The 72,089-nt window shown below is 32.3% G+C and overlaps 2 protein-coding genes across 2 annotated transcripts; one reads left to right on the forward strand and one right to left on the reverse strand.

Annotated features, from left to right (window-relative positions):
• The first annotated feature begins 40,759 nt into the window (after nucleotides 1-40,759).
• Nucleotides 40,760-44,583, forward strand: LOC120089860 (WRKY transcription factor 68). Its single transcript, XM_039047278.2, has 4 exons — nucleotides 40,760-41,450; nucleotides 41,991-42,134; nucleotides 43,222-43,460; nucleotides 44,159-44,583. Exons 1-4 carry the CDS (start codon nucleotides 41,110-41,112, stop codon nucleotides 44,389-44,391), a joined length of 957 nt encoding a protein of 318 aa, XP_038903206.1. The 5' UTR covers nucleotides 40,760-41,109; the 3' UTR covers nucleotides 44,392-44,583.
• A 3,795-nt stretch (nucleotides 44,584-48,378) lies between these two features.
• LOC120091198 (flowering time control protein-related / FCA gamma-like protein) lies at nucleotides 48,379-57,959 on the reverse strand (the record flags this gene model as incomplete). Its single annotated transcript, XM_090307447.1, has 15 exons — nucleotides 48,379-48,611; nucleotides 48,822-49,180; nucleotides 49,604-49,795; nucleotides 49,919-50,080; nucleotides 50,277-50,613; nucleotides 50,690-50,743; nucleotides 51,780-51,844; nucleotides 51,943-52,022; nucleotides 52,475-52,541; nucleotides 53,446-53,510; nucleotides 53,782-53,833; nucleotides 54,014-54,096; nucleotides 55,498-55,576; nucleotides 56,859-56,929; nucleotides 57,452-57,959. Coding segments are annotated over 13 exons (1,647 nt in total), but the record flags the coding sequence as incomplete, so codon positions are not given.
• Between the last annotated feature and the right edge of the window lie 14,130 nt (nucleotides 57,960-72,089).

Raw genomic sequence — 72,089 nt, forward strand, 5'->3', positions numbered from 1 at the left:
AAGTAAATAAACTGCTTCTTTAAAGGCTGATATCGGGTCTTGAACATAGTGGCCACACCATCTTTTTGGAAGAGAGGACTCAGTCATAGTAGGACTATGACTTATTGTTCATTAGAAGAATCAATGGTACTTAAAGAGTTAGATGTAACTACAGGGGTAAACGGTAAATTCGCCCAGCTATACTTACGAGTGATTTGTGAATGGTTATTACACTGTTAATTGGTTAATACGGACACAGAAATATATCTGTAGTGAGAAAAGTGCGACTGTCGGTCTTTAGTGGAGTGCCCGACAGTTAACATATGGTGGATCCCCTGACTAAAGAGTCAGTTATTCACGTACCATTGGAGCTTCAAGCTACAGGTCCATATGGTCCCCTTGGTAACTCAATGGGCTCAAGTTGAGAATCATATTTTGGGGTTAGTTTGAAGTGTTCAAATTAACAAGAGAAAATTCAATTACATCTAACATAATTGGTGTGATGTATTAGATACATTACTTAGAGGAATTAATATAAACATGATTTACATTAAGTACCATAAAATAGGAAAAGAACTATGGTTTATATGTTTCATGAGATTAAATGTAATATGATAAGTTGGTTATCATATTTATTTATAATAAATTAATTATATGATAATTAATTCTTTTTCTCTAATAATCGATTGAGTGGGGGGTTATTGGAAGTTTTATGGTAACCGTGAGATAAAAGAAAAATTGTTTTCTAAAATGAGTAGTTGTTCTATTAGGAAATTACTTACAGAAAAAGCTAAGTAAAAGAGTTTTACTAAGCGATAGCGTTGACAGGGACTAAACGATCGTGTAGAGTTGACTATATGATAGTCATTCAGCTGATCGTTGCTACACGATCCAGTAGCAAAGTCTATGCGATAGGCTTCATTTACTAAACGATCGAGTACATTGTCTATGCGATAGACAGTGTCATATCTCTCACTTACTTGATCATCTACTTGATCGCATACCTCCTGATTCCTCAAGCCAAGATCATACAGAGCCCACAACTCTTGGATTCTCACATCGAGAATACCACGGTAACACTTGTGGTGGTGTTATTACTCAGTTCGTGAATCGAGTTGGACTCGAGTGGGTTCGAGGAGCAAGCAGACGATCGTTGTGTTCGTGTACGTGTTGTATGTTGTCATTGCTTTCAAGCGTTGTTGTTGGACGCAATGAAGGCTAATTGAGAGATTCTTGAAGAATGGTTCTTTAAAGGTACGCATACTCTATCCCTTGAATCTCTTATACCATGCTGTAATTTTTGTTTTTGCAAGAACTATTAGTTTCCATTTTAGACTGTAATTCTTTGTGTTCGATCTAAATGGAATTTGGAACGATCCTTTCTGTTGCTCATGGAAATCCTCGTTTTAGATTTCCTTCATGAGATAGATTCACAATAAACTTACGAACAAGTTTAGGGTAATAGGGTCCAAGGTTCAATACAGTCTTGACAAGATCAGATTTTACAATTAAACTCCATGATCTTCAAGCAGTATTGCACATTATTAGACAATTCCTTTTCAGCAAAGATTTTTCTTTTAACTACATACTTCTAGAAACTTACACTTTCTTCAGAGTGAAAGGACACCCCATCGAGAAGGATTGAAGGAATAAGGGGAAGAACATGCTTCGTTTCTCGAGCTTGAGAGAAGGCATGACTCATCGAAGCTTGAGTCATTTCGACTGTTGGGAATGGTGTCCTAAATCTCCTTGTAATCACATAGTTTGTAAACATTGTAAAAACAGATTGTTATTAATAAAACAAGTGTTATTTTATAAGCATATATTCAATCCAATAAACTAAGATCCGAGGTTATTTTATGTAAATTTAAACAAGTATGTAGAGACCTACAGGTGGATCTTGTTTAAATAATATCCTAAATGGTCTGTAGTAGATGGATAAGATTAGGTACCTTATCCTGGTGACACTACGGATACGACCCGCTTTCTAGGTTTTCCAAATATTGTAAACTGCTACAAATGATATGATCTTGATCATTCATGTGGAGACATGCAAGCGGGGGTATCCTATATAAAGAGTTTATATATGACTAGACCACGAAATGATTAGTATCTTTATATAACACCGTTGATAATAGAGACTTACATTCCACTAGGATGACCACAGATGACTTGACCTAAATCCTAAGTGAGTTGTGAACTCCTGCTCATTAAGATAGTCTTTTGATTTTTATGGGTGAGAATGGCCAGATTGCCAACTCAACAAGCCTACCATTTTGGGATTCGTCTAATTGAGGAGCTAGGAACTCAGTTTCACAAGACGGAATTCACTTCTTCCACGATGCAGGGGTAAGTAAATAAATTACTCCCTTAAAGGCTGATTCTGGGTCTTGAACATAGTGGCTACACCTTCTCTTGGCCAAAGAGAACTCAATCATAGTGGAACTATGACTTATTGTTCATTAGAGAAATCAATTGTACTTAAGAAGTTAGATGTAACTACAGGGGTAAAACGATAATTTGGCCCAGTTGTACTTACGAGCAATTTGTGAAGAGTCATGCACTGTTGATTGGTTATATCCAATGGACACAGAAATATATCTATAGTGCAACTGTCGGTCTTTAATGGAGTGCCCGACAGTTAATGGATGGTAGATAATGTAATTAAAGAGTTTAATTAATTATTCATGTACCGTTGGAGCTTCAAGCTACAGGTTCATAAGGTTCTCTTAGTAACTCAAAAGGATTATGTTGAGAATCAGTTTTTGGGTTAATTTAAATTGTTCAAATTAATAAGAGTGAATTTATTATATATGATATAATTAATATAATGTATTTGATACATTAATTGGAGAAATAAATATTTGAATGAGATTCAAATAGTTGTTAATTTAATATAAATATGATTTATATTAAATGTCATAAAATAGAAAAAAAAGAACTATAGTTTATATTGTATGTGATGCAATATTAAACTATAGATTATAAATATAATATGATAAGTTGGTTATCATATTTATTTTTATTATTTATTATTTTGAATAATAATTCATTTTTTCTCAAAAACTACCTTAGTGGGTGGTTAAGAAAATTTTATGGCAATTGGAATAAAATAAAAAAGTGTTTTCCATTTTTACTTCCAAGACTAAGATATACAAAAGAGCACAACAAGATCGCAAAGAGAGACTATACGATAGTCAACACGACAAATTCAGAGCATATACAATAGGCTCTCTTTGTCTATGCGATAGTCTACACGATTAGAATACTTTTGCTATGCGATAGCTAAACGATCGAGAAGCTTGCTATGCGATAGTGCTTCTTCTTTGATCGTCTTCCTCCTCCAAAGTCACAAATATCCTTTAACAAAAGTAGTTAGAGCCCACCACTCTTGGGTTCTCACCTTGAGCATATTGAGAAATCTGAATGGTAGTGTCCTTGTTGGTTCAAGGATCGAGTTGCTGTTTGTTGCTTATTCGAGAGGACTGTTTGTGACTTGTTCGAAGCACTTGTGAACAAGTTAGATCGAGGGATTACTTGAAGAACGGTTCTTCAAAGGTATAAGCTCTCAACCTTTGTTAGAAGCATGCTATAATTTAGTTTCTGATGAATAATTTGTCTTGTATGACTGTAAATGTATACGTTCAATCACAATAGAACTTAGACGATCCACTTCTGCTCAAGGAACTCCTAATGTTGAGTTTCCCTTCATCAATATCATCATGCTGCTTCTTAGGGTCCAGTTTCTAGAGGACACTGATAAGTTCTCAGACTCACCGTCATCCGTCTCCTCTTTAGATGTCTCAAAACTCGTAATTACACCTTCATTAAGTGAATTTATTTTGATATCAACATACTCAAAGGAACATCTTCATCAAGATTCGGGTCATTAGAGATATGTTGATCATCCACCACTTTCTCAACACTAACACCAAACCCAACTTTTTTAGATTCAACATCATTTAGCAAAACGACAATATTGTGTTTGTCAGTAACTTTAACTAATTCCTTGGTTCTTTTAGCACCAATAGTTGAACATTACCCTCTTCTCAAACTTTAGAACAATCATCCACAGTTTCTTTCTCAAGAATAGATGAATTCTTGAAAGGATCGCTTGGGACAACATTAGACACATTCGATTCAACAAGAGGGTTGGTATTCAAACCACGATCACTAACAATTCTTTCTACCAAAATAAATGGACTAACTACATTTTGGTCAAATGAAGAGTCAATGTTCGCTTTGTCCATATTTTGTAGTTTATTGAGGCTACAATCAACATGACCAAAAACATATGCAACTTCAGAATCCCTAAGATACTCAAGTTTTTCAGCTGAGATTTCTCCACTCTCATGCATATTTTTCACACCAGTATCACAGCTCACAACTCTATAATCTTGATCAAAATCAAAAGAACTACTTCAAGTAGGATCAAGAATCTACGAGGTCTGTCATGATCAAAGTCATTGCATTTAGTAAATCGTTTTTCCTCTTAGCAATAGAAGTAAAAGTGGCAGTCAATCTTTTTTTTTAAAACTATACGAGAGGTAGCAATCGAATCCTTCGACGGCGAATGAAAGCCTCGCATTCTAACACCATATGCACTTGTTCTGGTTGCCGGAGCGTCTTCTTCAACAATTTTCTTCCATTTGGCTTTTTCTTTGAATCTCACCATTTTAGGATCAGGATGATATTCTTTCTGTTAAGTATTTACCATCATGCAAAGACAATCTTCAAGGGAAAAACACAGGGAAGTGTCAGAAACGTGGGGAGTAAGTTAAATAACCATGTTGTGGGACTTGAGCGCCTCAATTAATAACTGCCACCTACTAATTTTCAAGTTTAAATTTGAAGTAATTTCACTAATACACACTTGATCGTGGGCCGCCAGTAGAAGATCATAAGTGGGCTTGCAATCACATAAAGACAAACCTGCCAAATTACATAAAAAATTAATTAATTGCTATAAATTGATTTTACAGAGGCCTAAACCTGCCCTTAGAGCTTCAAACTGAATTACATCCTGTGCTTTGGTAAAAATATCATCAAATTGATTCTCTGTAGGACTATGTTAAAGCACAATTTGTTTACTCCCAACTAGTTCCTGAACAGAATAATGTCGAGTGTCAATATGTTTGGTTCGGCTATGCTGAACAGGGTTCTTTGAAATATTGATGGCACTTATGTTGTCATAATATAGAGTTGTGCCTGTTTAAGACCATATAGAACCTTTTTTAGTTTGAACACATGATCAAGATGAGATGAATCAACAAATGCTTTAGACTACTCTACATATACTTCCTTATTTAAGAATCCATTTAGAAAGCCACTGGTATAATTTGAATTTTATTAGGTAGAATATTCCAAAAAGTAGTCTAGTGGCCTCTAAACGAGCCATCGGGACAAATGTTTCATCAAAATCAACTCCTTCAATCTGAGTGTACCCCTGAGCCATTCTCATCAGATTTTTTTTTCTTAAAGATCCATTTTGTACCAATAACGTTTACAGATTTTGGATGGGGAACAAGAGTTCAGACATCATTTCTCACAAATTGACTAAGCTTCTTCTGCATGGCATTCACCCAACAATCATCCATTAGGGCTTCCTTACGCTAAAGGCAGAAAGAAGTGAATTTCATCTTTTGAAGTTATGTTCCCAACTCTCTACTTGGACAAGTCCCCAAAATGGTAGGCTTATTGAGTCGTGCTGGAGGACCCTCATTTATCGTCCATAGATTTAACCATTACAAGTAAGTCTATTCTTCACGATTTGTTCATAATTATAGCTGGATCAAATTATCATTTTACCCTTATAATTACTTCTTACTTATTAAGTACCACTGACTCCTCTAATGAACAATTTGTTTATGGTCCTATCAAAAACCAAGTACTTCTCGGGAAAATGAGAGGGCAAGTATCCTTCGTTCAAGATCAAGAATTAGCACCTAAGAGAACTACTCATCTACTTACCCTAAATGCGGGATGGAGTGAATTTTATCTTGTGAAGTTATGTTCTCTACTTCCTACATGGACAAGTCCCCAAAATGGTAGGCTTATTGAGTCGATGACTCGGGCCACTCTCACACATACAAATTAAAGGATAACCTTCGTAGACAGGAGCCTATAACTCACTCCGGATTGAGATCGAGTTACATATGGCCATCCTATGAAATATTAATATCTTCAGTCAATGGTGTTACAAAAAGAGATTAAGTATCTTGTGGTCCGATATATACAATTTCATTTTATAGGATACCTCCATTCGCATGTCTCCATATGAACTAATTGGATCAAATCTTTTGTAACACTTACAAAGTGGGTCATATCCATAGTGTTACCAGGATAAGGCACCAAACCTTATCCATATATTATAGACCCTTTAGGTTATTACTTAAACATTATCTACCAGTATATCCACTACAAGAACGGGTCGAATCCCGCGGCAGAAGTGTCTTTCGTGTGAGATAACTTTGCATCCCACGATTCAATTTTTACAATTAAAAAAATCATTGTACTAGACAGAATAGATAAATACGTAAACTAGCATGCTCTTGGAGAAAGGATTAGAGAAATTCTTATTTTTGTAGATTCCCCAAGTGCCACGAACAATCCTTTCGAAGGTTCCAACGAACGGATCTCTAAACGGCCTTGATCACGAACAACTCCTTGAGTGATCTCGAACACTATCACGAAAGTTACCTCGTTATTCTCTAAGATTCCAATAGAGAGATAGGTGGTATCCAACTATTGGGAAAGGGGGAGAAGAATTAGGTTTTGGAGAGTATAGAGGATTTATGGCTTAGAGAAAATACTACACAATAACACTAACGAGTTTTGTATTGTTTGAGTTTCTCTGCAATAAGAATTGTGTATTCAGTGCATTCCCAAAGGGTCATGGGGAAGTCTTTATAAAGAAAAGGGTCAAGCATCTTTTCCAATATATTTTCCTTTTCTATAATTAATTAAATAACATTTATTTAATTAATTAGCTCATTCAATTAGATAATACTTATTTAATTAATTAGCTTAATTAAATAATATTTATTTGATTTGCACAATTAAATCACACTTATTTATTTTTTATTTGCACAATAATTAAATAACTACTTTATACATTAAACTGAGTTTAATGTATACATTTAATTATCATATACATCCCAAGTATATGTATAAAACCTCTCTATTAATTCATTCTTTGTCAATCTAATTCACTTGAATTAATTAATTTGAATCTTATTCAAATATTACTTTCTAATTTGATTATAGATCACATCCATAATTAATTATATATTAATCACATTAATATATAGTTTCCTCAAAACAATTTGAACAATTCAAATTATCCTTTTTAAGTATCTTCTAATGAACTAACGAGCGACCTGGTGAACCCGTAGATCAGAAGTTCCAACTATATGAGATTAATTGGTTAAACTCATTAACCAAGTTAATTAATATTCGTTAACTGTGGATACACTCCACTAAGACTCACAGTTACACTCTTCTCACTACAGATATATTTTTGTGTCCACGGATATAGACCAATTTTAGCAAATTAGTCCTTCACTAGTGTTTGTAACCCAACTGTATCAAATTATCGTTTTACCCTTGGGTTACCTCTAGCTTCTTAAGTACCAATGCTTCTCCAAAGAACAACTTGTTTATAGTCCAACCAATAAACAGAAACACCTCTCGGGCCAATGAGAGGGTAGGACTCTTTGTTCAAGTCCTGGAGACACCACTTAAGGGAACACTCATTTACTTACTCTTAAGGCGAGAAGGAGTGAATTTCATCTTCTATTATTATGTTCTCAGCTCCCCACTCAGTCTTGACCACCCTCATCCATGCAAAGCAAAGGACGATCCCTCATGAACAAGAGTTCATAATATTCTCAAGATTAAGACTAATAGGAGTTCATAATATACTCAAAATTAAGACTAAGTCGCTAAGTCATCCTATTGAAATAGGAACTAAACTAGTTAATGGAGTTACATCTAGTGATTACTATTTTGCGATCAAGTCTCATGCAAATTTAGGGTTATTAAGACAAAATAGACGACAATACAAACAATAACATTTATTGATTTACATCCATAACTCTTTATTGATGACGGTCAATTAATAACATTTACTACCTATGAGTTTTAAGGCATAAAACCCAACACTACATACTGTTTAAGTCTCATGAAATAACCTTAGATTTTTTCTGTAATAGATAACTCATCATTGCATATTTAAACTAAAATAAACAACTATTATATAAAAACTAATTAACTATAAGGCTAGGCATAAATCCCAACATGGAGAACCTATTTATGAGCCACACAAGTTTGTTTGCCTGCCTGACAATCACAACATATAAGACCATTGATAGCATGCAAGTGAGAAAGGCTAGTTATAGCATTTTTAGCAATAACTTTTTAATAGTTTTCATGCTAACATGTCCTGACCATTTATGCCACAGGCTCGTCTCATCTTGACAAGAGAGACTACACACCTGAAAAGAATTATTAGAAGACCATAAAAAATTATTATCTGAAGAATGAGTACCTATCATAATAAGTGGTTTATCATTGTCTATAACAATGCATCTATATTTAGTAAATTTGATATTTCGGCCTTGATCACAAAGTTGGTTGATGCTGATAAGATTTACATTAAGACCTTCAACGAACATAATATCACTGTGAAAAGGCAAATTGGGATAGTTGAGTTTTCCCTTTCCAATTATTTTTCCAGCAGCGCCATCCTTAAAAGTAATTTGACTCAAGCTTACTGAATTTAGATCTAAAATATAATTCTTCTCTCTTGTATATGTCTTGAACTTCCATTATTGAAGGACCAGTCTCCTTTAGTAGAAAACCTAAGGGATATCAAACAACATTACATAGATTTTGCATATTTTTAATTCTCCCTTCCTTTTCCAACTTGGGCTCCTCGTGAAAGCTATTTCTGACAAGGTGAGGAACCTTGGATGCATTAATGAATCTATAAAGTGTCCCATTTAACTAAAACCAGAAAGATCGTTTATAACCAATTTTTCCACAATGATGACATATCCACTTTTGTCTAAATGATCTGTCAAATCTCCAATTTGAATTACTAAAGGAAGCTCTTGATAAACCGTATAACCTAGGAGCAATATTCTGTTTTCCCTTGAATTGAGGTTGCTTCTCATTCATGATTCCCTTTTTGAGAATCTGAGACTAGTTTTGTCATAGATAGCCTTTCCTTTTGATAAAATTTTATCCACAATCTCATAGCTAGAATTCAGCATTCTTACAAACTTACACAAAGAATCTTTCTCTACTATGACCTAGTTTAATTCACACTTTAAGTCAGCAATTGCAGACATAATCTATGATTGTCTGGCATTAGAGACTAAATCTTTTCTTTTTGAATATCAAGCACTTTCAAATCATCATGCCATTTGTTAAACTGATCTTGATAGGATTGATCAGATGAAACAGGATGAACTTCACTGTTATCACTTCCCAAAAAACATCATACTCATGATTCTCGTATGAAGAGGTGTCAGATGAGATGTTACTGATAAGAGCCTTGACATCTTTCTCTAAATCACTATTTTTATCAGAATCATCATCAGATAGTGTTAGGACATAACTTTTGTTTTGTTTTTCAAGAAATTTGGGCACTCAGCTTGAAAATATCCATAGCCTTCACATTATCTACACTTATAATTTTTGCTTGTTTTGATAGCTGGTGCATCCAGCTTTGTTTGTTTCCTTCCTTACACCCTGAGTCTTAAGTTGTTTCAAGGGGAGGGATCCTCCTGACTCAAGATTCTAAGAGTTATAGTTTCCCGATCTCTTGTCAAATCATTTAAATACACGATTAAATTGTTTGAAAAGTAAAGAGTCAGCAACAGATACCTCAGATTCTATGCTCAGTTCATCACGCTCTACTTGACAATTCATTAACGTTCATGGTAGTGATTTCTTGTGCTTCCTCAGTAGTTGTAACTTTCATGTCAAATCTCTTAGATAAAGACCGAAGCACCTTTCTATCTAATTTTCTTCAGAATTCTTTTCTCCCAAAGCAAAAGACTCTTTAGAAATGTCCGGCAACCTAACATTAAAGTCATCAATTGATCTGTCATCATGTATTTTGACGTTCTCAAATTTTGAAGTCAGTAACTGTAGTCTAGACATTTTGACCTTTACAGTTCCCTCAAAAGAAATTTGTAAAACTTTCCAAGATTCCTTTGTAGAAATGCAAGTATTAATTAACTACTATATAATTCAATCAACTTAATTAAATATAGCATTCAGTACAAAAGAGTTCCCTATAGAAGTTTGATCTTCAAATTTAGACCACCGAATCTCAAGTTTCAAAGAACCTTTGCCATCAGCACCTATGATCGTTGGATGAGACCACCTAATTACAACAACTTTCTAAATGTTGTTGCCGATATATTTCAGGAAGGCAGTCATTCTAGCTTTTTAGTATGAGCAATTTGTTCCATCTAGAATGGGACAACGTATGGTAGAACCACCTTCTTTAATTCCATCCATAAAAAAAAAAACCCGAGATAAAGGTGATATCACACAAGACGTCCTAGCTAAAGGAACCAATGAAGGTCCTGAGCGGAAGTAGAAACCGGTCCCAAATCCCAATTTTTTACAGAACCATCAACTTTACAGAATAATATAGAAAAGAATTATGCATTATCAACAATTACAACATGCTAAATGAAATTGAGAAAACAAGATTAGGAGAGATACAAACCCTTGAAGAACAAACTTTTTCACGTAATTCCTTCTCCAAAATGTCACATACTCAAAACCCTAATTGGCCACTACCACAAAAGTTTTCTCTTGGCGGAAAAGAAAAAGGCCAAGCAAGGTAAATATGATTTGCTTATTTTGGAAACCTATTTAGTGGAGAATGATGATACAAACTGGATAATTGATTAGGATGCCACTAACCACGTTTGTTCTTCATTTTAGGGAATTAATTCCTAGTGGCAACTGGAAACCGAGGAGATAATGATGCGGGTTGGAACTGGGCACGTCGTCTCAACTATGGCAATAAGAGGTCTCCAACTAACTTTACAGAATAAATATATTTTACCATCCATTGGGTATAACCAGTCAATGGTGCGATGACCCTTCACAAATTGCTCATAAGTCTAATTAGGCCAAAATTATCGTTTTTCCCCTATAGTTACATCTAACTTCTTAAGTACCACTGATCCCTCTATTGAACAATAAGTCATAGTCTAACTATGACCAAACCCCTCTCGGGCCAGGAGAGGGTGTGGTGCCACATTGTTCAATCCTCAAAATTAGCCCTTAAGGGAGGAATTTATCTACTTACCCCGACATCAGGAAAAAAGTGAATTTTGTCTTGTGTAACTGTGTTCCCAACTCCCCAATCAAACGAATCCTCAAAATGGTAGGCTTGTCGGCGATCTGGCCACTTTCATCCATACAAATCAACGAACCGCCTTCATAGGCAGTGCTGGGGTTGATGCCCTAAATCTCGTAGGGTTTTATGGTTGGTAAATGGTTTGTACAAATTCATTGTTTATTTAATAAAATATATGATATTTTATTCCTTTTTCAGTTGCGTTAACCTCAAACCAATAAACGAACATCTAAGATTATCTTGTAGCTTAAAATGTATGTAGAGACATATGGGTGGATCATGTTTAAGTAATAAACTAAATGGTTTGTAGTAGATGGATAAGGTTGGGTACCTTATCCTAGTGACACTACGAGTATGGCCTGCTTTGTAGGTATTACAATTGTTGTAAAGTACTACAAATGATCTGATCCTGATCATTCATATATAGACATGTGAGTGGGGATATTCTATACAAAGAAGTTTGTATAAGATCGAACCACAAAATGTCTAGTCTCTTTATATAACGTCGTTCATAATAGAGACTTACATTTCACCAAGATGACCATAGGTAACATGACCTGAATCCTAAGTGAGTTATGAACTCCTGCCTATGACGGCGATCCTTTGATTTGTATAGGTGATAGTAGCCAAATCACAGACTCAATAAGCCTACCATTTTGGGGATTTTATCTGATTGGGGAGTTGGGAATGCAGCTACACAAGAAGAAATTCACTTCTTCCCCTAGGTTAGGGTAAGTAGATAAATTGCTCCCTTAAGGGATGATTCCAGGGCTTGAACAATGTGGCGCCACACCCTCTCCCGGCTCGAGAGAGGTTTAGTCATAGTTGGACTTTGATCTATTATTCATTAGGGGAGTCAGTGGTACTTAAGGAGTTAGATGTAACTACAAGGGCAAAATGGTAATTTTGGCCAGCTGTACTTACGAGCAATTTTTGACGGGTCATTGTACTGTTGATTGGTTATATCCAATGGACACAAAATTATATTTGTAGCGTGAAGAGTGTAGCTGTCGTTCTTTAGTGGAATGCTCGACAGTTAACGGATGGTGAATAATTTAATTAAAGAGTTTGATTCATTATTCACATACCGTTGGAGCTTCAAATTACGGTTCCATGAGGTCCCCTTGGTAGCTCAATAGAACTAAATGAGAGTCGGTTTTTAGATTAGTTTGAATTGTTCAAACTAATTGAGAAAATTAATTATATATGATGTAATTGTTATAATGTATTTGATATATTGTATTATTTATGAGAGGAAATAAATATTTGAATATGATTCAAATATTAATTATGTGAACTGAATTCATATAATTGAATTTAATGTAAATGTGATTTATATTAAATACTATTTATGAGAGGAAATAAATATTTGAATATGATTCAAATATTAACTATGTGTATTTGATTCATATAATTGAACTTAATGTAAATGTGATTTATATTAAATACCATTTGTGAGAGAAAAGAAACTATAGGTTATATTGTATATGATACAATATTGAAACTATATGTTATATGTTATATATGATATAACATATGATTATATATATAATAAATTAATTATTATATATATAATTATATTATATTAATTTAAATTATTTTTTTATTTATTAATTTGAATTAATTGGAGGGAATTAACTTCCCTCCCCACTTTTCTCTCCACCCACGTATAATGTGGGTGGTTGAAAATTGTTGATCTTCTTCTTCTTTATCAACTTGATAGAGCACAGAACTGTTTTTGTGACTTCTCAGAGAAAAAGAAAAATTTTCATTACTCTCATCTCTTCATCTCTCTCAATCACCTTCATTCCCTCACCAAAATCACATCCTAGGTTCTCAGTCTGAGAATACCAAAGACTCTTTCGTGGTAGTGCCTAATTCCAGTTTGAGGGTTTTCAATTAAAGATCAGTCTTCAAAGGTAAGGGTATTCTAAAACCCTAAGTTTTATGTTAATGAGCATGTTGTAATTTTGCAAATGCATAAACTGTATTTCTTTTCTGTAAAATTTAGTTATGTGTAAAAATGGGATTTGGGACGACCCCACTTCCACTCAAGGTTTCCCTTCAATGGGATCCTTCAGGCAGGAGTTCATAACTCACTTAGGATCCAGGTCATGTCACCTATGGTCATCCTGGTGAAATGTAAGTCTCAATTATGAACGGCGTTATATAATGAGACTAGTCATTTTGTGGTCCGGTCTTATACAAACTTTTTTGTATAGAATACCCCCACTCACATATCTCCACATGCATGATCAGGATCAGATCATTTGTAGCACTTTACATCAATTGTAACATCTATAAAATGGGTTGTACTCGTAGTGTCACCAGGATAAGGGTATCTGGCCTCATCCATCTACTACAGACCATTTAGGATATCATTTAAACATGATCCACCTGTATGTCTCTATATACATGTTTAAGCTACAGGTGATAACCTTGGATGTTAGTTTAGTGGTTTGTGGTTTAATGCTAATAAAAATCAAATAAAACATCGCATATTTTATTAAATAAATAAAATATTTGTACAATACAATTACAAACTACAAGACCCTACGAGATTTAGGGCATCAACCTCAACACCAGCAAATTTAGAGACAACAACGAAATAACAAACAATAAATCAAGAATGAATACACAAGGATTAGTAACCCAATTCGGTAATAAACTACCTACATCTAAGGGCAGTGTGCCCTGAAAAGGTAATTAAATAATATGTAAAAGTCGAGCATTTACAAAGTTGTACTTATCTGTAAATAATATCGATTATAGTAACACACATAGTGCTTTACTCATTTAATCATTTATGCTCCCCCTAGATATGAGACTTCTTCTCTTTCGAACTTAGGCTCCCCCAAAGTATGTAAGACTTTCTCTCACTTCGGAGATATCTTTCCTCCTTGTGAACTCCCTTTACATGAGAACCTAGGCTCCTCCAAGTCTTGAGAACTCCTTCTCGATGAATGATACCTTAGGATCCCTCCGTGGTTGAGAATCCCTTCTCAATCAACTTTGCCTTAGGTTTCCCCAAGGACAACGAATGCTTCTTAAAAGAGAATCGAACACTTCAAGAACAACAATATCACAACGTTCAAATGATAGAATAAACATCTTGCTTTACGAATTATGAATAATACAAAGATATTGGTTTTTATATATCAAGACAAGACTCCTTTCTCAACACTTGCAACAACCCTAGCAAGCATACATTTTGGGTTTAAAGAGCACAGCGGAAAGGTGAAAAAAAAATCCCCACACAATATCGAAAAATCACCAAAAAAAAAAAAAGGAAAGTAGCCCAGAGAAAATAATATGTAGAATAATTTAAATAAGGAAACAAATATTATGCAGAGTTAGCATATTGAAAAAAAAACCTCTGAGATAAATTTCACGGAGACATAATCTGAGACAACTCAAAAATTGCCCGAGGAGCAAATGTTAGAAACTTAAACAAATATATATAGCCAATAACACAGACCGCACAATTTTTTACTCATGAACCCAATTTGAAATGGAATAAGGAAACCTCTAAGTTTACCCCCTATATGCATCGTCATAGCTTTAAAAAAAAAGTAAGTTCATTTCTTATTTTCCAAAAAGTTTGCAACTTTCAGCCTTCTTAATTAACTTGAATATTTAGTATATGTGGCAAGCACCACAAATAAATGTGTAATTTTCTTTGTTTTGCAACTCACTTTTTTTTCGAAATAAAAATTCATCATCTTTGGCACGTGAATAATAGATGAAATTTTCTTGGCTGGATTTAGTCATCAATATTATCAATCAAATTCATGAACTAATAAGTGGACTAATTTAAACTCTGAACTTGCATATGTACATCAATTTATCAATTAAGTTATGTTTGAATAGACATCATGTGAGACTTAGCTAATAATTTTATCAATTAAATCCCTAAGCTTTTATAGACAAATCAATTTGGACTCTTAGTCGATATTTTCATTGCAAATTTTTCATTATCAACTCTAATCATCCATTTTGTTAATTCAACATTTGAAAAAATTCTACACATGTGTAAAAACTAATGCATTGACAATTTTCAAAGACAACCTTAAAAATGGTATAAACTTATTCAATTTAGGATTTTAATTGAAACAATTATAAGTATCTCATACGATATGGGACAAAATCTGTAAGAAGGTGTAAATTGATATATTTATAAAAATTCAAGGTTTAAATTGATACAATTATTAGTTTAAGATTTTAATTAATACTGCTGAAATCAAATTTTGGATAGGGAAAACACACATAACCTTCACGTGATATTAGTAGTGAATTTGTTTGAATGGGGAGAAGAACGTGGTTACAAAAGAGAAAATTTACACACCGAAGTGTGTGCGGCATGTTTAAGTTAAAAAGTGAAAGGGTGTGGAAGCTAGAGAGTCTGATAGTGGGACTCAAGTTACCTTATATGAAGTTACAATGATGTATTTATAGAAAAATTTGACTTAGCTTGTTCTCTAGGGTTTTCGAGTTGCCTTAAGATAATTAGATAACTGATCGGATCAAGTAGTGTGTCCAGTTTCATATTTGGCTCGAGTCAATCTTGTACTTCCCGAGGTCAAGCATCTTCCTTAGGCTATATCTTGGGTCTAAAATGTTACTTTGGGCCAGGACATGCGTATAACTTGCCCCATTAGACATTTGGAAAGGGTCAGCCTCGACCTCTATTGATTCTAATTTGGTGAAGCATGAGTATGTTATGAAATCAAATTTTGTGCCTACTCCTAAGATTGAGTGTGAGAAGTTGAAAGATAATTATGATAGAAAGCATATTGTTAATCTTGTTTATGCCCCCACCAATACTTGATGTCTCTTAAATATGCCTCTGTTGATGAGAATGACATAAATGATTTTGATTATGCTAATTTGGTTATATCTGAAAAATTGTGATACGTCTACTGGCAAGGGTAATTGAGATGACTATTTTTGTGAATTTGTCAGTCCAGGCGAAAACTTTTGATTCTAGATGGTTTAAGGAATCAAATGTGTGAAACCACATTGGGATCCCATATGATTGTGAGCCCTGTCTAGCTAGAAGATGTTAAGCCAAGCGCTTCTTGGGAAGCAACCCAAGTTTAGTGCTTTTATTACTTTCACTTTTTATTTTTGTTTGACTATATTTTATGTTAAAGATAGAGTCACCTTTATGTTTTCATATTTTTTAGGAACAATATGTTGCACAAAAGTATGCTTGTGATGATGATTACCAATGAGATATCTTGAATATGCATGCTTGTGACGATGATTACCTATGAGATATTTTGAGTATGCATATTAGATGATCTGATGCGGAAACATGATAGTATATTTTTAAATTAGGATTTATTTAAGTCCCTCTTAAAAGATCCCCATGACATGAGCACGTAGTCACCTTAATTTATAATCTTTAACGTAATAAGAATTTAATTTGAATCTACTAGGTTGTTATCTCAAAAGGTCTCACTAGTTAGATAGTGTTGTACATTATAGTTAGCAATATAATACTAAGAGAAAAGAAAATATTATATTTGCCTATTTATACGTGTGTGCAAAATAATAAGTGGGATAAAAGAATATCATTTAAGAAAAGAAAATTAAAATTGTTATGTGTGTTAGGGTTTATGCCCTCAAATTCATAGATAGTGAATGTATTTAAATGACCGTCATTAATAAATAGTTATTAATGTTTTTCTCAATAAGTGTTATTACTGATTTCTTTAATTTATCTTATTAACCCTAAAATCCAATAAACTAACTTCTTAGGTTATCTTATGAATCTTGAATTGTATGTAGAGACATATAGGGATTAATATTCAAAATACAGCCTAAAGGGTCTATAGTATAAGGATAAGGTTGGGTACCTTATCCTGGTAACATTATAGATACAGTCCACTTTGTATTTGTATACATGCAGTGATCTAATGCGTTCGGGGTATCATGGGCAATGAGTTTGCACAAGACTGGATCGTGAAATAGTAACCACTAGATATAACTCCGTTGACTAGTTAGGTTTCTATTTCAATAGGATGACCTAGGTAACTTAGTCTTACTCTTGAGTATATTATGACCTTTTGTTCATGAAGGATTGTCCTTTGATTTGTATGGGTGAGAGTGGCCAACTAGCCGATTCAATATGCCTACCATTTTGGGATAAGACCAAGTGGGTAGCTGGGAACATAATCATAGAAGATGGATTTCACTCTTTCCCGACTTCAAGGTAAGTAGATAAGTGTTCCCTTAATTGGTGTCTCCGGGACTTGAACAAATGGCCCTACCCTCTTACTAACTCAAGAGATGTTTCTGTTTAATGGTTGGACTATAAACATGTTGTTCATTAGAGAATCAATGATACTTAAGGATGTAGATGTAACCTAGGGGTAAAACAGTAATTTGACCCAACTGGTGTTACGAACACTCAGGACTAACTTGCTGTTATTAATCTATATTTGTGGACACAGAAACATATCTGTAGTGAGAAGAGTGCAGTTGTGGGTCTTTAGTGGAGTGTACCCACAATTAACGAATATTGATTAATATGGTTAATGAGTTTAGCCAATTAATCTCACATCGTTGGAGCTTCTGATCTGCAGGTCCATTAGGTCCCCTTCCTAGCTTGTAAAGGGTATGAGGCAATTTGTCATTAAATTGAATTTGAAATGTTCAAATTTAGAATTGAGAATTTTTTTAATGTATATTGATACATTTTAATTTTAGACTTTATTATTAATTTTGGATATAATTCAAAATTAATAAATGAGACAACGAAATATTTGAAAGAAGTTCAAATATTAATTTAATATGAATAAGATTCATATCGAAAACTATAGGTTAAAAATAATGTGCATTAAATGCACATTAAAACTATAGATTAAATGAGAGAATTAATTAATTATTTAATTGAATTTAATTAAATTGATTAAATTAAAATTATAGGTTAAAATTAATGTGCATTAAAACTATAGGTTATGTGAGAGAGAACCATTTAAATATGATTTAAATGATTATTGTTTTATTTATTTAATTAAATTAAATAAATAGTTTTATTTAATTAAATTAAATTAATAATTTTATTTAATCTTAACTAAATAAAATGTAACTCCCTACTTAGGGGAGTTACTAATCCCACATCTTTCACTTTTCTCCCTCTCTTCCATTCTCTCTATATCAAAACAAAAGAAAAAAAAAGCAGAAAAGATCAATTGATCAATATTAAAAAACTAAATGCATTTTTTTTTTTTGTCTTCCCTCTTCCTCTCAATTCCAAAAAAAAAAATCCCAAAATTCTCATCTCCTCAATTTCCCTGCAAGAATAGGGAGGACTCTAAGTGGTGGTGTCCAATCCCAATTCCCAATAGAGAAATTCTACTGTCAAAAGGTTGGCAAGGTAAGATTTCTTCCCTGCATAATAATGTTTTTGAATTGCATGTTTAATCTTTTTTCTATTTTATTCAAAGTAAAATTGTTCTGTTTTAAATGCCAATTTTAAATACATTTGGGTTTTGTGTTTTGGCTTCCGTTGTGCCTTAGGGTTTTCATCCCTTCAATATGTATGCATGGACAAGGATAAAAAGAGTTATCTTTGCTATGATCAATTAGGACGCTGGAAATTGGTTAAGTATGAGTCCTTCCAATGAATATGTTAAAGCTACTTCTCCTGAGTAAAAGAATGCAAGTTTAGGGTCCTTTTTAGAGTTGATGTTTCAGGAACCTTAGTTGATATATTACTCTCTTGAATGTGTTGATTAGGCATGTTTAAATAACCTGACAACCCGAACAATCCGACTACCTGATCCAAAATATAAGGGTTGGGTTGGATTAAACCTTTTCTATTTTTGTTGAGTTCGGTTGGATCACGGATTGGCTAAAAAAAATTGGGTTGACCCAACCCAACCCGGATTCTATATATTATATATATATATATATATATATATATATATATATATATATATATATACAGCTTTATTAATTTTATGAATTTTTAATATTTTCTTTTACAATTGTTATGCTAGTTGTCTTTGTTTAAAGCTTGTAATAAATATCATAAAAATATTTATTATTTAACATTTGAATTTTATAAAATTTTAGTTATTAATCATGTGTTGTAGATAAACTTATAAATTTTTAATTTAAAAAAAATATATAAGTTATAACCCGACAACCTAATCCAACCCAATCCGAATTTTAAGAGTTAGGTTTGGTTGGGTTGAAGAATTCATTTGGGTCTTTTGGGTTACCAACCCAACCAATTTGAATTTTCGGGTTGGTCCAAAAAATACCCTCGACCCAACCCAACCCAACTCATGTACATCCCTAGTGTTAATGCTTGATGATTAGTGCATGAGCCTTATTAGGGAGAAAATTGATAGGATTCTATTAAATTTGAAGTCAGTTTCTGAATTCTGAATTACATGTGACTTGCACACACACAGATGTCTTTTGAATGTTTCTACTTATGGATCTAATGTAGTATTCTTAATGTTAAGGTGGGAATCACGTGCATATTTATTTTGAACTTTCTAATAGTTTTGTTCTATTTTTGCTTGAGACTAGGAAATTTCTAAGTTTGGGTGGTGAAAAGTACTTGAAAAGTGTTTTTTTTTTTTTTTTTGCTTCTTATTATAGTTGTTTTTGTTAGATTTAATGTCTTTGCCAATATTTTTCAACAAATTATCAAGAAAATATGAATCGGGAGTCAAAAGAACCAAATCGAACCAAATCTTCAAGAAAAAGAGATAAAAAAAACTCAAGTTTCCAAGAAACAGGGCAGCACTGAGGTGCTAGGTTAGCGTTGCCCTTGACACAAAAACCCCATAGTAAAGAAACTATGTTGTGCAAGAGCATGCTGTTGGGTTTTATGTCTTAAAACTCGTGGTTTGTAAACAGTGAACTTTTTCTGTTACTAATAAATATGTCATTGACGTTTATTCAATAAAGTTGTTATTGAATATGTCAATTGCATATTTCGTTTTAGAAAACCCTAAATCCAATAAACTAAGATCCATAACTATAACATGAATATTTGGATTCTATGTAGAGACATAAAAGTGGATCAAATTGTTGGGGTTGATGCCCTAAAGTCTCGTGTCCTATAGTTTGTAAACTGTATCTACGAACACTTGTGTTGTTAATATATGATATTTACTTCACATCTTGTATTTTGCTCAGTTATTTATTTTATTTACTTTACCACAAACCAATAAAAATAAAATTCCTGGTGATCTGTATGTGACTCAAACATGTATATGGTGACATACAAATGGATCATGTCTTAAGTGATAACCAAAATGGTCTGTAGTAAATGGATAAATGAGGGAAACCTTATCCTGGTAACGTTATGGACGCGGCCCGCTTTGTGGAATGGTCACAAGTGTTGTGACTTGTCACAGATGGTCTGATCCTAATCATTCGTGTTGGAGACATGCGAGTGGGGCGTCCTATACAAGGGCATCCTATACAAAGAGTTTGTATAGGACCTGACCACGTAGTGTTAATGTCTCGTTATATAACACCGTTCATGACATAGATTTCACTTCACTAAGATGACCATAAGTAACATGACCTCAATCCTAAGTGAATTGGAAACTCCTGCCATTGAGGGCGGTTCTTTGATTTGTATGGGTGTGAGTGCCAGGTCATTGATTCAAACCTACCATTTCAGGGATTCGTTTGATTTGGGAGCTGGGAACTCATCATAGAATTCACTCCTTCCCCGAGGTAAGGGTAAGTAGATAGATGACTCCCTTAAGGGCTGATTTCGTCGCTTGAACGATGTGGAGCCACACACATTCTCTTGGCCCGAGAGGTGTTCACACATAGTTGGACTATGTTGTATTGTTCATTAGAGGAATCAGTTGTCACACCCTACCCCAGATCACCCTCTAAGCATAGAGAAGGGCGTGACTGCAGCAGCTATCAACCCTTAGGCTGACACTTACTGCCTAAAAACTCTTGCAGAATAACTCTGATACCAAATACAAATTATATGCAACGGGACGGTTGTAGGCCCACAATTTATTAACTTAGAAACTTAATATGTTTAGAGTATTTACAACATTAGATTTACAAGTCCCAAAACCCACAAACCCTAGTCCCTATATGAACAATAGTAACATGTGTACAATATTAACAGTAACCACCTAGCAAATGGCTACAAGTCTTTTGGTCCTTTAGTGGCAGAGCAGATACTGAGCTGTCTTCAGAGGATTTGACCGCTACCTGTGGGGGGAAAAAACAAAAATATTTGAAAACGGGGTGAGCTTACGCCCAGTGAGTGACCGAGAAAACATAGTAAATTCTCATACATAATTTCAGAAAATAGTTTTATTTGAAATATAAACTTTTGCAGCATAAATATTTTCCAAGCGTAATATATATAAAACTGTTTTAAACATAAAACAGTAAAATCATTTCTCAAATCAAAGTATTGTATAGCTGGTAAAATAATCCCAACACCAACTACTAGTCCAGAGAGAACCCTTTTGCTCAATCTCTAACTTTATTCACCTGTGGCCACACTAAGTACCTTCACACATTAAGTACTACTGTTCAGATACCTTCTCCTTGTACTTCAGTATCGAGCTACTAGAATACCTTCTCCAACGTACTTCAGTATCCTGTTGGCTTGGTACCTTCTCAAACGTACTTCAGTACCAATAGATACATTTTCCTTGTACTTCAGTATTTAGTTGGGTGGATGCCTTCTCCTTGTACTTCGGCATCGCATTTTACCAAAACTATTTATAAACAACTTTTCTCTTTAAAGCATGTATAGTATAACACATATACAATATAGCTTTAAAGATGGTAATGCATGCTGGATAAAATCAATACATATACATATGTAAATAGTTTTTAATGCATGCGTTCAAATAACAATTCAAACTTACTTGGAAACCACTTTATAAAACTAGTAGGCATGAGAATTATTTTTGCAAACATGCTTTCTGTAAAATGTTTGTAATCAAAACAGTTTAAAAACATTTTAGTTCGAAAACATTTTAGCCACTCACCTCGAACTCTTAGGAACTTTTCACTCTAGTAGCTCCTTGGGTCCCTTTTTCACCCCTAGAATCCAGATTCAACTTTCAACTTAGATTACTTATAGTTCCGAACCTTATTTGGAAATACTTTCTTCTACAAACTTATTCTAAAATGTATTAGGAATCTTACCCTAAACTTTCAGTTTAGAATTTCTCGTGGTTTGGCCGGAATCTCAAAATCTTCAAGACTGGCTCAGACTGATCCGACAGTCTGACCTTTCTACTTTCTTCTCAATCTCCAACCCAGTTCCTTTGAGCCTTTTCCTCCGGCAGCCCTACTCTGAAAACTACACTTCCAGAGATTTCAGATGGATTTGAAATCACTCCAAACGCACGAGTATATTGGAAGATCTTCTCGTCCAAAATTGACACATTCCTCTAAGCCCTCACTGCCCTCTACATTCTCTACGAAATTTATGATTTTTGTGTGATTTGAAAATGAAATCCCAACGCCCTATTTATAGACGTTCAAATTGCTCGTGGGATTGACAGCACCTACTTGGCTGCATGGCCAAATGTTTAATTCTCCCTTTATCATCGTAAGCTGACTTCACCTTGGTTCAATGTGTTCTTCCCAAACGCATCCAACACAATTTCTTAGGGTTTAAGAATTTCTCTTAATCGGACACCTAGATTTTAATTGACGTTTGCCCTTACGTCTTCAAGCTTTTTTTGTATTCAAATTAGGGTTTTTACATGCATAATCCACCCCAACGCGTCCAAATACATCGCCCAGAAGCTTGCTCGGCCGTTCAATGCATAGGCGAGACGTGGGCGTGACATTCGAATCGAACAAAGCAAGGCTAACGCATAGGCGCTCTCGCTTTTTCCGCTCTCGATAGTGTCGCTCACTCCACTCTCGGAATTGTCGCTCACTCCACTCTCGGCAGTGTCACTCTCTCCCACTTTCTCGCTGGTCTCGCTCTCTTCACTCTCGCTCTCTCCAGCAATCTTGCTGGTCAGCTCTCTCCAATCTCACTCTCTCCAGCTTTCTCTCCAACTTTTCTCTCCAATCTTTAGCTACTGTGACAAATGTTCCCCGTATATATTTTTTACTCGTTTACTCACCACTTAATGATATTTTTACACGGATTTTCCAGGATAATTCCAAAATAATATTTTCTACATTTTTCCTTAATTCCTTACTCCGTACTTCACCTAATTTTTCATACTTAGCCGTATTCTTCCTCAAATTTTCCAAACTCAATCTTCATATTATTCCACATTAATTCCACGTACTTAATTTCTATATTTATTCCCACTTAATAATTTTCCCCAACTTTTCCAATATTATTTTCTCCTTTCAAATCTCCATTCCTTCTTTCACCAATCACACTAACTGTTTTCAACAACCTATTTATTATACAAATTTCATTGCAATTTTACCAATTAAAGCTCAACTTAAATTATTCAAGGAAAATCTACTTAACACTTAGAAATTTCCTTCCCCTTAACTTAGTATTTAACTTTCACTTAGTTAATTCCTTTTATCACTTGCTTAAGTAAGGAAAATAGAAATCCGGGTTTCAGATCAGCGGTACTTAAGGAGTGAGATGTAATTACAAGGGCAAAACGATAAATTGGTCCAGCTGTACTTACGAGCATCTGTGAAGGGTCATCGTACTCATGATTGGTTATATCCGATGGACACAGAAATATATCTACGGTAAGAAAAGTTCAGTTGTTGGTCTTTAGTAGAATCACTAAAAGTTAACGGATGGTGGATCTCGTGGCTAAAGAGTTTAGTAAGCTATTCACGTACCATTAGAGCTTCAAGCCACAGGTTCATTAGGTCACCTGGGTAGCTTGGATAAAGCCGAGAACAAGTGTTTGGGTTAATTTGAAATGTTTAAATTGACAAGAGGAAGTTCAATTATATATAATATAATTGGACTGGTTAATTATATATGATATAATTGGCTAAATGTATGAGATACAGTAATTTGGAGGAAATTAAATATAAATATGATTTATATCAAGTAGAGGAGAAAATACTATAGTAGATATGTGATATCAAACTATATGATATAAATATAATATGATTATATTTATTAATTAATTAATTGATTAATTATATGATAATTAACCAATTCTTCCACGTTTGGACGTGGGTAGTGGGCTGCGTTGTTTATGGTAACTGACGGGTTAAAAATGAAAAGCGTTTTCATTTTTCATATCATGTATTCATATTTTCGTCCGCCCAAAAAAAGAATTCGTGAAAACGATCGCAAGAGCCTATACGATAGAAGCTCTTCCGTCTAAACGATCGTCTACCTCACGATTTCTCTAAATGATAGTATACATTTTTCCTAAACGATTGTTTAGCTTTTCATACACGATCGTGTAGCTCTTCTATACGATAAGCACTTCCGCTATATGATAGCACAGCTTTATCTTCCACTTGCTTATCGTCTACACGATGCATTGTCCTTCGTCCTCTACCAAACTCACCAAAGCCCACTCTTTAGGTTTTCACTACGAGGATACCTGGGTTTCACTAGTGGTGGTGTCGTCCCCGCTGAGTGTTCGTGTTTGTACTGATCGTGCTGTTGCAGTCGACATATAGCCGGGTGTTGGTAGATCTATTGGAGGGTTTCTGCTACTTAGGGTTCAGAAGTTCGAAGAGATTCTTCAACTAATAAGGAACCCTTTCTTTTTTATTATTGTGTTCTGAGCATGCCGATAATTAGAATAATGTGCATAACTATATGTGTTGAATATATATCTTTTGTATTACGGTCACTGTGAAATCGGAGCGATCTAAACCCGCTCATGGAACTCTCGATATGAGATCCTTAACAAGTTCGAGTGAATAGCCAAAACGGTCTATAGTATATAGATAAGGTTGGGTACCTTATTCTGGAGACACTATTAAATGCGACCCACTTTGTATTTAATACAAACAATGTGATCCTAAATCGTTCATGTGAAGATATGCGAGTGAAGGCGTCCTATGGAAAGAGTTTGTATAAGACCGGACCAAGAAATAAGTCACTCTTATTTTATAACACTGTATACTGTTTAAGACTGGCTATTTTAATATGATGACCTAGGTAACTTGACCTTAATCCTGAGCTAATTATAAACTTCTATTTATTCGAGATTATCCTTATATATGCATGGGTAAGGGTGGCTCATCAACGCCGACTCAATATGCCTCCCATTTTAGGGGTAAAACCAGGTAAATAGTTGGGGACGTAGGGTGTGAGACAAAATTCATTCCTACTCGCTTTTAGGGGTAATAAAGAGGTTGTTCCCTTAAGTGCTGACTTCAGATTTTGAACAAGGGGTCCCACCCTCTCATATGCCTGAGAGAGACTCGGTTTAGTGATTGGATCACAAACCAATTACTCATTAGGGAATCAATGGAACTTAAGCAATAAGAGGTAATTACAGGATGAAATAGATACTTGACCCAACTGTAATTACGAATGACCTATGAAGCGTCGACTTACTAATGATGGCTATATCGAGTGGATAGAAATATATCTACAGTGAGAAGAGTGCAACTACTGGGCTAAAATTGCATGACGAATGAGTTTGAAGTTTTCGTATTCAATTTTTGGAGTAAAGTGTTAAATATATTCGATATATTTAACCTGATGTTTAATTATGAATTAAACATATAGAGAGAAAAATATATATTTAAATAAGATTTGAATATCGAAATTTTCAAAATAGGGATTCAAAAACGGCCAATCAGGATTGATTGAGATTAGTGAAGTTTTAATTAATTATTTCAAATGAGGTCAGAATTGGATTGAAAGTCAAAATTGTTGACTAGATCAAAATTGAGATAAAGTCAAAATATTAACTATAGACTTTGAGAGTCAAAAAGTCAAAATGTTGACTAAGACTTTGACAGTCAAAGTTTGACTATTTGACCAAGTTAGTGGGAAAATCCAAGATTGACTTAAAGAAAAAGTTCAATTATTAGCGGATTTATTTTGTTAGGTGTTCATTCCTCTTTAAGACACTAATCCCACTTGGAGTTAATGGATTTTTAGTGTCGAATTGTCATTAACTCAACTTTTCATGATTTGAATTGTTTATAAATAGAATGGTTCTATGAAGTTTAATCTTCATGGCAAAGTGGAAATTCTTGAGATTTTTTTATGGACCCTAACCCTAATTCTCTCTCAAACCTTTATACAAATTCTCTCCAAATTGATCACTCACTGGATCTCATCATCCCACTTTAAGGCCAGAGAATAGTCTGGAAGATTCTCATGGTGATCCACGAACCGATCATGGGAAAAATTGTTCATAATCAAGGAGGAATTTGGGCTACAAAGGTTCTAACCCTATTTTAGTTTTGAAATTGCATATTTATTTCCTATTAATCAAATTAGAGTGTCTTAGATCTAATTCGCTTCTTTGCACGTGTATGTTCCATCACATATGTCGTAGCGCCTACAGATCAACATTGTGCAAGGGTTGGGCATGGCAGCATCGCAACACTGTGATAGAGTGCCATGACGCCAATTTAATTATAGAAAGAAAAATAAGTTTTTAGAAATAATTTTCTATAAATTCTAGGGCAATTCTACCGCCTCCATCACAAAATTCTATAGCCACAAAGCGAGTTATTGCTGCCAAAAGAGTAGAGAGTGTGAGGGATTAATTTTAGAGGTCGTTCGAGTTCTCAAGGTGAAGATCAAGGTGTGCTTGGAAGATTCAAGAGACAATGGAAGTTTCGATAGTAATTCTTCTCCATTTCCCTTAATCTCTTTACTGTTCGTTCTTGCAAAAATATATGAAAGTATGTTTCCGAGAGTTATGAGTGGCTAAACTCTTTAGTTTAGTGTATTGATGAATTTACTTATGAATTTAGGTTAGTATTTGGTGATTTCATGGATATTGTTGAACTTTATGCTTTTCTATGGTATTGTGTTTAAATTTTATTGATTGGCCTTCGATTAATATTAGGTTGAATGTTTGGTTTGATGGATTGAATGTTTAACCAAAACTTTATAATTGAAACATTATTAATCTCTCATGAAAACAGTTGGGTTAAATATTGAAAATTGTTAATGACATTGTTTAGTACCTTGCTTCTTAACTTGGTGTCAAGAAATTAGTTATCATTTAAGTCGCATGGGAATAGGTTATTCTTTATAGAAAGAAATCTTGGTTTAAGTTTCTAGACTTAAGCATGATGTTTATTCAAGATTCCATGATGCATTAATGCTTAATGAAGTATGTAATGAGAGCAATACCTTAGAACCTTTTAACACTTGTTCGTAGTTTTACTTATTGTGTCCAAAAATCATAAACTCAAACTCGATTTCCAATTCTTAGCTAAATTTGACATAATTCTAAAATAGATAGGCAAAACAACGAATTTGATCCTTAATGACGATACTCGACCTTTCATATCGTTTTACTTTACTATAACTTGACCAATGTGCTTATGTGTTTGCATTATCAGGCAAAGTAGTGCATCCAGTTTTGTGTTTGGCTAGGGTTAGCCTCGATCTCAAGCCCGAGGCCGAGGCCGCTAACTTGGATCAAACTCAAGTCAGTCCTCTTTTCCTAGGCCCATTTCGGTCTTTAGTTGACACTTTTTGGTTGTATCATATTTCTTCTTGACTTTGGCATTCACGTCAATTATACCCTTCAGTTCAAAATCGCCCCTAACAAGTACAGCCTTTAAAGTTTATGGATAAAATTTATATTTTTTTCGATTATTATATAAGATTTTAGGGATCAAAAGCTACATTAATGATCAAATAAATCTGAGAAAATATCAATTTATACCCCTGAACTTTGGGGTTGTATCATTTTAAACTTAAGCTTATTATCATATCAATTTAAACATTGAACTTTGGGGATTGAATCAATTTAAACCTCAAACTAATAATTGTATCAATTTAAACTCTGAACTTCCATAACTGTATCAATTCAAACCCTCCATTATGTTTTATTTAGATGCACTTATGAAAATTTGGAGTTTATATTGGTATATTTATAAAAGTTCACGGTTTAAATTGATATACTTTAAGAAAATTTGAGATTTAAATTGATACAATTATTAGTTTAAAATTTAAATAGTACATATCCCAAAGTTTAAGATTTAAATTGATATAACCCAAAAATTTAGAGGTATGAATTGATATTTGCCCAACAAATCCAATAAAGATATATCATTGCGTGAATATACATCACTCAAGAAATATCTTGGTAAAAAAATATTGTTATGTTTTAAAAGATTACTTTTTTAATCAATGCCATTACCAAAATGAAACAAAAGGAAGCTATTTTGTTTGTTTTGGAGGGAAAATGATAGGGGAAAATGAAAGAAAATAAAATGCAGTATGCTTTTTGTCCTTTTTAGAATTATAAAAAGCAAATAAATTCCCAAACGTATCCCAGAAGCAATGTCAGTCAAACAGTACCATATATATAATTGCATAATCTTAAATAATTAATTATTATAAAATAATTTAATAATCACCCATCAATCTATTTTTTTTAATTTAAAAAAAACATATAATTATAATCACGTAACACCATCCCCTAATCAATTTTATCCTAAATTGTAATAAAATAGCTTTCCACTAACGTGATTTGATTCATATTATAATGTTTTAAAGATTGCGAAATCTTCATTTTTATTATTAATAATGTTTATTATATGGTCGCAATATCCCTTAGAGGGCGTGTCACACAAGCCAATCTCAATTATTTTATATTCCCCTAACAGCTTGCCTAATATCTTCCCATATATATTTGTACACATTTTGGCCTTATATCAAGATCAAATATTTATTTAATCATATTGTTATTATCTTTTTGTTTAAATACACGAGGCATCAAAACAAGCCACGTCGCCGTCGTATCTAATATTTTTATTCAATTTATGAATGGGTCAATTAAATTGAGTCTTACTTTTTGTTTCATATGCTCCTAAAAATTTTATTGTTGTCTCTTTTATAGTTTGAATAAAGTTCATCAAGATGATAGGAAAAAAATTTTGATATTGAATCATAAAAGTTTGACAAGTCATATTAGACGGAAAAAGAAAATATATCTTTAAATTTATATTTAAAAGTTGTATATGATTTTAATTAACATAAAAAGACGTGATAATTGTAATACTAATCTAAATCTAAAATTAAATGAATAACTATTATAAATAATAAAATTGTTGTAATATTTTTAAGTATAACAAATGGTGTCATATGTCTTTTATGATCTATCATTCATAGATAATAACTTTTTGTTATATTTATAAATAAAATGGTTCATTTTTCTCTATTTGAAAACCATTCAAGTTAAATTTGATTAATTTTAAATTTTAAAATAAAAAGTGATATAAGATGATTAATTTAGAAAACAATTTGATGAAGCTAACAAAAGATATATGTTCATATAATTTTTTTTTAGAAAAAGGGGGGACATTATTGAATCTAAGATCTTCGAATAGATGAGAGAGAGAGGTTTTGTCCCATTGGATTGGTTCCACCAAATAATTTTAGGGTAAAACCACTTTATTGGAAGGTGTGTAAGCCTTGCAAATTTGAATTATAAAATATTAATATAGCAACATCAAAATTAAGATATAATTACTAGAAGATTCAAAGTTGCCCTCTTTTTCTTTTTCTTTATCTTGTTTTTTTTTCCTCTACCTGAAAGAAGAAAGGTGTGGAAAGAAATTCTTCAAAAAAAGATTCTTATAAATGACAATAGAATCAGGTTAGATTAAGGATGATGCACACTCATTTTTTTTTTTTTTAATTATCTGATAGATGTATTTAGTTTTTAAAATGAAATTTTAATAGTAGTTTAGTTTCTGAATTTTGAAGAATGGGTTTTAAGAATTCTAGAGAAGATTTTGTTGTTATTTTAAATATTGACATGACAATTTAAGTTCTAAAAAGCAATGCAAAATAATTTCTCTCTTTCTTTCATCTTTCTTCCTTAAAATATTATTGTTAATTTAAAATATCATGTCCATTTAGAATGATAAATAAGTTATTCATTGATTTTCTAAACTTATTTGAAAAAATAAATGATACATTTTGAATCTTACGAGATCAAAAATTGTTAGAACTTGAGGGATTAAAAGATAATTTTTTTAAAAAATATAGAGACTTTTAATCTTTATCTTGGTGTATTATAAATATAATAAATGAGATATTATGCTATGAATATCACTTTAAAAAAATGAATATATATCCATTATTATTAAAAAGGTGATTTTGGCTTAAATTTAGACAAAATTTCTACCCTTTTCCCATTCTCTATAACCATATGTTGTTTAATGTTTAAAACTCACCATTTAAGTTAAATATTAGAGAAAATTGAAATTCAAGTTATATATTATTTTCAATTACAATTTTATTATTCACTCAATCATTATAATTAATGCACAATTTTTTTGGTTAAATTATAAATAAATAATACTCTAGAACTTTACCTTTGATAAAAATACCATTATTATCTTTAATTTTTATAGAATTACTGTTGAAATTCTAATTTCTTAAAAGTTTTTACGAAAATTGAAATTTTAGAATGGTGTGATAGTAATTCAGAATGAAAATTTGGATGCGCATTGTTTAGGTCTAAATTTTTGTCTAAAATTCCAAATAATTTCTACATCAAGATATTTTTTAAATATTTATGAAAGATTAAGGATAATATTACAGCTTTTAAAGAATAATGGTATCTTTTTAAATAAAAGTCAAAGATTAGAGATAATGGTTTATGATTTTGTCCAAAAAAATACCAAATATGGTTCATAAATTTTCACAATCTTTTTCAATCAGTCTAAAATGGTACAAGTAAAAAGAAAAAAAGAAAATCAAGGATAAGATTTGAATATGTACTTTGTTATTCATGAAAATTATTTATGATGGATACAAACGTGAACTTGAGAATTTGAGGGGTATAATGGTAAAATCGTAGCCAGTCCTTTAAACTAATAAAGACATATTCAAAATTCCCAGGATCTACTTTTCCCGTGAATGGGCAATTTGGCTAACCTACATGGTTTTAATTTAAACTTTTACGAAAATTTAAATATTTTTTTTAAAATAAATAAAAATGTAAAATTATTTCTGTGTGGCGGCTCACACAAATTCAGCAAACGAAATGATGTGTTCCCAAAAAACGTGGCGTCGAATACGATCTCCGACAAGAACGTGGGCTCGTGATGTCCATTGATTTCGTGAGGGGATCTAACGGTCATGATGAAGTTGTGGGACCCAAGCCTGCCGCGTGTCACGATCTAGGGCATTTTCTCTTAATCGTGAAGCGCGGATGTCCGGATCTGATGGGAACTGGTCCACCGTAACATCATGTGGTAGTTAGACAATGTGTTTGATTCCACGAGCGGAATTAAATGCTAATTATGACAAATATTCCAATTTAATTTTCATTATTTTTCTTTTCGCTTAAATCCTATCTTAATCTATAAGGTTTGAATCGTGTTCTATTTTAGTCTCCAAACATTAAAAAAACATTTGTTTTAGTTCTTAAATTTTTAAAAATGGTCTATTTTTATCCCTATTTTTAAATTTATGTTAATTCTTTCACAGAAATGTACAAAAACTTGTATTTTTTTAATGTTTAGACTCTAGATGTATTGAACAAGATAAAGATTGAGTAAAATATCAGCAACCAATACGCCAAAATATTGAACTACCAAAATTGTGAACTACAATTGTTTTGCCACATTATTCAAAATTGAAACTTTAGATTTTTAGCATAAATAACTTGTTTAGTAGCCTAGTCATCCAAAAATATAAGTCATCTCACCATTTTGTTAAAAAGTCAACAAAATCTAAACATATCAATAATTAGAATAAGCACTTTTAAAAAGTTCAAGACTAAAACGAACATTTTTAAAAGTTTAAGAACTAAAATAAAACAATATTCAAAATTTAGAGATAAAAATAGACATTTTTAAAAGTTTAGGGACTAAAAGAAGACTTAATCTTTTTTATTTTTTTGTTAATTTTTTTTTAAAAAAATCGTTAATTATAACTTATATTTTTACTCTCAAAACATATTAAAGTATCATGTTCATCTTTTGTGGCAAAAATATATATAGAAAAAAATGAGGTATTTGCACTTTAGAAAAATTTAATTGATTTTCTAAAATTTTCCGTTCGAATCTAATAAGTCCTAAGAAACGTTTTAAAAGTAAAATAATATATTTGATAAAATTAAATCTTGTATCTAGTCATATAATTAGATACAGAATTGAAAGTGACGAAAAGTGTAAGAATTTAATAAACATATTTTAAAGATTAAATATTGACCAGAAAATTGAAATTGAGAAATCAGATATACACAATTAAGAAAGGGGTATACTTGTAATTTAACAAAAATATAAATATAAGAGGAAATGGGAAGGATTTAAAATTTCTGAACCCATAGGTGAGATAAACACAATAACAAAAGTTGTGAGATTTCAATGTGAAACCCCACATTGTTAACATCAATCTTACCATTTATGTTCAAATAATAAAAGAAATGGAAATCTTCACTTTAAAAAAAAAAAAAAGAAATTAAATATTAAAAGAAAAGGGGAGTTGGATGCAAAAAGACATAAAATGAGCACCTCATATATATATATATATATATAATAAAACACAAGGGACATTTACCTCAAATGCAAAGAGGACACAAATTTTGGTTTTGTTGAGATTTAAAATTCTCCCAAAAAGAAAAGAAAAAAAAAGTAATAAAAATAAAGAAAGAAAGAAAGAAATAACCGACCAAAAAGTATGGGGAAGGACTAGGAGGAAATTAAAGAAGAAGATGACGCAGCAGAGTGTGGTAATGGAGAATATGAAGAAGTTCGCTACATAAATACTGTCTAATCAATGTTCATTTTTGCTTTTCTTTTGCCCTAAAAAGGAATCCATCACCTTTGCTACCCCCATGGCCCCATGTTATGATCATCTTAGGGTTTTATATTTGTGTTTTACAGGTCTTTTAATTAATAATTTTTTGTTTTTGTAATATCTTTTTAACTTTTCAAAATATCAAATAGGTACGAGTAATTGTTTTAAATAGTAAAATTGTTTAATATAATTTTAAAATATAGTAAAATGTCATTGTCTATCAGTAATATACCGCAATAAATGTCTATCGCGGTTTATCACTGATAAATAGTGAAATTTTGCTATATTTATAAGTAAATTGACTCATCCATAGAATATTCGACATTTTTTTAATTAATGAGTCTATTTTTTTTTTCTTTTTTTGAATTATTTGTCATAACTATTGGATCATTAAACTTTTAATTTTGTGTGCTATCTTAATGGACTCTAATAGGACAATGATAATAAAAAAATTTAAGCTTATTATAATTTATTTGAAAATTTATAATCTATTTGACACAAATTTGAAAGTTGACAAATTAAATTTTTACTTTAATCAACTACAATTTTTTTATGCCTACGTTCTAACGAATATGTCTACACGTAGAATAGAATAGTGTATAATATAAAATTTTAGTTAAAATACCATTTCGTTTTTGAAAATCAAGTTTATAAATAATCTTTCTATTTGTATGTTTCTTTTTGTTGTTTTTCATTTTCTATAAATATTTTAAAAGAATTAAGTCAAAATTTGAAAACTATAAAAATTAGTAAGTTCTAGAAAGGCGTCGTTGTTTTAACTATTGAATTTAACTTAGAATTTAAGTGTTTTTTTTTAGGGGTATAAGTTATTAGATGGAAAATTAAGGTATATTTAAAAGTGAGTGGAGGAGTGGAGGAGTGGAGAATTGGGAAATAATGGAAAAAGGAAAAAGGGGAGAAGTGAAGAACATAATAATTTAGAGCATGGGGATGGTAATTGTAAAGAGAGGTTTTACACGAAAGCTATGTCAGCACACGTCCATTCATTTTTAATCATTATGCTTTTGTAATGTTACCCACCCGTTTCCTTTCATTAGATATCACTTTTTGTTTGTTTTCTATCTTTTTTTCTTTTTTTTTTTCTTTCTTTCTTTTTTCTAAAATAGTAGATTGGCCATCAATTACATTTTGAATCACTAACTTTTCTCTATTTTCTTTTCGTTTCTTTTTTCATTATATTTCTTAATTTGACAATGTTGGTGTTTTCATTCACCCATGTTTTAGTTATCTCAATCATCTTTTGATTTTCTATTTGAAATATATATTGGATGATCAAAAATTTTTACTAAGGTTAAATAGGATACGTCTACGAGTGAATTTGAAAAGGTTAAAATCATTTTTATTATGTTTAAATTTATTTCCAAACATGATTTTAATAATTCAACTAGTTTTTAAAAAATTTGAACTTTTCAAGGATCTATTAGACATAAAATTTTGAATGTTCATGACTTATTGTTATCAGCCACATAATTGTAAGTAACATAGAGAGAACTACTCGATACTTTTCAAAGTCTAACTAGGGACCAAATATATACAAACTTCAAAATTTGATAACTAAACTTTTAATTTAAGGTCCATTTGATAATCATATGTTTTTTTGTTTTTTAAAGTTAAGCCTATAAACACTCATTCTACCTCTCAATTTTTTGTTTTGTTATATCTATTTTTTACCAATATTTTTAAAAGTTAAGTCAAATTTTGAGAAGTAAAAAATAATTTCTAGAATTTAAAATTTGACTTAAAATTCATCTCTTATACTTAAGAAATATGTAAATTATTAGAAGAAATTGAGAGAAAATATACTTAATTTTCAAAAACAAAATCTTCCTTTAGTCAACAAATTATCCACTATAAAAACCAATTTGGTCATTATACATTGAACATGACTATTATAGAGCTAGGCTTTCTTTAGGTAAAGGTTATATACATATGATAATATTTATAAATATATAAATAGTAGCATTCAATCCAAGTGATCATTATTTATAAGTGAGGTGAGTGTTTGTGTAAACAAAATATTCTACCTAATTGATGCCACTTTATCTTTTCCCATTTTGATCCATATGTTTCAGTCACTGTGAGAATATATTCTATACATTACCTTAATTGGGTGCATGCATCATATTGAGCTAGATAGCCAACTTTTCAAATACAACATGGCTTAATAAATACCTTCCAATTTAAATGCATGTTACATTTAATATTATGCCAAATTAAATGTGTTTTGAGACATTGTTTGTATATTGATCCAAAAGTTTTCGAGCATATATAGAGTATGGACACACAAATTCGCTATTTAATTTGTATGTATCGAGTTTTATTTCAAAATTTAAAATCCATCAGAATTGAACTATAGATAAATTCAGATAAATATGATAATTATATTCTATATAATGTATACTTACATTATTAAGTTGATGTATTATAATATAGGTCATATTACAATATTATTCATGTTTCATAAACTAACTTTAATTTGATATCCTGATGCTTCTTCTAAAAATTGATAGTTGAGCATAAAGGGGCGTGGATGAGTCCTTTGTTGTAGGCTTTAAATTTTTGTCGATATGTCGATATTTTCATTGATATTTTCGTATGTTCATAGGTTCGATATCGATTGATATGAGAGTGAATAAACATTCTTATAATATCATAGAGAAATCGATGAAATATGACAAAAGAATCACCATTGTGGACCTAATATTTTTAAAGGAAAATTAATATCAATTTGTACCTCTAAACTTTGAGAGTTGTATCAAATAAAACTATAATCTAATAATTATATCAATTAAAATCATGAATTTCTTAAGTGTATCCATTTACACCTTCCTTTAGATTTTGTTGGAAAAATATTGGGTGAGAATTATAATTGTTTCAACTAAACTCCTAAATTGTCGCACATGAATCAATTTATACCCTTTGAAAATGGTCAGTGTATCAATTCTTACACATGTGTAGACTTTAAATATAAGATTAAGCAAATAGACAACTAAATTTTATGTATAAACGATTTTTTAAAAAATTTAATTGAGAATCCAAAATAATTTGCTTATGAAAAGTTGAATTTAATTCATAAAATTATAAACCCTACACATGTTGTTTATTCAAATAAAACGTAATTGAAAGTATATAAATTGGTATACTTACGAATATCTAGAGCTCTTGATATAATTGTTAGTTCAAAATTTTAATGAATATAATCTCAAAATTAAGGTATATAAATTGATATTTTTCCTATTATTAATATAAGGAAAAAAGTAAACTTGCTTTAAAAAAAGGGTGAAACGCTTATTTGTACATAAAAATAGTTTTTGTGAATTATTTATAATTTTTACATATTATTTATCAATATCTATATTTTATAGATATTTCAATAAATCTAGATATTTTCGTGGACAGGTTACAGTGCAATGTAATGTTTATATTTGTACATGGTTTTTATTTTGCAACATTTTCTACTTCTATAGTGTCCTGGCGTGCAGATTAGGAATCTTAAACTTGGGAATGTTAATTTTTTTTTTTTTGTATTTAATCATCGGTTAAATTTTAAATTAGTTTAAATTTGTCACAATTATTTTAATATAGTTAAATTTAAAATAAATTAAACAAAAATTAGAAGAATATTTGTTTAAAAAAAATTGAAATAGAGATTTTGACTAAAATTTTAATTTTATTTAATCTATTGTTTTAATAATTTTATATTTTAATCTTACTTGATTTTAAAATAAAATTTCATAGACTTTTGTCACTTTAACTAATTTAAAAATGATCAAATTTTTTTTACCATAATACGCTAATTTAAAATTGAAATAAACTAGTATTTTAGTATTAAATTCAATCATTGAAAAATTATACTTTTTTTCTTCTCAAATTACATTTGAGGAATAAAAAATCATAAATTTTGACTTTTAGTTTTTACTTGGTCACTAAGTTGTTTTAAATATGTTAAATCTTTACATTTAGAAAATGATTCTAAGTCTTCGAGCTAGTTAAATTGACCAATAAAAAAATTAAAATGTTATTAAATTAAATTAGAGCTTTTAAACAAGTATAATTCTATACATATAACCTAAATAGATATAACTATATAATTACAGTATATTGACGTGTTTGGAATGACTTAGAAAAAAGATATCTTTCAAAAATTCATTTTTAATTATACACTTTTGATAAAAACTCATTAAAAAAACATACATATATTGCAATTCTTTCTTAAAAGTGTTTTTATATACAAATTTGTCTAGTTTGTTATATACTAAGAGTATTTTTATTAATATTTTTCAAGGTTGGTTGGTGGCGGTCGCCGAACGCAGCAGTCGAAGCATGGCTAATAGAGTTGGTGGTCGGAATTTTACCAGTGTAAGGGGAGGGGGGTTGTCAGAGGTTGGTCTATGGTGGCGGTCGCCGAACTCGGCAGTCGAAGCATGGCTAATGGAGTTGGTGGTCGGAATTTCACCAGTGTAAGGGGATGGGGGTTGTCAGAGGTTGGTCTATGGTGGTCGAAGTTGGCCAGTGGAGACAGAAGGTTTGCCGATGACGGTCACCAAGGTGGCAGCCAGAGTTGACCGGTGGCGATTGCCGAGGTGGCAGCCAAAGTTGGCCGGTGGCGATCAGAGTTGGTTGGTAGTGGTCGTCGGAGGTGGCAGCCGGAGTTGGTCAACGGCGTTCACTAGAGGTGGTTACTGGAGTTGGTCGGCGATGGTTGGTGGAGTTAGCAGGCGGCGTTTGTCGAAGGTGGCTGCTAGAGTTGGCTAGTGGCAGTCACCGGAGGGTAGCAGTCGGAGTTGGTCGCGATGGTCGCCAAAGGTGGTCTCCGAAGTTTGGATGACGTACTTCCTAGATTAAATTAGGAAAATTTAAAAAAAAAAAAGAAGAAAAAGAAGAAGAATAACCCATGGGTTTAAATAGTAAACACTATCCAAACCCATGGGAAAATGATAAAGGAAGCCAGGCTTCCTAAATCCATGTCCCAAACAAAAATTGGGCTTAAGATGTCTAACTCATCCAATTTCAATCCTTGAAACAAACATCCCATGTTGTTTTAATATAGTATAGTAAAGTGATAGTTCGAATTTATTTTCCTGCACGCTTCGGAAAAAACTTTAATTTTTCGCACAAATATACATATACAAATATTATTTTAATTAAATATTATATATCAATACATTTACAAGTTTAGTTTTTAAATGTTTAAATATTTATAGTAATTTCTAAAATTTTTATTTTGTGTCTAATAAATCTTTTTGATATCATAGTAATAAAATTTAGAATTTCAATTTTATATTGATTAAGTCAGACACATTTAAAATGGTTTAAAAAATAATGGTTACATGAGGGGTACAATTTAACTCTCATCTCTAGCTAATTGAACCTTAAAGTATATTAAAAATAATTTAATGTAATTGTATACTCTCCTTTATAAAGTATAGGTTGCTTTTGAGTGTGAACTCAATTTGAATGCAAAGAAATGAATTAAATAAAATTAAAAGAAAAATCATAAAAGTGAAAGTGAAAAGAGATGAAGAAAATTTTCCCCACATTTCCGAAAAGAAATTTATTTATTTACTGATCTGAATGCACGTGCGGGGTCTTTATGAGCTACTTTCAGCCTGTTGTATCGCACGTGTAAAGAACAAGATAAAACGTCTTCACACTTCGCATATCAGCCGGTTGCCGGTCCAGTAATTCACATGTACTTTTGACCCGTTTGGTATATCCTAATTTTCTGTCTATTTATTAAAATTATTCACTTTTTTTAATTATACAACATCAAATTCGTTGATTCCAAATTTTAACCAAACCAGTATATCTAATCTCTACGGGACAACAACCGTAAATTTATATTTTTAAGGAAAAAGAGCTCGTCTATAAGGGTATACATGGGTTGGGTTAGGTTCGGTTGAGGGTATTTTTTGGATCAACCCCAAAATTCGGATTGATTGGATTGGCAACCCAAATAACCCAAATAAAGTCTCTAACCCAACCCAACCCTTAAAATTCGAGTTGAGTTGAGTTGGATTGTCGGGTTATAATTTGTTTTTTTCTTTTTAATTAAAAATATGTAAATTTATATACAACACATGACTAATAACTAAAATCTCATAAAATTCAAATGCTAAATACCAATTATATATAAGATATTTATTGCAAACCTCAAATAAAGACAAATATTATAATAATTTTAAAATAAAAATATTTAAAATTCACAAATTAATCAATATAAAATAATCAAATTTTAAACAAAAAGAAATATATATATATATAAAACATATTTTATTTAATATATAAAATTCGGGTTGGGTTGGGTCGATCCAAATTTTTTTTAGCCAACCCATGACTCAACCCAACCCAACAAAAATAGAAAAAATTTAACTCAACCCAACCCTTACATTTTGGGTTAAGTAGTTCGAGTTGTTCGGGTTTTCGGGTTGTCGGGTTATTTGAACACCCCTACTCGTCTGCAAGAAAAGAGAAACCTGGACACTAATGTAAGCCACGGGCACTCCGATGCTAGAAGGTTGGAAAGAAAATAAGGTAATATTGGTTGGAGAACTTACTTGTCCTTTTATGATCTTCTTTGCCTTATTTATAGGTTTTGACCCTTCTCTTATTCCTTAGCTGACTAGGGTTTTCAACTAGGGCGACTACTCATGGATTCCCTTCGAGCTGAGGCCGACCATCCCTACATTCTTACCTAGTGCTTTTAGGGTTTCATCCCTTTCTGTCTAAGCTTATGTTGGGCTCATCGTCTCTGGTTCATTATTGATTAGGCTCGGTCTGTACTTGGCCAAGGTCGACCAAGCCCATCTCTCTTTTGGGGTTGCTCTACTCTCCTTCGTTTGTTGTTCGTTGACCATTTTTACCCTTGATTCTATAATCCACCCACAACGTTAACCCCCACTCCCAAATAAAGGTTCATGATTTTTCGGGCTTTTTATCGCGGATTTTTAATTCTTGGAACCTATCTTGGGAGTACATCTCCCCTTCAAACTCTAAGCCACCTCGTCGCGAAGCTTAATTCAGACTTGGTAGGGGTTGTTAGGTTTACAAGCCAAACCCTTTTGAGGTCCAACCATTTTCAATGCACTTCTCCATCTCATGACGAAACTATGCACCAAATCGTGTCAACCCCACTTCTAAGGATAGCCCCGACAACAAGTTATTGTTCAACTGATCCTGAGTGATCCCTGGATCGAGAGTTGGCCTGAAATATTGTCCAATTAAATTATGGCTTCCTGATATTCTTTTTCTTTTGTCGTAGCTTACTATTTGTTACTATATATTTACTATTTCCTACCACTCATCCTCTCTCTTTCTTTTTATTACGATATTTACTATTTTCTATTAAAACTTAAATAATATACCTTCTAAATACTGACTTTTAGAACACAAATTATAATAATTCACTATAATCACGGATTCTTCCACTAATCAGGTAGCTTTCTCGTAAGTATAAGGACATTTATGATACTTTCGAAAAAAATATATTTTTTAAAGAAATGTTTAGTGTGGAGAGTTGTAATTGAATGAGTGGGAAAAAAGAGAAAATAGGTGGCATGGTAAGTTTTAAGTTTCACCGACTCTGTCATATCCGTACGAACCGATGACCTACAAATTCCCACTCACTTCCCTACCCTTCATTTTCTCCCCCTTTTCTCTTCCTCTTTCTTCTTCACAACAACACACCATCTTATAACTCTAAACTCTCATACCCTCTCTCTCTCTCTCTCTGATACTTTAAGTTTTTAGACATACAAATTAACAAAAAAAAAAAAAAAAAACAAAAACAAATTCAATCAACAAACGCCATAGCAGAGCATCGCCCATGGACGACGAGAAGAAGAAGGAAGGGATTGTAAAGCTCGAAGACACTAGCACAAGCAGCGACGGCGGTGGCGGCGGCGGCGATGGTGGTGGAGATTTCCCATTTTCCGATAACGTGATACCAAATGGATTCTTTGATTTTTCTGACGGTGAAAAATGCTCTGTTGGGTTCATGGAGTTGCTTGGTCTTAATAATAACTGTGAATTTAAGGATTATTGTTCTGAGGTTTTTAATCCTCCGGCCACCCCCAATTGCTCCTCCTCCGTCTCCTCCGCCTCTAGCGACGCTGTTAACGACGACGACCCACAACAACAACAACAACTCAACCCCACCACTAAACAGTTAGTTTTTTTTTTCTCCCTCTTCTTCTTTTCATTTAATATCTTAAAAAAAAAAAAAAAAAACTTTTTTTTTTCATTATTGTTTTCATCAGATCCGTCCTGAAAATGGGTTTTTAAAATTTTAATATATATAAAATTTTATTTTATTAATAAGAAAAAAGGAAACTTGTTCAAGTTATCCACCTAACACTTTGTCTTTGTGTTTGCATTTATGACTTTTTGTTGGATTTTGTGCTATGAGTTGAACCACAAACCTTTGAGATTTGGAATTGAGAATACAGTGTGTTTTAACTATTTGAGAATTGTGTTCAACCTTATACTTTTAGGAACATTTTCCCCCCTAATTAGACAGAACAAATGTTTTTGGGGTTATGTTATGGGAATGATTTGAAGGTAGATGTGTTTTGTGTTTGATACCCTCTTATATGATATATTTGTTTTTCCTAAGTTTTGTGATTGAATTGAAATTAAGTTAAAATGAAATGGGATTGAGTAAATAAAGCTAATGAGTTGGTTGGGTTGGAATGATAATGTAAAAAGATTGAAAGTGAAAAAGAGGAAGGAGAAGAAAGAGAAGGAAGCCAGATTTGCATTCATGACAAAGAGTGAAGTTGATCATCTAGAAGATGGGTATCGATGGAGAAAGTACGGCCAAAAAGCTGTCAAAAACAGCCCTTTTCCTAGGTATTCTTCTCTTCCTTTTTTACTATTTTACTTTTCTTTTTTCTTTTCCCTCCCTTTTCAATCTTAATTACCTTTTAATCCTTCTTTAAACCATTTCTTCATTTCCCTTTCTCTTTCTTAAATACTAACATAGTGTTTTTGAGACTTATCTATTTTTGTGTAGTTCAAACAATTGTCCGATCAAAATTGTCAACACAAATATTTTTTTTTAAATTTTTTATTTTGTATGTAAGGGAAAGGAAAATGAAAGTATGAAATTAAATGCAGTCTATCACATTTGTATATTTACATAAAGTATCTATTACGATTTTAGGGTCTCATTAAATAACCATTTCATTTTCTAAAATTAAATCTATAAACACCTCAATTACCTTTAGATTTTCTTCCTTTATTAACTACTTTATGCTGATGTTTTAAAAAACTAAGCAAAGTTTTAAAAACTAAAAATGATAGTTTTTAAAACTAGTCTTTAAAACCCTACTTTTATTTTTGTAATTTGACTATGAATTCAACTCTTTTATTTAGAAAAGATGATAACCATGGCAAGAAATGGAGAGAAAACAAGTATAATTTTTTAAAACAAAAAGCAAAAAACCAAATGGTTATCAAACGATACTTAAACTTTCAATTTGTGTTTTATAGGTCTTAAAACTTTCACTTTTATATATAATCATTCTAACAAAATTAAAATTTTTAAAATTAGTGTATGTATATATATTAAAATTTTATGACCATTGAAAATATAAACTTTTAATTTTGTCTCTAGAAGATTTGTAATTTTTAAAAAAATATATCAAATTGAGGTTTTAGGACCTATTAATAATAGGTTTATAAGGTCTAGAACTAAATAGACACAATAGTAAAAATTTAGAGCCTATTTAATCCTAAGACTTAATAAGAAATGTAATTAATCTTTTAATTAACTTAGAATGAGTATTGTTTAATTTCTCTTTTTTTTTTCAATTGAAATTTGTAAGTTTGGGATGATGAATATTGAATGATAGTATAACTCTCCCTTTACTTTTTAGAAAAATGTTTTGACTTTGAATATTTTTATATGGTTTTTTTCCCTTTCTATCTTCTTTAGGAGCTATTACCGTTGCACAAGTGCAGCTTGTAATGTAAAGAAGAGAGTTGAACGATCTTTTGCTGATCCAACCGTCGTGGTGACCACCTACGAAGGCCAACACACTCACCCAAGCCCGATCCTATCCCGGTCCGCCCTAGCCGTCGCTATTCCACCTCCGCCCTCCACCGGTGGCCCAGGCGGAAGGTGTGTTGGCGTTGCAGCCATGCCGTGGCTCAAAGCTAGCAACAATCCTCATGGTCGGTTTGCTTCTTATCATTTTGAGTGATTTTAAATCTACGATGAATGAACCATTTTTCAAATTAAAATGATTGAATTTCGCAAGCGGGATTTTTAAGGTTTATTTATTTATTTATTTTTGTGTTCTTTTAACATTTCTATACCTACTTCTTATATTTTTAAAATATTCATTTTTATATTTGTAGGTTCATTTTTCAAAATATTTATATTTTAGCATCTAATTTTTTTAAAAAAAGTGGTTGTTACTATCCCAACCATAAACTAGCCATCAATAAACTAGCAAATTAATATGGAGAGTAGGGGTTCGGAAAGAGACATTAGTTCAATTGAAAACGACATGTCATCAACTTATTTATCTTATAAAACAAATTATAAATTAAACGTATAACCATTGTCTATATTATAGGAATATTTTTTAAATCAAAATCAAATTTTAAAAATTTTAAAAAACAGTTGTCAAGAACTTGTTTTTTATATAAAGAAATAGCTGGGACATTACATTACTAGAAAACAAACACTTTTATAAAAACAAAAAATATAAAATAAAATAGTAACCAAGAAAAGATTGTGATTAAAGAGCTAGAAAGTTCCGAAAAAATGTTAAAATTCAAACAAAAAGTTATGCACTCTTGAAACAATTATTAAAATTTCAAATCACATCAATTAAAATGATTTGTTGATATTTCTTTTGTAATAGTCGAAACAAATGGTGACATTATTCCAGCATGGTCTCATCAATACTTTCAAAATTCGACCTACGCTACTCCCCAAAATTTAGCCGTTAATTACAACCGAAGCAACCACATCGGAGCAGCGAACGCGGCTGGAATCCTCCAGGAGAAACGGTTTTGCAACCCAAAAGCTACATTTCTTGTAGACCATGGGCTGCTTCAAGATGTTGTTCCTCCCCACATGCTGAAACAGGAGTAAAAATATACTATATCATTAGCCATTACAATATATAGATATATAGATATAAAATTATATTAGTTTAAGTTGAAAAACTTGTGTTTAGTTTGAATTTTAGCCCAGAGAACTGACTTGTGTTGTTCATAGAAGATGTTAGATGAACACAAAGAAAATCCATTCATGATTATGAGGTTGAATTTTCTTGCTGACAAAGTTTGATTGATGATGATCTCATCTTCTCTTTTTACGTTGAATTTCTGATTTCGAAGTTGATAGTCTATCTATGTCCTGTATTAATTGAGTTATCATGCTCATTTTGACTCATCTTTAAAAAAAAAGTATTTGACTTTTCATTTACATTTTACTAATCTTTCAATGTTATAATCTTTGTGTTTTTCATATGTATTTCACTGTACGAATCCTTTTATAATCTGTGTTTTTTTAATCATCTAAAAATCAAACTTTTATTCTTAAAGTTAATAGTATAGATTTTACGTCGGTTTGATTTTGGTTTCATTCTTGTAAGTTGATACAATACCCTGTTTTTTATTTTTTGGGTTAATGAGGTGAGAGAGAGAGAGAGTGAGAAGATTGTGTGACAGAAGAAAGAGAAAATGGGTAAGAGAGGTTTTGTTGGTTCCATTAAATGATCTTTCTGATCTCTCTCTTTTGGCCCATATCTTTGTTTTTTTTCTTCCTAGGCAGAGAATATTGCGATTGATTGTTAACAAAAATGGAGGCAAAGGTTGAAATTTTCCGGTATTAAAAATGGAAGGACACTTTTACCTATGAGTTCTATTTTTTTTTTTTTTTTTCATTATTTACTTCTATGCTAAGTTTTGATGATCAGGGAAAAAAATGTTATTTAAAACTTGTTTGAGGTTTTAGAATTTAAATGTTAAAGAAATATGGAAATCAATGTAAAGAAATTATGAAAAACAAGCATATAGTTTTCAAAATTCAAATAGTTATCAAACGACACCTAAAGAAACAAATTTGTTTATGTAATTTGAGTGAAATAATATGTTTAGTCCTTCAATATCATATGTTTTTTAAAAAATGTGAGATAGAAGATTGAATCTTCAACTTCAGAAAAGATAAAAATGTCTTATGTTTGAATTGACATATAATTTTAAATGGTTAATGAACTTAATTAGGTTTAGATATTGAAACATATTAAAAAGACTATATATATGAATGTTTGGTTCGACTCGTGGGCATTAGGTGATTCAACAACAACACTTGATTGTTAAGAAAATTTACTTATTATTGAATTTTAGAGAGGTGGTTTACTATAAATTAAAATTATTTCCTTTAAACCCTTTTGTTATATCAAATCCCATTTTTACCAACTTAATCAACCTATGATGGTTTAGAAATATGTCTGTTTTTTAACATGAAGAGAAGTATGTTGTACGCAAATGGCCAATTTGAATCTAGCTCAGTAAATAATTAAGACATTGGCTTTCATGTCAAAGGTCGATGATGCGTAATGGTTAGACTCTGTTAATGGTTTGGGATTGATAATGAATATGGTGTGGGATGATACCAAATATGGAAGAAAGAATAATATCTGTGTACAGGAATTGACTAATATAGGCCTATCAAGCATTGCAAGATCCTGTTTCTTTTGTGGGTTTGGTTCATTGAATGATGGGGACAGATGGGAATATGCAAACATAGTGGAAAGAGAAAGGGAGGGTTTGATTGAGATGTGAAGAATCTATGGCATATTCGAAAGTGATTTTTAAATTGGTAAAAATTTTAACATCACTTCGAAATATGTTTTCCAATGATAAGAAAAATCATCACCCGCAAATGGGTTTTGAGATAAAAGTTTGGATTTTTGGAGGTAAGATAAGAAAATAAACAATAGTTTCGAAGTTTGTGGATGGGAGATTAGAGTTTATAGATTTAGAGATGAGAGATTTTGAATTGGGTAATATTTGGGTGCATCTTCTCTATGCTTCATTCTCCTTTACTCACACAAAAAAGTAATTAAAATATTTTAAATAATAAATAAGAATAATTTACTACATGTCAAATTATGATAAGATATACAAAGATAGATATTCTCGCGATTCACCTAAGTATTTTGATTTTGAATGGATGAAAACATTGGGATTTGGTACATTTCCATGCAATACAAAAAGTGGAATATTCTTTTTATTGTTGATGTTGTACTACAAATAAAAAATCCATAAATTTAGCCTGAAATGGAGGCGTCGAAAGAAACTTCAAAACTCATACAATATATTTTCATTAATTACACTTACATACACTATCTTTTTATTTTACTTTTCTTGAATCTTTTTTTAGTTATCTGTTCGTTTTATGTGTAAGGAAAATTGGAACAAAGAATTAAATCTCAATCAGTCGTGATTGTTATAAAACAAAACACTCTTAACAAGAGTAACACGAAGAAGAAATGATGAAAGCAAAGTAGAGAGAACGATTGTATTTCTCAACTGTTGTGTTGTTTCTAAGTCTTTACACTCTTGTTTAGTGTTACGAGTAAGTTTTAAATTACATTACAAGTGTGAGAGTCTATAGAAATGTCCATGAGCAAGTGTGGGGATGGAGATGACTTCCTCCTCAAATTCTCATCACCTTTACCTCTCATTTCATTCTATATCTCCATAAATTCTTCGATTAATTTTGTGAAAAATTATTTCTCATTTAATTTTTTAAGAAAACTTTAATGAAATTATTTTTAAGCAAAAAGTAATAAATTTACATTTGAAGAAAAAAAATATTCAATTAAATATTTATTTCGAATCCTCATTTAAATGTTTCTTTATGAATCTTTATTTATTCCTTCTTAAACTTCTCAAGTGAAGTAAAATAAAATAAATTCATGTTAAGTTATTTAATTATCCATAATATGAGTCTTAAAATGATTCAAACATGCATATCAAATTATTCTTTCAATATAATTACCTATACATTAGAGTGTAAAGTGATTCAAATATATATACATGTGCGCCTGTTTGTGTGTCTGTGTTTATATATATATTTTTAACAATAATAATAATAATAAATAGGGTGGGAACTAAGAACAATGATAGGGAATGTAATCTTCGTCTCAATCTCTATTGAGCAAAGCCAAACATCTCTATCAAGGATTGTTCTTCATCTGCCCATGTGGTGTAATAAATTCATTTTTCTAAAAAGAAATGCCTAAGATTATAAAAGAAAAATTTACAAATAGAAAAAATATCAAACTAGAAATTACAAAATATATATATATATATATATATATATATATATATATATATATATATATATATAATAGACACTGATAAACTTCTATTAGTGTCTATCACATAATATTAATAATAGACTTCTATCGACGTCTATCACATAATATCAATGATAAACTTTTATCAATTTCTATTACTAATAAATACTGATAAACTTCTATTAACCTTATAAAAGAGATTAAATTTTACTATTTTATATAAATAATTTTTCTTATTTTTCAATTTTTGAAAATTCCCCATCATAAAGTATGATCATATAGATTAAGTGAATGTAAAAGTGGTACCAAGTATTCAATATTTAAGGGATCAAGTGAATGTATAAGTGGTACCAAGTATTCAATAATTAAATGACCTTAAATATTTTCACAAAAAAATGGTGTCAAATAAACAGTTGATGGGGAACCAATCTCCATATCCAATTGTCTGTCTACAAAAACAATAATAATAGAGGCACCTGCAAACCAGCAAACAGTCACTCAACCAATAAATAAAGTGAATACATAAAAAAAAAAATAATAATAATAATAATAAAATAAAATAAAAAATAAAAATCCAATTATTCAATTCAGATTAGCCAAGTTAATCTTTATTGCAATCAATAAGAACACCAGACCTGTCTAGTGAAAAAGGTACATATCATATCAACCTAAACATATCTCACCTGATTAATAAATCCAATGTTTGAATGCTTCTTCATAGTGTGTACTTCGACCAAAGATCTAACATTTGAACCCTTCCACGTACATACGATGGTAATATCTTTGAACCCCTTTATAATTCTTCAAAGAAGATGAAGTTATAAAGTTCAAAGTGTCTAGAAGATAGAAAAACGTAACAAATAAAATCAAGGATCAACTACAAAATACTCTATTAACAAAAAAAGATACAAGATAAACTAATAAATTTCCTTTATCAAGTCTCAATAGCACACTTAATCCCTGATCTCCTTAAAGCTGATTTCTCATCCAAGAAGAATCCCTGAAAATAATTTTGAACTATAATGAGAACCTTATCACTAACCAAAATAACTTCGGACATATTCAAAGTCAATTACAAAACAAACATAAAACCGGAAAATTAAAATAAAATAATAAGGAACCTAGTGGCATCTATGTGTTAATCAAGTATTGAATGGATTACAGGAGGTAGAACTACAGTTTCTAAAGCATTAATAACAACATTAATTACCGTTTAGAGCAGCAACTCCATCGAAGCACATGCAAGCTCAGCCCTATTCTTTCATATACATATAAATACACCAACAGGTACAGCGCCATTGAGATACCCAATAGACTATACAGTACATCAGCTTTACACAAGCAATTTAAAATCGTCTTGGTTATGAATCGAACAGCTAACATGTAGTCTTTGTTACCATCCTAAATCACACTGTACTGACTAGACATTAAAGGCTCAATGTTAGTTGCCGGTAAACTTCAAAATATCTTAAATAACCTTCCTAATAACAACTTAAGACAACATTGTTAAACACAGGCTGGACTAACAACAGGGCTTGGTTTTGATTGAAGTCGCATACAATCCAACTCCTGCAGAATTTGAACATGTTAAAGAATTAGTGAGAACTGAAATCTGGAACTCGAATTCTCAAGCAGTGTTATTTGGCTTGTTCAGGAATGCTTTAACTTGTTTGAGAGTGCTTTTAAAATTAAAATCACTTCAAAACACATTTTAAATTCTTTGAAATCAATTTAGTACGATTGCACACTTTTAAAAGCAAATTTCATACCATCAAAATTAATTTTGAGGATAAAAGTGATTTTACCCATTTCAAAATTACTCTCAAACACGGTTTATGTACAGTATACGAGTAGTAATTTTATGTACCACTACCACCTAGCATCAACCTTATATAATTGCATGGCTTAACAAAAATATAACAGGAAAAGATATAGTGAATCCAAGAGAAGATATACATATATGAATATGTACGAATGAATACTAACTCGTACAGCTGAGGAAAATTGGACTTCGAGTTTTTGACTGAAGAGATTTGGCTGAGGCGGCACTTCTGGAGAAGAGAGACCTGCTAATGAAGAATGAAGCTGATGGTTCGATTTTTTAAGCTTTTCCTGCTTTAGTTGTTGCTCAAACAAGGCAAACTCCTCTGGCTTCTCCCACTAAGGACCAATTTTGGAAGGTATCTATCATAAATTGCATCACAAAATTGGAAACAGTTGCGGCAAGACGGATGAAGGAAGACATAAAGCTTACCAAGCTTTCATAGGTGACACAGTTATAATAGTATTTGAAACCATAAAGCTTACCAAGCTTTCATAGGTGACACAGTTATAATAGTATTTGAAACCGTCTGGGCAGGTGTGTTCACTCCAGTCACACTCCAAAGTAACTTCTACCTGAGAGTATGGACGCCCCACAGGCGAGTTGGGAGTACCACTAAAGGTTTGAACACCACGTGCAGCAGGAGGCTGCACAAAGACATAAAAGACAAAGTTGCCATGACAATGTGACATTAAATGATCTCTTTAGTAATTGTCCCCACAGTCAAGTTTCAAATTTTGTTTTATTGCTCCTGGAATAGAATTAGGATGCCAATCATGACATAATCTTTTACTTTAATGTAATTTAACAGCTATTACAAGGATTCTATAATTCAGATCATACCGTATTCTCATGGACCTTTAAATTTTGCTGCTGATGTGAATCTTGCCAGGGCTGTTGACAAAGCACCTGATTCTGCATCTTAGAAAAATCAGTCTGTGTAGAAGGCTGACAAATTTGCTGCGTTGACCTCATTGGTTGTGATGACATTTGAGCAAAAGATGATGAGGATTCCTGTATTTGAGGGGAGGGTTTCTGTGTGGTATTAGGAGCAAAAGGGGCATGGGATGCCACTTGGGAAGCATTCCTTGGTGGTCCTAAACATAAAGAATTTTGTTGTCCGGGGTATTGATTATTGGGAAAACATCCTCCAGCAGGAGGAACAAGAGGAGGTTCAGGTCTAGAAAAGGTTAAACCATTAAGAAAACAGTTTACGTTATAAAATTAGACAAAAAGAAACAATAAATACACTATACCTAAACGGATGAGGAGGATGACCAAATCTCGGGCTCCCTGATACATTGTTGCTTCTGTGTAGAGAGAGATATATTTAACGAATGAATATTTACACAACCAATAAGAAAATAAGAAGAAAACAACCTATACTATATCTGTTATCACGCAAATGTATGTACAGTCAAAATGTTTGACCATCACATTTATGAAACATAGATGCCTATTTTTTTTTTTTTTTTTATAATAATAAAACATAGATGTCTATTTTTTTATATATATATATAATAATAAAACATAGATGCCTAATGGCCTGCAATATAAAAACTAATTATTGTTAGCTCACATCACAGTAGTTCAAATTCAACAGATATCCATCTAGAGGGTTCATCACTTTCAAACAGGGAAACAGGGGATATCATCGGTAGTTCCCATTTTTCTGAAAGAAATGAACCTTCAAGTTGAGAGGAAGCAAACGTGGGGGTAGGGTGAGGGAGGCATACAAGGATTCATAGGAGTTGGCTCTCACATTTCCTTGCATGCTCTCTCTCTCACACACACACATTATATATACAGTGTTTTAAAAAGCCCTACCAGGCGCATGCCTTGGCGCGCCTAGGCTGAGGTGCAGGTCTGGCACCTTGCCTTGAAAAGCTTTGGGAATTTTTCATTATTTTTTTAAAAAATAGTAATAATTTGGTTTTTTTCCTTCTTTATTAACTAAAAAAAATCAAATTTACTAAGCCTAAATGCAAAAATTCTTATATTTCGAGGTCCTATTTTTTCATATTTCCACTTCAAGTATGTTTTCTTTTCTTAATGTAGTACTTTTATATATATTAGGCCTCAAAAAAAAAGCCCACGCTTTTCTCCGTCTTGCACTTGAGCCCGAAAAATTGCGCTTTATCGCACCTTCCGTTTTAAAAAATACTGATTATATAATGTACACTATCACAGCCTCGGGGGTCTCTACAGATTTAAAGACAGTAGTTATTCAGTGATGCAAGAAGCAAGACGACTAAGGACGACAGATAAGAAATCAGTAACAAGGGACTGCACTTCTTCATATAGAGAATATATATAAGAAAATAGTAATGTATTAGGAGGCCAAACCTTTGTTCACCAATCCTGGGTTTCTTAGGGTCTGCCAGACGAACAATCAACGGCTGATCACAACCCTAGCAACGCAGAAACATGAAATCAATGTTAAGCTTACAAGAGTAATTTACACCTATAGCACACAGAGCGTAGATGGGATTATATAGACAAGCCCTACTCTCATCGTAAAATTTCCATTCAATGCTTTGATTGCTGCCAGTGCCATATCTCTACGAGCATACTTAACAAAGGCAGATCCTTCACAAGAGCATGAGCATCAAAATCAGAAGCATAAATTGAGATACTGAACCAGAATTAAAGTTAACTTTGCCAATTACAATGGAGAGAAGAAATTAAAAGCCTAAATAACTGGTCCATAAAACAGTGATGCTAGATGTTAGAAATAATGTTTCAATTCTAACTGATTTTCTGACACAAGATGAAACTATAAGTAACTTATCCATCAGAATAGAGATTTTACTCTACAATGATCTGCTCATGATGTCATCCTATGCAAGTTCCATGACACACGTGACAAAGAAATTATGGATAGGCTTGACTGGGTTCAATGCAGTAAATTGAAAATTAATAGCTTTTGAGACAAACCTTCATGTTAAGTACAATAAACTATCTAAAATCTTCCTCAATAAACTTTAATAGAAGGATCATAGAATTTCTTAGTTATGCTGCAAGCAGATAATTTTACATACCTCGGCTTTGCTTCAGGTCATCACGTATGATATAAATATCCTCAACAAAACCATAAGGTGAGAATACCTGACGGATGAAACGTTCACAAAAGGTTCTTAAGGTTCTTAATTGAATAAATGGAAAATATTAATAAATAACACAAATAAAAGCTAAAAGCTAAAAATTTAAAAAAAAAAAAAAAAACCCTACTTTTCTGGCTTCATTTATTCGGTGGTTTCCTCAAACTATCATCCATAAGCTTTATAGCAGTGAACAAAATAACATATAATAATCGTTTTCCCTAGTCCTGCAAAATCTTTTTGCACCCTCCAATAACACGCACGACATCTTCAAAAGTCGCACAACACACAATAACCAAAACTTAAATCAAATCCACACTGAGGGAGGATAATGAGAAGATCCGAACCAGTTCATGAACACCTAGAGGCAACCCTAATTCTGAAGAAACATGAGTGGCCATTATGAAACACCCCAATTAATTATTATCCTAGTAGGCAACCACCATGATTTGAATGCATGAACTCAAAATAATTTAATCCTATGGCTTACCCAACCATGGGGGAAAGTCCAAAGGAAAGAAGAAGGATGGTCTTTTACTAATGTGTATAATTATGTGGATTATTTTTTTCAATTATTTGTTTAAATTAATAAATTGAATGTTTAATTAGGTTAGTCAATTTTTAGAAAACTACTAATCTTGAGGTTAAGTAACTACTATACCATTTATCCAAAAAAGAGAATGCGAAGTCTCACACTACACCTTTAAGAACAATATATAATTAATTTAAAAATTTCCGTCATCTTTCCACTAATGTAGTTAACAAAAGTTTGTGGTGGCTAATCTTTCGATGACTTTCCAACACCTCAGAAGACAAAATTGTTCAAGTATTCAAATTAAACTAAAAGTGCAATGTTTCTTTTAAGAAAATAACTCAATGCTGTGTGAATGTGAAGAATATTGCTTACTTACCTCCTCAATTTCCCTTTTTGTAGTATTTTTATTCAAGCTACCAACATACAATTTTTCAAGTACTCCTACATAAAACATAAAAATAAAAAATTTGAAAAGGGCAAAGTAATGAGATTATTGATCAAGGGGCTCCCCCTTATGGGAAAAAATCAGAATGATATGCACCTTGGTCGTGCAAAGCTCAAAACATAGAATGCAAAAATGCAGTAGAAAACAATGCTCAACTACTGCTTTGCAAAGTGAAATAGCCTTGCTAAGATGCAAACAATACAGCATACATAAAGGAGAAATACGTCAAAGTTTTGCAACAGGAAGTCAGAAATGCCAGAAACTTACCGATGCGGTCCTTTTCACTGTCAGCATATTTCACATTGATAGGAGTCAGTTCCTGTTATAAAAAGAATAATAAGAAAAGTCATCTTTTTTTAAAAGAATAATGAGAAAAGTCATTATGACATCAATTGAGTTACCTAAATATTATCAGAAACAGTACAAGTGACTTGTTAGTCATTTAATTTTGATATGAAACAAACTTTCAAAATCAGAGCAAAAGTGCTTCATAACTCACTCCAGGAAAAGTATACTGGTTGTCCAAAGCTCTGATTGCCCTGTCTGCTTCAACGGAGGTAGAGTATTTCACAAAACAACTACCTGAAGAGGAAATCATAGATCTGCTTTAATATTATTCTTAAGAATGACAGCATACAAAGACAGATGCAGTAACCAGAATCCGTTTGGATCCTAACAATAAAGATTATACATATATATCAAAGCTGTTATTTAGAAATGACATTTCAGTCATTGAACTTCAATTAAAGATGATATCTGTAAAAGAAGCATGACAAAGTCAACTTGAAATAACAGCGCCATAGAAAAAAAATAATAAAAAAGGCAGAGATGATGTTAATAGTGTGTAAGAGTTGACAAGTGTTTTTGAGAAATTGAGAAGGAATATGACAACAATTCGATAAATTAGAGGTTGCCTTGACAAGGGGATGCTCCACTTTGAAATCAACTCATAGTACTCGTCAGGATGTTTGGATAATCGTACAGATGACCAAAATATTGAGTGAAATGAGATTTCACCTACTTTCTAAATTTTAAGATATTTGTCCTTTGGCTTAAATCATATCCATGTGAAATTACTGAATCGGGCATCACACACACAGATTGGGCCTCTCGCTCTCGCTGTCTTGCTCCTCTCTCAATTTTCCCTATCACTCTTGGTCCCCTCTCTCTCTCTCGATCTCCTCTCACTCTCACATTCTCACTCTAATCTCTCACTCTTGTTCTCCTCTCTCTCAATTTCTTCGTTCTCTTGCTCTCATTCACTCGCCTCTTTTCAGCGAAAAGCACACATCCGATGTTCCAACAACCACTCCATTCCTTTTCCAATGAGCCAACAACCTCTCTAGCTTGCAACCGCGACTGGAAAGGAATAGGGAGGGGAAAAAGTGGAGAAAGGAGAAAATCAGGAAAAGGAAGAGGGCAAACAAAATTAAAGTTATTTTGGTAATGTTGGCTAATGATAAGGGAACAGAAGGGCAACAATTTTTAAGTTTGAAAAAAGTGGGGCAAAATCCATTATGGGTCTTTTTTGGCGGCTTCTATAGCATTATCTCGGATATATGTTCTCCAGGAGTACCCTCCTTCCCCATTTCCAAAAGACAAAGGTACTGAGACCAAACTCAATTTTCACTCCTGAACACTCCGTGTAAGAAAATTTTAAATAAACCAGAACATCCCAATTCCACATAGTCGTACTCCAAACTAAAAGTATGAAGATCAAAAGTGAGCATATCTCGGATATATGTTCTCCAGGAGTACCCTCCTTCCCCATTTCCAAAAGACAAAGGTACTGAGACCAAACTCAATTTTCACTCCTGAACACTCTCTATAAGAAAATTTTAAATAAACCAGAACATCCCAATTCCACATAGTTGTACTCCAAACTAAAAGTATGAAGATCAAAAGTGAGCATATTGATGCTCTAGTCAACCCATTAAACAGCAGAACAATAAAATGGAATTAAATTTAAAATGAACAAAATACCTTGTTGTTGGCCAGTTAGTTTATCCCTTAATATTACAATCTCAACAATATCTCCATGTACTTCAAACAAAGGACGAATCTGAAACCAAAGATTTAATATCTGTTAATAAAGCTAAATTATGACTTTAAGAATTGTAGATGACTTCAATACGATGGAGAAATAAAATGAATTACAGTGACATGAACTATCAAACATTTAGAAGTCTGCTTTTGAAGTAAGAAACAAAATACTAAGAACAAAAACAAGTATAAAACACTCTCCCTATTGAATCTTGATTAAGTTTTTAATGGAAGAACTTTTTCTGAGTACTTTTGAATGATTTGAAGAAGTTCGCAGAAACATTTCATATGAATTTGTGAAATGATACAATCATTGTTACTTAGTTAAGGTTAGGAGTGCAAACAATATCCCACATTGGTTAGGGAAGAGAATGATCAAGAGTATATAAGTGTAGCCGGAAATTATCTCCATTGATGTGAGGCCTTTTGGGTGGTACCAAAAGTAAAGTCATGAGGGTTTACACCCAAAGTGGACAATATCATACCATTGTGGAGATAGATGGAGGTTTTGTCGACCTTAACAATTGAGATCAGAGTCATAATCTAAACCTAGTTGTGTGGCGAGATCCTCAACGATTTCGAACAAAAGTAGTGAGTCTTGTGGATGAATCCAAAAATTGGACAAAAAGTTCTTGGAGCGGCAAGCAAGTAATAACTCTATCGAGCTCATTGGCAGAGCATTAGATCTTTGTTCATGGGGAAGAGATTAAGGGTGCGACAAGTGGTCAACATCAAATGTGTATTCCACAAAAATGATTTGCGATTGTGCTCTATCTGGCTTTGCAACTGGGCCTTATAGGAGCAAGCTCTCGTAGGCGATCAAAATTGGACGAATGAAGGAAGATTCAAGGTGGTACTTTGTTCAAAGGGAGGATTGTTAGGAGTGCAAACTGCAAATAAAGCGCCATTTTGGTTAGGAAGGGAATGATTATATTCATTGGTATATAAGTGTGAACAATTATCTCTATTGGCATGAGGCCTTTTGGGTGGTACCAAAAGTAAAACCATGAGGGTTTATGCCCAAAGTAAACAATATCATATCATTGTGGAGATAGGTGGAGTTTCTGTTGTCCTTAATATTCACAACCCTCTCAAGGAGTAAATAAGCTTCCCAAAACTCCAAAATGAAAGAAAATGAACATAATGTACTGTATGTAAGCCTACAAATTATGAAAACCCCAAAAAATAACTCAAAAGATGGAACCATGATCCATGATATACGACCATGAATCTTCCTTCCCAAAGAACTCTTTCGCCTACAAAGTAATATGAGTTGGCAAAGCCTGGAAATTAAAACTTACAGCTTCTTCAGTTCCTGTTCGTGGAACTTGGGCAACATACAACTTCACATGACCACTAGCCTCAGCATGATCTGGAAGAAAACAAACAAAACAAAACATCTCAGTGGCATTCATTATGGAGTAAAAAATTGCTCCAAAGAAAAGCAATATCAGATAGTTGTTGAACTAAAAGTTTCCCTGTGCCTCATGTTAATTGTTAGACAGTTAATAGAGTATTCTGATGTTTTCAAAGTAGACCTCGACTTCATTGCATAAAAATCTTGGAATACTTGAAGAAAAGTTCAAAAAAGAAAATAATAAATAAATAGAATCCTAACGCAATCGTACAGAACCGAGAAATAATCAAAGGAAAGGGAACGTGAACGTCGAAATTTCAAATGCCCAATAAAGAGAAAAATTAGTCATATTTTTTACAGTCTAAAGAGAACTCTTTAAGTTCAGTTCATAATCCAACAGAGAATTGCAAGTTCGTCTACAAGAAGTAATTAGATCAATTAGGTTTAGAAGAGCAAGAAACATTTCATGTTCTATATTAACGTAGAAAAAAGAAATAGATATTTTCTACATTACATGATTCATCAAACAACAAATACCTGCAGGAACATTTCTGTTGGAAAAGTTTCTAGGCCTTTTACGCCCCAAATTTGCATTATGATTACCACAATGCCTCAAACCGCCGTTTCCGAACCCCTCATTCTTCTCGCCGTTAAAGTGCGGTTGGGGACGGTAGTTCGGGGTCTGATTGTGGAACTCCGGTTGGCTCCAGTTATTCTGCTGGTGTTGGTACGGCTGCTGGTGCTGGTGAGGTGGCGGTGGCGGGGGCTGGGGCTGGTGCGAGTGCTGGTGTTGGAATGGAGGCTGGTGCTGCGGCGGCGGCGGGGGCGGCGGAGGTGGCGGGTACTGAGGGGGATAATTGGGCTGGCCAAAAGGGGGCCCGGGATGGTGATTGGGGTATTGAACATAGGGATCAAACTGGTGGTTGAAATTGGGGCGGCGGTCGTCGGAAGGCCACGACGGTGCGGAGGAAGAAGGGTTGTGCCTCTCCAGTTTTGCAGAATTGGAATCGAACAACGAAAATATTGAGTCGAGGCCTGAGAATGATCAGGCGATTAAGGGTCGAAGACGAAGACAAACGAGCGATATGACAAAGAGATGACCACAGAAACTTCGGTGTGAGTTTCCGCATAGGATCATCTCGATGTATGCTCTTATCTGTCTTGACCTTTTTGAAAGTCACCGGTGTTCCTTTTTAATTTTCAAAGAACAAATAATAATCAATTTCAACCTTAAATTTTAAATTTCATCCAATTATATTTTAGGGAAAATTAAAAAAATATTGTCCTTATAGAAACTATTTAGGAAAATATTATTGTTTTCAAACTATTTGTAAAAATATTGTTATTTTTTATTTTTTTTTAAATAAGTCGAAGGTTGAAAATTCGACTTACATAGGTCGAATTTCGAACCCTCGACCTTCCCTTTCGTATTTTTTATACGTCGAACTTTGAACTCTCGACCTTGCCCTAACATTATTATTGAGTCTGTTTAATTATCATTCAGAAAACCTTCCTCATAACACTCATAATTATTTGATGTGTTAAAAATAATTTTGTATTGGGAGAGAACGAGAGAGGGAAGAGTAAAAGAGAGAGAGCGAGATATTAAGAGAGAGCGAGAGTTCCAGTTTTTTTCTTTTTAACTTGGGAGTTTCCAGATATGTTATTCTTTCTAACTCATTCATTGGTGCATATCTGGCACGAAGCTTCTTAACTTGGGAGTTTCCATATTTTTTCTTTTTTGGTCTGATTTTTTTGGAAACTTTATGAAGGGTAGTTTTTTCATCTCAAGTGATTTGATGTGGAGAGAATGAAAGATCTTCCTCATAACACTCATAATTATTTAATGTGTTATAAATAATTTTGTATTGGGAGAGAACAAAAGAGGAAAGAGTAAGAGAGAGCGAGATCCTGAGAACAAGAGCGAGATCCTGAGAACAAGAGTGAGATCTTGAGAGCGAGAGCGAGATCCTGAAAACGAGAGCGAGTTGTTAGCGAGAGTGAAATATCCGTACAAATTTTCCTTTTTTCTTTATTTAATTCCTCATTCCATCTTCTTCTTTCTTTCTTTCTTTCTTTTTTTAATTTTTCATTTTATAAAAAAAAATTCTAAAAATATTTTTTTATTATTTATAATTTAAAAAAAAAAAAAAAAAAATCCATCAAAATCTTGGTACCAAATACACAAAAGGAATTCAAGATCATTACTGTAAAATCTTTAAACTATTGATCTCACTACTGTGATTAAAATTTTTGTTCTTTATATCAATTAGTCTTATTTATAGACTTGTATGTGAAGGTTTTGAGTGTTGATTTGATTTATTATGTCCCCAAATTATTGTCTAAAATATGTAAATTTGAATATTGAAGTTTTTTTTACCTAACTTTTTAGATTTAGACTATTTGATGTTATTATTTATGTCAATGACATTTAAAAACTTCTATATCAAAATAATTACTATTCATAATATATAAAAATAATAAATTAAAAAATAATATCTCATAAAAATAAAAAAATGTAAATTAAATATCTCATTTATATAAAAATAATTACAAAAATCAATGTGTCCCACAAGGCGGACGTCGTCGATTTCGAGTTGGTTGTCGTCGTCGACTTCGAACTTGAGGTTGCTCGGGTTCTTCTTGATGTTGCTCTGGTACCTCTGTAGACGCTTCATAATATAAATGTTCATTATGCTCTCCACGACCCCGGCCATGTCCATGCACGTATGAAGACGAAGGACCAGCCTCTGAGTCATAATGTCCTGAACTAAATGCTGGCATCATCATCATCAGACTAACATAATCAGTTTGACTATGCGTTTGCATCATAGGGGACAACTCTTCCACATTATGTGCAACCTCATCAAACTCATCCTCTTCCCGAACAGGTCATCTACGTCTAGGAGCTGGTGGAAGAACAATAGGTATATCGTACATATAATGAATTTCCTCCATATAGTTTTAGTTATCACTGCATATAGCAAGAACCTGGTTCAGATCATTCGCAACCTCACGGAGTCTACGGTTGTTCAATCTCTGTGAATTATAAAACAATTAGACAATATTTAAAATAAATTTAAATTAAAAATAATTAGATAATATTCATTTACCAGATGGCCCACAGCTGCTCCCGGACGAGTAACGTAGTACCTTGTGATATTATTATACCAATGAATATATTCTGGAGTAACATTTGCGTCAAACTGTTCAAGAGAAACCTCCACTTCAATAAACCTTGCACGATAGTGCCATCGCACTACCAAATGTGCAACTTTTTCGGACCAATCTCCAGTCCTTAGGTCAATATCATGCAGTACGGGCTCAGTATTACAAGGCGATGGGACATCCTGCTGAAAATCGAATTGTCTCATCACCCTATCAGGAAGATGCCACTCACCAATGTGAAAACATATAAGAGGACTCATCGTCCGCCATATGTTTTGACCATTCGTACAAAAATTAGGCAAAGTATGCATAATAATTTTGTACGGCTCCCAAATAACCTGAAACACAAAATATTATATTAGAGAATATTAAAGACAAATACAATAAAAATGTGTATAAAATAATCAATTAGGTTCAGTGTAATGTATCTGTTCAGGTTGAAGCAGATCAAACATGTATCTATACTGGCTGACTACATGTGTGGCTATCCTAGTCACATAAAATTTTTCTCTCCACCTAAATTTTTAAATTGATAATTTATAATTTAAATTAACTAGATCGGTGATATAAAAATTAAATTGAATTAAAACAACATACCAATAACCGTAGGCTCGTCCAACTAACTGAGTGTCATTAACATGTAGCTGTGGAGCCATTGTTGGAAATCGCTCCCAAGCCCATAGTTGCAAAAGTATGAGAGCCCAACTATCTCTCGAACCTCAGGTCTTGTTGCTTTGCATAGTTGTCTATACAACTATGCCAAGCATGCTCCACCCCACGAATACCGTCCCACATCATAGAGGTTAGCTAACAGTGGCAGGAACATCAAGTGAACAAAATGGCTTGATTTACCTGAAAACAGACTTCTACCAATCATTTGTAGTATATATGCTCGCGCATATCTTATGACGGTTTTCTCGTCTGCATCATCTGTGAGTTGACGAAATTGTGTTCCTAACCATATTAAACTTAACCTCTATCCTTTAATCTTGTCGGCAGGTGGGGTCGCACCGAGGTACAGTTGACAAACTTCTAACCAGTCATCGTATATCACTCTGGTGACCGGCTCACCGTCAATAGATAACCCCAACAACACTTCTATGTCTTGTAGAGTGATAGTGCAATATCCAACAGACATATGGAATATATGCGTCTCAGGCCTTCATCTCTCGACCAAGGTTGTGATCAGATGCCAGTTCAACTGAATAAATACTAATCTAGCAACTCCATAAAATCCAAATGTGTGCAGTAACGGTAGTTTTCGAGGGTGGAGCGGGATAGTGCGCTGGAGAACTGCCTCTCGACGCCTGCAAGAATTTCTCCAGTAGTACGATCTCGCCATACAATAGATGATCAATGAATGGACTGGTCGTACAAAACATCGGGATCAACAGGTCCTGGGTTTAAAGTCATGATCTAAAAAAATATATATTTATTTCTCAATTAAAAAAATATTTATTTCTCAATTAGAAGAATAATGTACAACTTAATTAAAAGAATAATGTACAACTTAATTAAAATAATAATGCACAACTTAATTAGAAGAATAATGTACAACTTAATTAGAAGAATAATGTACAACTTAATTAGAAGAATAATGTACAACTTAATTAAAAGAATAATGCACAACTTAATTAGAAGAATATTGTACAACTTAATTAGAAGAATAATGTACAACTTAATTAAAAGAATAATGTACAACTTAATTAGAAGAATAATGTACAAGACAAGTTAATTAAAAGAATAATGTACAAGTTAATTAAAAGAATAATGTACAAGTTAATTAAAAGAATAATGTACAATTTAATTAAAAGAATAATGTACAACTTTATAATATAAAAGAATTGAATATACAATAGGAGAGAGCGAGATTGAGAGAGTGAGATGTTCAGCGAGATTGTAGGAGAGAGCGAGATTGAGAGAACGAGATGTTCAGCGAGATACTCTCAATCTCGCTTTCTCCTACAATATCACTCTCTCAATCTTGCTCTCTCCTACAATCTTGCTCTCTCAATCTCGTTCTCTCCTACAATCTCTGAGAATGGAAGCTCCAATGGAAGTAATATACAAACCCATCTCTGAGAATCAATCTTTCACCATTTTATTCGATCATTGAATTTATCTCAATCGTTGCCTACTGAGAGGATTTATCATTATTTTCTTAGAATTTTAGTTATTTTGTTTGTATGTAAATCATGTTAGATGAAAGTCCATTCTCGAGCGTGGTAACTTGCATAACTAAACCTTTGTTTTTAGTTTAATTATATAAAAGATGGAAGTTTGAAAATTTTACCTTACAGATATGTAACATCTTGAGTTAATTCAAAGTGTACTAATTAATGATAACATAGCATCCATTAATGATAGTTTTTATGGTTAAATTAATTAAAACCTTTTAACAACGTATGTATAAGAAATGTTGACGATATGGGATGATTGCATAGGATTAATTAGACTAAGCTTATCCTGATTGTGTAAAGAGCATTAGTCATGGCCGCTTTCTTCTTCAATCTCGCTTTCAATTTCGCTCTATAAATCTCGCTCTCTCCTACAATCTCACTCTCTCTTATAATCTGCTTCACCCACTTATCTTTCTTGTCGAGGGTTGAACTATACAAAATTAGCGAGATTCCCTTATAGAGCGAGATCCTCATCACAAAATTAGCGAGATTTCCATGTATGTCAAAACTTCAACCCTCGACAATCTTAAAGTGTTTCTTTGTTTGTCGAAACTTCAATCCTTGACAACCCTAATTTACGTATTGTTTCTAAGTTTTTATTTGTTTGTCGAGTTCTCAACGTTCGACCTCTACATTAGTCGGATCCTCAACCCTCGACTTCTAGCCTAAACTCCCAAAACAACAATATTTCTCTAATAAGTTTCAAAACAACAATATTTCTCTAATAAGTTTTGAAAACAACAATATTAATATTAAAAATGCCGAAACTTTTTATTTTCTTCAACAAAATAGTGTATTTTAAATAGTTTGGTTAAAAAATGATTAAATAAAAATGAATTTTTTTAAACACCTTTTTCTTCCATCAATCCAAACGAATCTTAACTATTAAAAAGTTTGATTAATAAATTAAAATATAAATTTCATCCATAAATAGCTAAATTAAATCTTATTTTCCATAATATTAAAGTTTTCTTTAAAACAATACTTTAGCTAAGGGGGGATAATTACAAAATTTGAAAATAATAATAATATTTTTAAAAAAATTAAAGTTTAAATTTAAGAGGATAATCATTGATTATCACTAGTTTTAGAAAATGTATACTTATAACCAAATCATCAAATTAATTTTTTTTTTTTTTAAAAAAACAACTGCTTTTAATTAAGAGACGATTATCACATAATTTTAAAAGTGATATTTATGTTTAAATTAAAGTTTATCCAAATCAAAATAACAAATACACTCTTTTAATTATTTTAAAAGTGATATTTATGTTAAATTAAAGTTTATCCAAATCAAAATAACAAATACACTCTTTTAATTATGCATGCTTGAAATTTTTATAATAATAATATATTGATTTAGATTATTGTTCAAAATTAGGAAAATAATCCAATCATATCAATTAAAATACAAGATTTTCTTTTACTAAAAAGATGATTACCACAAAATTTTAAAAAAGAACAGTACAAAACATTTTAGCTTATATATTCTTATATACATGTTTAATTTATATATTATTGGACAAAATACACATTTGTTCCCCGAGATTTGAGGTTAGTGTCTATTTGGTCCTAAAGTTTAAAAATGAATACCTTACCATGTTCGGCACGTAGGTTTATAATGTTAAGCTTGAGAGAGTTAGACTGTGAGGTTTAGGTAGTCTAGGTTTAAGAAACTATGTTTAGAGTAGAGGTTTCGGAAGTCCAAGATTAAGAAATCTGTGTTTGGACAGCAGGTTTAGGAAGCATGAAGTGCAGATTTATAAATCTTGAGTTTGTGAAATATTTTCTTGTATTTAATCAGTTTAGATTAGTTTAAATTTGTCATATTAATTATTTTAATACAGTTACATTTGAAGTAACTAAAAAATTAGAAAAATATTTTTTTTTTTAATTTTAAAATAGAGATTTGACTGAAATTATAATTTTATTTAATTTATTATTTTAATATTTTGATATTTTGGTTTTACTAGGTTTTGAAATAAAATTTCATTTGGACTTTTCTCACTTTAACTAATATAAATTAGGGTTTTCTACACATATAACCTAAACAAATATACTTAAATACACAACTGCAGTCAATGGGCTATTATTTTACACAAAAATCATCCAATTTAATTTTAAGACATCCTTACTATCCAATTTTTATTTTTAAAAAGTGTCTATATAGTAATAATAATACAAATAGAAGCATGTAATGGATGTTTCTTGTAGTAATCGATTTACAGATAGGAGAAATAGGAGGAAATAAACAAAATATCATAAAATAAAGCAAATATATAAACAAAGAAGGGAAGAGAGAATTAAAAAAGAAGATAATCTAATAAATAATAATAATTAAAAAGAAAAAACTCCAAATGAAAAAAGAATTGGAAGAAGGAGAAGTTGTATTTTTAAACAATGTTATTGTAATTAAACTAAGAGTCTATATGGAATGGCTTAGAAAAATTGTTTTTAAAAAAACCATTTTTATTTAAACACTTTTGATTAAAAAGATAAAAACAAACTCCTTAAAATAAAACACACGTGTGTTTGACAACTTTTTTTATAAGTATTTTTATATACAAGTTTGTTTGGTTTGTTATATATAAAAGTGTTTTTATTAATATTTTTCAAAGTTGGCAGATGGTGGCCGAAGTTTGGTCAAAAGTCTGTTACCGAAAGTTCGCTAGTAGAAGTCGTTGGAAATGGCGATCAAAAGTTGGCCGACGGTGGTTGCCAGAAGTGGTAGTCGAAGTTGGTCAACGACAGTCACTGAGTTGGTGTTCGAAAGTTGGCCAACAAACTTCCTAAATTAAATTTAAAAACAAAAATGTAAATGAGTTTGAATAATGTTTACTATTCAAACTCAAGGGAAAGAGCGTAGTGTTGGGTTTTATGTCATAAAACTCGTGGATTGTAAACAATAAACTTATTCTAAAAATTCAATACATTATTATTGAATATATGAATTGCTTATTTTGTTTTAAAAATAAACCCAATAAACTAAAAGATCCATGACTGTTATATGACTACTTGAACTTTATGTGGAGACATAAAAGTGGATTAGATTCGAGTAAATAGTCAAAATGATCTATAGTATATGAATAAGGTTAGGTGTCTTATTCCGGTAACACTATTGGATGCGGCTCACTCTATAGTTGTTACAATGAGTTGAAAAGTACTACAGATGATGTGATGACATAAGGAGTGGGGCGTCCTGTGCAATAAGTTTGCACATGATTGGACCACAAAATAAGTCACTCTTACTTTATAACGTTGTTTACTGTTTAAGACTGACTATTTCGATGACCTATGTAACTTGACCTTAATCCTGAGCTAATTATGAACTCCTGTTTATTCGGGATTATCCTTATATTTGCATAGGTGAGGGTTGACTCAACAGTGCCGACTCAATAAGCCCCTCATTTCAGGGGTAAGACTGGGTAGATAGAGGGGATATAGGGTACAAGATGGAATTCACTCCTACCCACTTTCAGGGATAGTAGAGAGGTTATTCCCTTAAGTTAACTTCGGGTCTTGAACAAGGGGCCCCACCCTCTCATTGACCCGAGAGGGACTCGATTTGGTGATCGGATCACAAACCAATTGTTAATTAGAATATCAATGGGACTTTAGGCACAAGAGGTAATCTCGGGGTAAAACAACCTTTTGACCCAACCGTTATTACAAACAACCTATGAAGAGTTAACTTACTAATCATGGTTATATCGAGTGGACACAATATATCTACAGTGAGGGGAGCGCAACTACGGGCTTTGGTGGAGTAACCCAGTAGCTAACGAATGGGGGTTAATTCAGTGTAAAGAGTTTAACCAATTAATCTCGGATCATTGGAGCTCATGATCTGTAGGTCCACTAGGTCACCCTACTAGCTCACAAACGATTAGCGTTAGAGTAGTGTGATAAGTTGATCTGAAACGTTCAAATTAGAATTAAACGGAATTGGAGAAGCGATTAATATTTAAATATGACTTAAATATTAAATTCATGAATAAATATTCATGATAATGGAATTGGTGATGAATTAATTTAATACTTGATATTAAATTAATAAAATTATTTAATTATTTAATTAATTTTATTAGAAAATTAATTTTATAAAATTAATAAAATTTTAATTTTTTTAATGATTTTTTTATTTTGAAAATCAAAAATAAAAGAAGAAAATTGGAAATGGAAAAAGTGGTGTTTTCCCACTTTAGGTGCAAGCACCTTAGTCACTAAACTACCAAGTTTTCAGCTTAAATTCACAAGCATGAGTTGTGATTCATGCAGGGTTATTAGTTGCAGGAAAGTCATGCAATATAAAGCTAGAATTTTGAGTGGAATGGCAGAGCAATTGTTGCTAAATGCTGAGATTTTATGTTTGAAGAAGTGTTCTTCACACTGTGTAAAACCAATAACCTCCTCTCCAGTTTCCTTCGATTCAAGCTTATTTTGAATAGAATGGACAGAACAATTTTGCTGAATGCTAAGATTTTGTGTTTGAAGAAGTGTTCTTCACACTGTGTAAAACCAGTAACCTCCTCCCCAATTCCCTTCGATTCAAGCTTATTTTGAGTCCCACAACTCAATTTAAGACACCAAGAGAATAGTAGGGAAGACCTTTTGGTGGTTCACATCCAAAAAAGAAGTAGATTGCAGCTGAATATCGTGAATCAAAGGTTAGTGTTGAAACTCTATTTTTAGTTTATGAGCATGTTTAGTTTGAAGCCAAAATTAATGAATTAGAATGCTTAATAATCTTATTTTTCTTCCGCTGCTTGCTTCCTAAATCCAACACGTAGGACGCCCTAGCTTATTAAATAATTGCCCCAAACAAGGGTTGGGCTTAGGATGTCTAACCCATTCCAAGCCTATCATTTGAAACAAACACCCCCTTAATCTCTGAGGTTTGGAAAATACTTCTAAATGGTCCCTAAGCTAATTTGACCGTTAATTAATTAACAAAAAAGTGACATTGCATGTTGATTGGACAAATTTTAAATGAGATGGCATGTTGACTTGGCAATTTTAAATGTGGTGGCCATTTGTACTACTTTTTTAAAATTATTTTCTATGTTTAGATGGGTTTTCTTTTCTTTTCTTTTTTCTGTTTCTCTTTATTTTTCTATCTCTCTGGCCCTTCCCCTTTCTCTCTCCCTTCCTTGGAAACCGAATGAGATTGTTGAAGTTTTAACCATTTTTAGAAGATGAAAGTCATTACAAGAATTCTGGTTATTCAGTGAGTTGATGATGACTTCATAAATGACGAGGAAGAGGATGTACAATCATCTTTTAATAGGAGTTTGAGTTTTTATGAACATCTTAATGATACAGAAGAACCATGTAAATATGTTGTATAACATATATATTGTTGTTTGCACAGGAACAATGGTAGGTCACACTGATGAGGAGGCAGTAATGAAGTATTTAGAGTCTGAGCATATCGGCGCATCATCCTCCGTGGGAGATAATTCAAGTTATTTTAGATCCATAATTAATAATTTGTATATAAACTAATGTTTAATTAAACTAACGATGTATAATTTCTTCAGATGTTGGTTGTACGGCTAATAGGATGGGATGCGAATACTCTCGAAATGTTGATTTGGATAAATATGGCCAACAATTTGAGAGAATTCCTATCGAGATCGATCCTACATGGGAGAAACCAATTTGCAATAATGCAACAAAGTTTAACAATGCCATTGGTACCAATATACGAGAATCTTTTTCTATTCGTTATGGAGCATGGAAGGAAGTACCAATAGAACCAAGAGAGCTAATTAAAAGTTGATTATCGGTAAGATGGTTATTCAATATTTTACAAATTAATATATGCATCTGTAAAGATATTAATTAGCTTTTCTTTTCTTTCAGAACCATTTTGTGTTTGACCTGTCCAACCAATTGGTCAATGATTTCATTGATAAACAGATGAAAAATTCGTTCAAAGAGTATAGAGGGGAACTACACAAACACTATAAAAAAATATGCAAGTCCTAAAGAGGCACGAGCACACCCACCTGATCGACTTAAAGATGCCATCGAAGATTGACATTTTTTATGCACCAAGTTTGAATCCACCAAATGGAAAGTAAGAACTTATATGTTTTTTTTTTGTTTACTTATATTTCAATTACTCATTTCCTTTTAATTTCTTATTTTCTTAGAAAGTGGCAGAGACTAATCAAAGAAATTGGTCAACTCTAAAGTTCACTCATACGGTTGGTTCTAAGACTTTCATACGCATACGAGAATCCACGGTAAAAATAAAAGTATTTCTATAATTGATTTCTAAGAAAGCATTATTAATATCATCTATGTGAATTGTTTTACATAAAGAACCTGAGGTCAAACAATGGACCTAGTAGACTTATTTAAGCATACACACTCTGAGAGTGACAACTCATTTGTTAATCAGACCACTAATGATGCATATGTAAGTTTTTATTCTGTAATGTAACTTTATTTATATACAATTTTCATACAATAACTAGTCCTAATTATTGATGTAGAGTCGAACGGTTGAGCTGAGAGAAGCCTCCACCTAAGAAAGGTCTGAACCAATATCGAAAGAAGAAATATGCGAGCAGGTATTAGGCACAGAAGTGGGCCTTAATAGGACACCAAAGGGAAAAAAACAAATTCATTGTTCAGTGCATCCTCATAGAAAATTATAGAGGAGTAACAATAAGAGATAAAATCCTTAAAGGCTAGATTAGCTAGATTGGACAAACTGGAAGCAAGAAGACAATCTGAGATGGATGATATGAAAGTTATGCTCTAACAGCTCATGAAAGATAAATCAAACTAGGTATGAGCTCTTCAACTTTCGTAGTAAACTAATTAGAAGATTGTGTATGTTGTCATTGAAGGATCTATTATTGAAGAGAACCAGTGAGCGGAAGCATGATTTTGTTGGGTTTTATGTTCTAAAACTCGTGGTATGTAAACAATGGAACTTATTATGAAAATTTAATAAAGGTGTTATTGAATAGATCTATTGCTTGAATAGAAATCCAATAAACCTAAAAGTCCCTTGACTATTGGATGAGTACTTGAACTTTATGTGGAGACATAAAGGTGGATCAGGTTCGAGTAAATAGTCAAAATGATCTTTAGTATATGGATAAGGTTGAGTACCTTATTCTGGTAATGCTATTGGATGAAACCCGCTCTGTAGTTGTTATAAGGAGTTGTAAAGTGCTACAAATGAAGTGATCCTAATTCGTTCACGTTGGACATGAGGAGTGGGGGTGTCTTTGTGCAAAAGGGTTTGTACAAGATTGGACCACGAAATGATTCACTCTTACTTTGTTTACTGTTTAAGACTGACTATTTCAAAGCAATGACCTATGTAACTTGACCTTAATCCTGAGCTAACTATGAACTCTTGTTTATTCGAGATTACTCTTAGATTTGCATAGGTGAGGGTTGGCTCAACAGCGCTGACTCAATAAGACTGCCATTTCAGGGGTAAGACTGTATAGATAGTTGGGGACATAGGGTGCAAAAGGGAATTCACTCCTACCCGCTTTAGGGATAGTATAAAGGTTGTTCCCTTAAGTGTTGATTCTGGGTCTTGAATAAGGGACTCCGCCCTTTCATTGGCCCGATAGGGACTCGGTTTTGTTGATTGAATCACAAAACAATTGTTCATTAGGGGATCAATGGGGACTTAAGGAACAAGAGGTAATTTCGAGGGTAAAACAGAGATTTGACCCAACCGTTATTACGAACAACCTGTGAAGGGTTGACTTACTAATCGCAATTATATCGAGTGGATATAATATATTTATAATGAGGGGAGTTCAACTATGGGCTTTAGTGGAGTGACCCATTAGTTAATGAATGGGGATTAATCGATCTAATGAGTTTAGCCGATTAATCTCAGATCGTTGGAGTCCATGATCTATAGGTCCACGAGGTCCCCTTACTAGCTCAGAAATGGATTAGCTCTAGAGTAGCGTGATAAGTTAATTTTAATATTCAAATTAGAATCAAATGAAATTGGAGAATATATATTTAAATATGATTTAAATATATGAAGATGAATTTGTGTAAAAATTAATTTAATATTGGTTATTAAATTAATTTGAATTATTTAAATTGTTTAAATAATTATTTATTAATTTTATTAGAAAATTAATAAAATTTGATTTTAGAAAAAAATATATGATTTTAAAATCAAAATTGGATTTTGGAAATTGAAAATGACACAAAATTGAAAAATAAGCTTTTTATGTTCATCTTCAAGCAGCTCACAAAGAAACCCACCTCTTCCTTCATTAAACTCCAAGCATGAGCTGCATCTCATGCATAAAATCTCTTTGCATGATAGTCTGCAATATATTGAAGAGATTGGAGTGAAGTGAAGGTGAAGCAACTGAATAAATTTTTCTGAAAAATTCGGATGAAGAAGATGTTCTTCATTTTGGGTTGTTGCAGTGAGTTGTCTCCAAATTCCCTTTGATTCTAGCGTATTTTGAGTCCCACAACTCAATCTAGAACACCAAGAGAATAGTAGGGAAAATCTTTTGGTGGTCTGCACAAGGATTTGAAGGATTTTGCAGCTGAAAATCAAGATTTCAACGTTTCGGCCAAGGTATGTTCATGAAACCCATTAAACTTTGTTTTAGCATGTTTATTTTCAGCCAAAATTAATGAATTAGAGTGCTTATGAATCCTGTTCCCTTCCACTGTGTGTTGCTACCAATCCAACAGATCTTTCCAAGCCCATTGTGAAAGAATAAAATATTTACAAATATACAACCATAGTTATGCATTATAGAGAAAATTACAGTATGCTTTCTTAACTCAAAAAACAAAGGGAATTGAGTGATAAACCTTTGAAGAAATCTTCTTCACGTATTCCCTCGATCTACACTGATCAGGCATCCCAGCAAAGTCTAAACGATCACGAACGCAACAAACAACCAGTGTAATCATGAACTGTCTGATCCTCAAACGGCAACCCTTAACACTACCACTCAGTTACCTTGGTCTTCTCGGGGTGAGAATCCAGAAGGTGTGGGCTCTGTGTGAATTTGATAGAGGGAAGAAGGATGTATTTGATCGAATTAAACGATCGAGTAACTGGGAGAAAGTGCTAGTTTATCATATAGACACTGGGTACTCAATCGTCTAGTAACGAGGAGCAATCGTCTAGCAAACTCGCTTGGTCGTTTACTCTCTTGAAAGGGCCATCGTATAGTTTTCTTTCACTCGATCGATTGGTATGCAATAATGCTGCGATTTTTAAAAAAATGAATACTAATTTCATTTTATTCTTCAATTATTAAAACTGAAAATAACCTCCCACTTGCACGATTAATGGAGAAAAGAAAATAACCAACTAACAATTATCTCATAATTGTTTTTATTATAAATAAATATAATAAATAATTTATTATATTAAATTTATAACCTATAGTTTTAATATCACATCATATGTAATATACAAACTATAGTTCTCTTCTCCTTTATTTAATATAAATCATATTTATATTAATTCCTCCAATTAATGTATCTAATACATAAAATCAAGTATATCACATATAATTGAATCAATTTAATTATATCATATATAATTAAATTCCCTCTTGTTAATTTGAACACTTCAAACTAACCCAAAAACTTATTCTGAACTTGAATCCACCGAGCTACCAAGGGGACCTTATGGATTTGTAGCTTGAAGCTCCAACGGTACATGAATAACTGACTAACCTCTTTAATCTCGATATCCACCATCCATTAACTGCCAGGCACTCCACTAAAGACTAACAGCTGCACTCTTCTCACTACAAATATATTCCTATGTTCGTTGGATATAACCAATC

This window comes from Benincasa hispida, chromosome 11 (assembly GCF_027475165.1).
Source record: "Benincasa hispida cultivar pf3 chromosome 11, pf3_genome.v1.1, whole genome shotgun sequence".
In the NCBI taxonomy this organism is placed as follows: domain Eukaryota; kingdom Viridiplantae; phylum Streptophyta; class Magnoliopsida; order Cucurbitales; family Cucurbitaceae; genus Benincasa; species Benincasa hispida.

What these genes read in the sequence shown, in the direction of transcription:
- LOC120089860 (XM_039047278.2), top strand. Translation starts at nt 41,110, where the DNA reads ATGGACGACGAGAAGAAGAAGGAAGGGATTGTAAAGCTCGAAGACACT. An exon ending in CTCAACCCCACCACTAAACA is followed by an intron (nt 41,451 to 41,990) that starts GTTAGTTTTTTT and finishes TAATGTAAAAAG; the next exon opens with ATTGAAAGTGAAAAAGAGGA. An exon ending in AAAAACAGCCCTTTTCCTAG is followed by an intron (nt 42,135 to 43,221) that starts GTATTCTTCTCT and finishes TATCTTCTTTAG; the next exon opens with GAGCTATTACCGTTGCACAA.